Source organism: Hemitrygon akajei, chromosome 31, assembly GCF_048418815.1.
Source record: "Hemitrygon akajei chromosome 31, sHemAka1.3, whole genome shotgun sequence".
NCBI lineage: Eukaryota > Metazoa > Chordata > Chondrichthyes > Myliobatiformes > Dasyatidae > Hemitrygon > Hemitrygon akajei.
The window spans coordinates 31,862,180-31,934,268 of record NC_133154.1 but is presented as its reverse complement, the minus strand read 5'-3'; the positions used below and the strand labels follow the sequence as shown (position 1 = coordinate 31,934,268).

General features: G+C 44.0%; 1 protein-coding gene and 3 non-coding genes across 7 annotated transcripts; 2 read left to right on the top strand and 2 right to left on the bottom strand.

The window, feature by feature from the left end:
- Positions 1-28,434: 28,434 nt before the first annotated feature.
- On the top strand, positions 28,435-28,516 carry trnal-aag (transfer RNA leucine (anticodon AAG)). The gene has a single exon. It is a non-coding gene; the product is annotated as a tRNA-Leu (tRNA).
- Positions 28,517-32,004: 3,488 nt separating this feature from the next.
- On the top strand, positions 32,005-32,086 carry trnal-aag (transfer RNA leucine (anticodon AAG)). Its single transcript has one exon. It is a non-coding gene; the product is annotated as a tRNA-Leu (tRNA).
- Positions 32,087-32,777: 691 nt separating this feature from the next.
- trnat-cgu (transfer RNA threonine (anticodon CGU)) lies at positions 32,778-32,851 on the bottom strand. Its single transcript has one exon. It is a non-coding gene; the product is annotated as a tRNA-Thr (tRNA).
- Positions 32,852-52,948: 20,097 nt separating this feature from the next.
- LOC140719118 (uncharacterized) lies at positions 52,949-62,786 on the bottom strand. 4 transcript variants are annotated; one of them, XR_012096864.1, is made up of 4 exons: positions 62,748-62,786; positions 60,408-60,586; positions 56,754-58,522; positions 52,949-56,682 (listed from the first exon to the last, which is right to left on the bottom strand). XR_012096864.1 is itself a non-coding variant. In XM_073033504.1 (3 exons), the coding sequence occupies exon 3, from the start codon at positions 57,768-57,770 to the stop codon at positions 57,006-57,008; it is 765 nt and encodes a 254-aa protein (XP_072889605.1). In that variant the 5' UTR covers positions 57,771-58,522; positions 60,206-60,586; positions 62,748-62,786; the 3' UTR covers positions 52,949-57,005. The 4 variants fall into 4 exon arrangements, 3 of the variants coding, with proteins under 3 accessions (XP_072889605.1, XP_072889606.1, XP_072889604.1); XM_073033504.1 differs by having other exon boundaries at positions 52,949-58,522; positions 60,206-60,586; XM_073033505.1 differs by having other exon boundaries at positions 52,949-58,522; positions 60,221-60,586.
- Positions 62,787-72,089: the final 9,303 nt, after the last annotated feature.

Genomic DNA, 72,089 nt, shown 5'->3' with positions numbered 1-72,089 from the left:
ACTCTGTTTAAATTGTCTATAGCTTGGGCTGAGTAAGACTTGGGAAGAACTGTTTCCAGACCTCCACAGTTTGTGGGCTAAGGTGCATTGCACTGTTAATTTTTGGTTAGGGGAGTAATTGTTTTTAATTGGCTATTAAATTGAAAATATAGTTTAACATTAAAAATCTGTGTCTATGGTCTATTGCTGCTGCTACGTAACAGTAAATTCCTCAAAAAACTATATGATTGGTTAGACATGACCAACCATGCATGAAGCCATGCTGATTATTCTTAAATCCACATACCCGTATATATGGTTCCCTATATCTGGAAATTATAATGGCTTACAATTTCCTGGTTTATTTTTAGAATTTTTTTTTAAACAGCTGAGGCTATCATCCAATCCTCACCTGTTGCTAAGGCCCAGCAATTTCTGCACTTGCATTTTGCAAGGTCTGAAGGATCACCTTGTCAGGCCTTGGGGATTTATCCATCCTAATTTGCCCCAGGACAGCAAACACCTCGGGTCCATGAAGTTGATACCACTTTGCCTCACTTCTATAGATACGTTGTCCATCTCTTGAGTAAATACAGATGCAAAAAAACCCACGTGCTTGGTCTCTACTGCAGTCCATGGCAGAACATTCCACAGATTCACAACTTTGGCTAAAAAAAAATCATTTTTCCTTTTGTTTTAAAAAGTTATCTCTCAATTTTGAGGTTGTGCCCTCTAGTTCTGTATACCCCCAACAGAGGAAAGATCCTCTCCACATCCACTTCATCTTGTCCTTTCAACATTCGGTAGGTTTCATTGAGATCTCCTTGCATTCTTCAAAATTCCAGTGAGTACAGGCCCAAAGCTGCCAAATGCTCCACATGTTAACCCCTTCATTTCTGGAAATGAACATTGTGAACCTCCTCTGGACTCTCTCCAATGACAGTACATCTTTTCTGAGATAAGGGGCCCAAAACTGTTGACAGTACTCCAAGTGCAATCTGACTAGTGCTATAAAGCTATAAAGCTTTAAGTGCTATAAAGCTTCAGATTTATCTCTTGATTTTCCCCTTGAAATAAATGTCAACATTGCATTTGCCTTCTTTACCACAGATTCAACCTGTGAATTAACCTTCTGGCAGTCTTGCACAAGGACTCCTAAGTCCCCTTGCACCTCTGATTGAATTTTTCCCCATTTAGATAAGTCTGCACTATTGTTCTTTTTACTAAATTGCATTATTATACATTTCCCAACACTGTATTCCATCTGCCACATTTTTGCCCACTTTTCCAATTTGTCTTAAGTTCTGCTGCAATTGCAGTGTTTCCTCAGCACTACCTACCTCTCCAACTATCTTCATACCAACTGCAAACTTTGCCACAAAACCATCAATTCCACTATCTAAATCATTGACAAACAATGTGAAAAGTAGCAGTCCCAATGTGGACCACTGAGGAACCCCATTACTCACTGGCAGCCAGCCAGAAAGACCCCCTTTATTCCCACTCGCTGCCTCCTGTCTGTCAGCCATTCCTCTCTGCATGCATATATTTCCTGTAACACCAAACTATCTTGTTAAGCAGTCTCATGTGAGGCACCTTTATACTTTATAAGCACGTGATTGCCTTCTTTACCACAGATTCAACCTGTGAATTAACATTCTGGGAGTCTTGCACAAGGGCTCCTAAGTCCCTTTGTGCCTCTGATGTTTGAATTTTTTTCCCCACTTAGATAAGTCTGCACTATTGTTCTATTTATTTCTTGAAGACCAAGTCTCCCCACACATGTTTTCTTTACCTTTTGTTCTGACAGGCACCTACAAGCTTTGTACTCTCCAAATTTCACTTTTCAAGGCCTCCCACTTATCAAGTACAATTTTGCCAGTTCCAATCCACACTTGTCAGATCCTTTCTGACACTATCAAAATTGGCCTTTCTCCAATTTAGAATCTCAACCCATTGACCAGACCTATTTATTTTGAAACTAATGATCACTAGATGCAAAGTGTTCCCCTACACAAACTTCTGTCATCTCCCCATCTCATTCCCTAATATCACATTTCATACACTCATCGGGACTTCTACGTACTCATTAAGGAAACTTTCCTGAACACATTTGACAAACTCCATCACATTGAGTCCTTTTGCAGCATGAGGTTCCTAGTTAAGATGTTTCTTGCATCAGTCTGCAAATTTGTCCCTTCAAGTCCCTCAAATTGTTGAGTGGTCTGCAGTATGGCCCTATTAATGTGGTCATGCCTCTATTTCTCAGTTTCACCCATAACGCCTCACTAGATGAGTTCTCCAGTCTATCCTGACTGAGCTCTGTCTTGCTATTTTTCCTGACTAGGAACGCCACCCCTCCTCCTGCTCTGTTGCATCTAAAGCAACGGAACCCTGGAGTATTGGGCTGCCAGTCCTGCCCCTCCTGCAACAGTCTCACTAATGGCTACAATATATCATAATTCCATGCGTTGATCCATGCCGTGAGCTCATCTGGTTTTCCTACGAAATTCTTGCATTGAAATACTGTATATGCAGTTCAGCATGGGTTATGAGAATTGGGATATTATGTTGCAACCTTAAAAACTGTTTTGACCACACTTGGAGTATGTATACATTTCTGGTCAGTACTCTATAGGAAGATATGACTGTGCTGGAGGCTGCTGATGAGATTTTCCAAGACATTGCCTGGATTGTAGAACTTCAGTTCTTGGAAGTGATGGATAAGCTGGTCTTGTTTTCTCTGGAGTGAAGCAGAGTGAGGGGTGACCAGGAAGAAATGTATAAGACTATGATGGGTATTGATACAGTCATAGAGCAATACAGCAAGTACATAGGCCTTTGGGCCAAGCAGTTCCTGCTGACCATGGTGCCCTCGTAGCTAGTCGCAATTTCTGGCATTCGACCCATATCCCTCTAAGAATCAGAATCAGGTTTATTATCACCGGCATGTGACGTGAAATTTGTTAACTTAGCAGCAGCAGTTCAATGCAATCTAGCAGAGAAGTAAATTACACATATTGAATAGATTGTTATAAAATGTGCAAAACAGAAATACTGTATATTTAAAAAAGTGAGGTAGTGTCCAGAGCTCCATTCAGGAATTGGATGGCAGAGGGAAAGAAGCTATTCCTGAATCGCTGAGTGTGTGCCTTCAGACTTCTATATCTCCTGCCTGATGGTAACAGTGAGAAAAGGGCATGCCCTGGGTGCTGGAGGTCCTTAATAATGGACGTTGCCTTTCTGAGACACTGCTTCCAAAGATGTCCTGGGTACTTTGTAGGCTAGTGCCTAAGGTGGAGCTGACTAGATTTACAACCTTCTGCAGCTTCTTTCCGTCCTGTGCAGTAGCCCCTCCATACCAGACAGTGATGCAGCCTGTCAGAATGCTCTCCACGGTACAACTGTAGAAGTTTTTGAGTGTATTTGTTGACATTCCAACTCGCTTCAAACTCCTAATAAAGTATAGACGCTGTCTTGCCTTCTTTATGACTATGTCAATGTGTTGGGACCAGGTTAGATCCTCAGAGATCTTGACACCCAGGAACTTGAAACTGCTCACTCTCTCCAATTCTGATCCCTCTATGAGGATTTGTATGTGTTCGTTCATCTTACCCTTTCTGAAGTCCACGATCAGCTCTTTTGTCTTACTGACATTGAGCACCAGGTTGTTGCTGCGGCACCATTCCATTAGTTGGCATATCTCACTCCTGTACATATCTTCACCACCTGAGATTCTACCAACAATGGATGTATCGTCAGCAAATTTGTAGATGTGTTTTTTTTTCATATCTGCTTCAATTGCTTCCTCCGGCATCTGTGTTGCAGTTAGTGTAAAGCTATTGCAGCAGCAGCAACACAGATCAAGAGTTCAATTCCTGCCACTGCCTGCAAAGAGTTTGTATGTTCTCCCTGTGATTGTGTGGCTTTTCTTCAGGTGCTCTGTTTTCCTCACATATTCCAAAAACTTCCAGTTAGGTTTACTGAATTGTCGGAATGCTGTATTGGGAAACATGCTGACACTTTGGGGCTGCCCCAGCACAATCCTTGCTGATTTGATTTGCCGTAAAGGACACAGTTCACTATATGTTTGATATTTCAATGTACATGTGGCATATAAAGCTTGTTTCTCTTCATTGTCTCATTTCATATATTCATTACTATCTACATGAAAGCATTGCCCCTCCACCCTAAATCTGTACCTCTTAGTTTTGGACTCCCATTCTCTGGGGAAAAGTTTATTACCAGCATCCTTAACTGTACCTCTCAATTCTGCACATTTCTGTAAGGTCCTACATTCCAAGGAATAGAGATGATCTGGCTGATGTATCCCTCTAGGCAAATCAGGCCCTCTAGTACTGGCAACATCCTCATAAATATTCTGTGCCCTCTTTCTTTTTCACAGACAGTGACATGCATCTGAGGTGGCGAGCTTCGCGTCAGTGATTTGGAAATTACTGGAGGAAATAGAGACAGCATTTAGTTATCTTTTGTAGTGGTGACAAAGGTGACTGTGGGTGGGACAGTGGATGTTGTCTATACAGAATTTTGTAAAGCTTTCAACACGTGCCAGTGAGGGTAAGATATGATGATGTGGCAGATGAATTTATTGCTGAAGAATTGGTGCAGGGGACAGGGTTTCAAATTTATGGATATTTGTGATCTTTTCTGGGGAAGGTATAAAAAGAATGGGTTACACCTGAACCTTGTGGACAATCTTGCTAGAGCTGTTGCCCAGCCCCAGAGGAGGGGCTTGCCCACAACATCACACTTTTAGCCTCCCGAGGGTAGTTCTCTCTCCAAACTTGAACCATGACCACACAGACCTCTGACGCTCCCCTCGTTAATTTCCAACCTCTTGTCTGTCCGGCTCTCACCTTCCCTCTATCGTCTGGCCGACAGGAATTAAATACCCGAAGACAAGTTGTGTTCCTGTTGGACGAAGTGATGTCTGAGGTTGGCTGAACTTCTGGAATGGACAGAGAGAGGCTCTGTGGAAGAAATTTTGTTACTAGCTAGATACTAAGGGGTTAAAGAGTTTTTTTCACAGCAGCCTTAAACTTCTCCTGCAGGACAGCTGTAAGTGACTAACTACCTTGAGAAGGAGTAATCAAAGCATAATCACGTGATGTTCTGTTTCTTCTTTAGTTGAACTGTAATTGTTCTCGCTTCAAGGCTGCAGGCAGAAGTAGCCTTCGAATAGGTAAGGAAATAGTAACCTAATTACACCTTTTTTCTGTACTGTGCTAAGACATGATTATTGAGCAAAGGAATTATCTGCTTGCTTGCTGGATTTCACAAACATGCTTGGAAGCTTTTGATAACATGCACTGTGTCTATATAATGAGAAAAGTCTGTGTACTCAGGCATAGTCTCAAGAACTCTGCTTTAAGAGGTTGAGCTCTCCATGATACGTATCATGTTATAATAAAGACTTTCAAAAGCGATCTCCCTTCGTGTCCGAGTAATACCTTTTCCGCAACAGCTTCTCACTATCTGGGCTCACTCTGTCCCATACCTCACTAATTGCTACCAGGGCCAGGAACTCTGTTAGGTCACAGAGTATGAGATGTCCCAAGACAATTTCCTTTGTGAGGTCGGCGTGGGGTGGGGGAGGGGGGGGGAGAGAGCTTGAGGGAGAGGGCTTGCAACTTTTCCCCTATGAAATGAAGGTTGGCCTTGCCCCTTGCATCCTGACTGCCTTAACCTCCCCTCCCCACAGTCTGTCCACCAATCCCTTGGGCAGGTAGAGGGACCTCCTACAATTACCCTTACCAGTAAATAAGCACAGTGCAGTTGATTATGCGATTAAGGAGCTGGTGCAGGAGGGAAGGCTTCAGGTACACATATTGCTAGCTCCCTTCCCAGTCAGGTAGGACCAGTACCAGAGGGACAGGTTGCACCTAAATTGAAGGAGAACCAACATCCTCACAACAGCTGCTCCTTGGTAGGGGGAGTTTACACTGGAGTGTGAGGAAATTGGGGAGGTGCTGGGAAACAAACAGCAGATGAGTAGATGCAAGAATTGATAGTATGTAAAGTTAGGTCAGGAACAGGTTTAGGAACTTGGTGGGACTGATGGGTGGAAGGAAGTTTATTTTAGTTCGAGGAGTATTCAAAGTGAGGCAAATGAACTTAGTGTCTGTATCAGTCAACAGGACTGTGATGGTGTGGGCATTACAGAGACATCGTTGTGAGGGGGACAGCTCAACGTTCCAGATACCGATGTTTCAGATGTGATGGACAGTCGCATTACTCACCAGGGAGATGTCACAGCTGTACTCAGACAGGACACACTCATCCACTGAGACAATATGGGTGGAGCTCAAAATAGGAAATGAGTAATCACTCTGATGGGTTTATACTATAAACCTCGTGATAAGACCATAAGAAATGGGAGCAAAATTAGGCCATCGTCAGGTCTGCTCTGCCATTCAAATATGGACGATCCTTTTTTTTCCCTCCTCAACCCCACTCCTCCACCTTCTGGCCATAACCTTTGATAGTGTGGCCAATCAAGAACTGAACAATCAATACACCCAACTGCATGGCCCCCACAGCTGCCTGTGGAAATAAATTCCACAAATTCACCAACCTCTGGCTAAAGCAATTTCTCTGCATCTCTTTTAAATGGATGCCCCTCTATCCAGAGGCTGTGCCCCCTTGTCTTAGACTCCTTCACCATGGGAAACATTCTTTCCATATCCACTCTGTCTAGGCCTTTCAACATTTGAAAAATATCAATGAGATCCCTTTTTAAATTCCAGCGAGTCCAGATCCAGAGCTATCAAATGTCCCTTATATGATAACCCTTTCATTCCCAGAATCATCCTTGTGAACCTCCTCTGAACCCTCTCCAATGCCAGCGCATCTTTTCTTAGATAAGGAGCCCAAAACTGTTCACAATACTCAAGGAGAGGCCTTACCAATGCCTTATAAACCCTCAGCATCACATCCCTGCTCCTGTAGTCTAGACCTCTTGAAATAAATGCTAGATTGTGTTTGCCTTCCTCACTGACTCTACCTGCAAGTTAACCTTTAGAGTGTTTTGCACAAGGGGACTCCAAAGTCCCTGAGCAACTCAGAGTTTTGGATTTTCTCACCATTTAGAAAATAGTCTGCACTTTCATATCTGCAACCAAAGTACATGTCCGTGCATTTTCCAACATTGTAATTCATGCCCATTCTCCTACTCTGTCTGTCCTTCTGCAGCCTACCTGTCTTCTCAACACTACACCAATCTTTGTATCATCTGCAAACTTGGCAACAAAACCATCTATTCTATCATCTAAATCATTGATATACAGCATAAAAAGGAGCGGCCCCAACACTGACCCCTGTGGAACACCACTGGCAGCCAAACAGAAAAGGACCCTTTTATTCCCACTCACTGCCTCCTACAAATCAGCCAGTGCGCTAACCATGCCAGTAACTTTCCTGCAATACCATAGGCTTTGAATTTGGTAAGCAGCCTCATGTGTGGCACCTTATCAAAGGCCTTCTGAAAGTCTAAACATACAGCATCCACTGCATTCACTTTACCTATCCTCAAAGTATTGAATTCCAACAGTTTCATCAGACAAGATGTTCCCTTATGGAAACCATGCTGATTTTGTTCCATCTTGTCCTGTGATACCAAGTACTCCATAGCTTAATCCTTAACAATTGACTCCAACATCTTACCAACCACTGAGGTCAGGCGGACTGGTCTATAATTTCCTTTCCGCTGCCTTCCCCCTTTCTTAAAGAGTGGATAACCACTGGGAGAGAGGGGAACTGATAACATAGGTAGATTATGGAAAAATCTAAATGGAACAAGATTGTTGAAGCAGGTGATTTTTAACATTCTCATATTGACTGAGTCTTCCTTAGTGTTAGCAGCAGAGATGGGGAAGTATTTGTTAGGTACATCCAAAAAGGTTTCTCCAAATAGTATGTGAATTGTCCAACGAGAGGAGAGGCCACATTGATTGTTGTACTGGGAAATGAGCCTGGCCAGGTTTCACTGGGAGAGTATATTGGAAACAGTGATCACAACCTTTTAAAGTTTGCAAAAGTTGTTAATGTCTGGATTGTGTTTGGAAGAGTATTGTATCACAGTCCTGCAAATTATTAGGTAGTCCCTTGGAAGAGTGAATTAAGAAGAGTTGTTATTGGGTAAGTCCACATCTGACATGTGGAATCATTTAAAAATAAAACATTTGACATGGGTTCAGGACAGACAAAGGTAGTAAGGTAAAGGAAACATGAGAACAATCGTGAATTTAGTCAAAATAGTGAAGGAAGCATATAAGGTTTAGGATGGACATTGGAAGAATATAAGGAAAGCGGAGACCACAAGCAAGGAATTAGGAAGACAATAATAGGCTTGAAATAAGAATTCCAAGGCATTTTTGTGGAAGTCAAATCCGGATAAACTCACTCAGAGACTGTATAAGTATAAACCCTTTATTCAAAGCCTCCGGGCACTCAGTGACTGTTCCTGCTTGGTCCACCAACTAACTGGCAGCTCCTTTTGCAGGATAGATATAGTTGCTCACTTACACAGGCTAGGCTAGAGCCGGTCTTATCTATGTGCATGACTGCACAAAGTGACAAGGACCATGAAGCACTGACTGTCTAACTGCAAGAAGAAATATGGCTCAGCATTGAATAGCATCTGCTGATCATCAGCGTTTCTTGCAGAAAAACAGGCTGATTTGTTTACCCGACCATGTTAACCCTTTGCACACTTTATCATTTTATGAATTTATCCTTGGAGTGCAAGGATGTCAGCGAAGTACTAAATGAGCTCTTTGCACGTGTTCACCAAGGACATGGAAGATGCTGAAATTGGGTATTTTGAGATGAAGAAGGAAATGTTGTTGGGTCTTTTGAAGAGCATTAACGTGGATAATTCTATTTGGATTTCAGCAAGGTCCCCCATGGCAGGCTAATGTGGAAGGTTAGATCCCATGTACCCAGGGAGAGATTGCTAACTAGATTCATAATCGGCTCGGAATGCTGTTGTTGTTGCTTGCTTCTAATGTGTATTTTACTCTTCGAGCATGGGGGGGCGGGGTTGGTCTTTTTCTGCACTCTTTCACGTTTTGTACTTTGCGGCTGCCTCTAAGTAGACAAATCTCCAGGTTGCATAATTTATACATTCTTTGATAATAAATATACTTTCAATCTTTGCATCAATGTAGGAAGTAGAGTGATGGCTGAAAGTCATTACTGGCACTGGAATTGTGACTTTTTGTTCATTATTGATATAAACGATTCATGTGTGAAGGTAAAATGCATAGTAAGTTTGTGGATGAATCTAAAATAAGTGGTTTTGGAAGCAGTGAAGTATGTTATCGAAAGTTACAGGAGGTTCTTGATCAGCTGCATAAGCGGGCCAAAGACTGGTAAATAGCTTTGTTATGGAGAATTGTGGATTTGGTAAGTACTTGCAATAAGTGCTTACCAAAGATAAGAACCTTCGCAATTAACTGCAAAACTTAGAACAAACAATTAATTACCAAACTTTAACATACTTCTCAAAGAACAAAGTAAAGTCTTATGGGTGGCGGCCCCGACACATTCACTCAGCCACTTAAAGGCACTGCCCTCTTAAAAGATAAGAGCTCCTGAAAATTCACTTCACCGAGTTGTGAAATATTTCATTTGGCCACCTTTTCTGCTGAGGCAGGGGAATAATTCAAACTTCCAATATTGACTGAGCAAACACGAGAGCCTTAATGCTTACTAATTCAAATACAGCCACATGTGGCCACACCTCACATAACATTTGAAACACAGGCGATTCATACTTTAACCCATTTCAGAAAATAACTTGCTCTTAAACTATTACCAAATTATTAGGCACTGTGCTCCATTCCTCCTGGTCAATCCCACTCAAGGATTGACTGTTGTTGCCAGTTGATGTCATGATTATGTATTACCCTCTTGGAAGCAGGCAGTACAGTCTTTATCATGCAATGTGATGACAGCCCCACCCCAATGGTACTCATCTATCTATGATATAAAATCACTCCGGCATCCCCTCCACTCTGCCCCCAGGTTCCAGATGCTCAACAGCAACATGGCCAGTTCTCCTGGCTTTGGCCTGTACCTTACCCTAAATACAGCAAGTTCCTTGATGGAGAACTTTCTGGTCTCTGTCATCTTTGAGGGGCCCACTGTACAACTCCTCGCACGTTCCTGGTCATCCTCCTCTCCTGTGAGGGTATGAGACCACGTGGTCGCTGGTCTGGCCTGTACTGTCTCAGGTAGCATAAAGGGAAGGGCGATCATAGGAATCTGCTCTACTGCCTCTCTTCCTCATTCTTTATCCTGCTGTTTAAAGAACAGCCACTTACACAGGTATTTGTTCAAGAATGCATACTGCTTCGACACAGTCAACGTGAGTTAGATTTTCTGATAAATTATCAATTGTTTGAAATAAGGTCATATCTATTAAATCACCCTGCAGAAGCAATGATTTAAAACGCTGTTTATATTTAAATACCAAGTCAGAAAATGACTTTGACCTTGATAATTATACTCAACTGCAGAATATCTTGTGCTTTTGAACATGGGCCTGTTTCTGTTCAGGTGTCTCTTACATGAATTATATTTTCTGATAAACTTTCAATTGTTTGAAAATACTGTGAAATATATTAAATCACCCTGCAGAAGCACTGTTTTAAAAGAGTCAAAGTACATTTATTATTCAAGTATGTATGCTGTATATAACCCTGAGATTCATCTTGCAGACAGCCACAACACAAAGGAAAGCATGTAACCTGTTTGAGGAAAAACATCAAACCCCCAAAGTGCAAAGGAAAAGTGGGAACCCCATCCTACACGTGGAGCAGGTGAATGGTCTCTCCCTGGTGTGAATTTTCTGATATGTCTTCAGGTTGGACAACAGAAAGAATCCACTCCCGCAGTCAGATCAGGTAAACAGTTGCTCTGTGGCGTAAACTTCTGATGCATCTTCAGACTGGATGACTGAGTGAATCTCTTCCCACACACAGAGCAGGTGAATGGCCTTTTCCCACTGTGAAGATCAAGCTGACTGGCAGGAGGCAAAGAGTGGAATAAAGGGAATCTTTTCTGGTTGGCTGCCGGTGACCAGTGGTGTGCTACAGTGTTCAGTGTTGGGACCGCTTCTTTTCACATCAATGATTTGGATGAAGGAGTTAATGGTTTTGTGGCCAAGTTTGCAGATGATATGAAGATGAGTGGAAGGGTAGGTAGTGTTGAGGAAGCAGGGTATCTGTAGAAGGTCTTAGGACATATTTGGGGAATGGGCAAAGAAGTGGCAAATGAAATATAATGTAGAGAAGTTCATGCTCATGTACTTTAGTAGAAGGAATAAATGTGTGGACTGTTTTCTAAATGGGGAGAAAGTTCAAAAATCAGAAGTGCAGTGGGACTTGGGAGTCCTCAAGCAGGATTCCAACAGTTGTAAGGAAGGCAAATGCAGTGTTTGAATTCATTTCAAGACGACTAGAGTACAAAAGCAAGGATGTAATGCTGAGGCATTATAAGGCATTGGTCAGACCACACTTAGGAGTTTTTAAGCAGCTTTGGGCCTCTTACATAAAAGATGTTCTGGCATTGGAGAAAGTCCAAAGGAGGTTCATGAGAATGATCCCAGGAATGAAAAGTTTAACATATGTGGACCGTATGATAAATCTGTGCCTGTACTTGCAGAAGGTTAGAAGAGTGAGGGGTGGGGGGGGGGGGGGGGATCTCATTGAAACCTATGGAATATTGAAAGGTCTGGAATAAAATGGATGTCAAGAAGATGATTCTTAAGGTAAGGGAGTCTAAGACCAGAGGGCACAGTCTCAGAATAGAGGGCTTCTATTTAAAATGAGGAATTTCTGTCACCAGAGGGTGGTGAATCTGGAATTCATTGCTAAAGACGGCTCTGCAGGCCAAGTGATTGGGTATACATTTAAGGCAGAGGTTGATAGGGTCTTGATTAATCAGAACGTCAAGGCTGCGGGGGGAAGGCCGGAGAGTGGGGTTCAGATGAGATAGTTTGTCTCCGTGGTGATCACTATCATCACACTCGTACAGTGAAGCTCAGTGCAAGTTAAGAGAACTAGTCCTCAACTTCTGTCTGGACATGGCTCAGGCATCTGCAATCAGCACCACGTTCCCTGTCTGTATAATTACGGATCAATCCTACCTGTCATCTGTCTAGGATTTGGCTCAGTGTGTCTCTGTCCATTGTGATAACTGTCCCACTGCCTGACTAGGACACAGTATTTACACAGCTGCTCCTGGAGACTTCCTGATCACTGTGACCTTGAGGTGATTGACAGTGGCGAACTCAGTAGTGGCATTACCAATGAATGTCAAGGGTAGGTGACTGGACTTTCTCACTGGAGATTGTTAATGCGTGGAATTTTTGTGGTATGAATGCTGCAGGTCAATTGTTACCCAAGGCAGAGGTCTATATTATCATTATACACCCAGACAGAATAGAAGGAACAATGGAATACTCACAAAAAGCTGGAGGAACTCGGCAGGCCAGGTAGCATTATGGAAAAGAGCAAACAGTTCTCATGAAGGGTCTCGGCCCGAAATGATGACTGTTTACTTTTTTCCATAGATGTTGCCTGGCCCTCTCAGTTCCTCCAGCATTTTGTGGGCGTGGCTCGGATTTCCAGCATCTGCAGATTTTCTCTTGTTTGTGAGAAGAAACAATGGTTTCTCTTGGTATAGCAGGATCTATAACCAGATGATGGTCAACAAAGGTGATCTGCTAAAGAACCAAAAGTGAGGCAATGAGTTTCTTTGTTGCGCTTAGCTCTAATTGCATTATAATTCACTGGAAGTTGGACCCAGTTCTTTCTTTTAGGCCTCAGTGTCAATATTCCCATTATTTTCTGAGGTAGGGGCATCAGCTGGTTCAGGACATTGGACCTGATCTCAATGTTCCACTTCAATTGGTAGAAAATTGCTTATCTACTTATCTGGAAGATAAGTCTCCTCCCGAAGCAAGTGCCAGCAAGCTGCCTTCCCTTGCCAGAGCGGGTCCGGCAAGGTTAACCCACCAGGGTGGGTCAGGAGCTGACCGCTGCTTGGAGCAAACTTGTGCCCAGTTATAGTACTGTCTATCGTTGTGTGGTCTCCGTATCCCTGTCCTGTGTTTAAAAGGGGTCCCGGCCCTGTATCCTAGAAGGTTCCTGACCCTGTGTCAAGAAGAGTCCCGACTCTGTCATGTGTCAAGGAGGATTCCCGGCTCAGTGTTTTATGTCCTGTGTCTGAGTCTGTCTCGTGAATAAGAAGTGTCCTGGCTCCATGCCCTATGTCTAAGGAGGAGTCCCAGCTCAGTGTTCTATGTCCTGTGTTTGAGTATCAAGTCCTGGCTCTGGGTTCCAGTATCAAGTCCTGGCTCCGAGGTTCCAGTATCAAGTCTTGGCTCCGAGGTTCCAGTATCAAGTCTTGGCTCCGAAGTTCCAGTATCAAGTCCTGGCTCCGGGGTTCCAGTATCAAGTCCGGGCTCTGGGGTTCCAGTATCAAGTCCCGGCTCCGGGGTTCCAGTATCAAGTCCAGGCTCCGAAGTTCCAGTATCAAGTCCTGGCTCCGGGGTTCCAGTATCAAGTCCCGGCTCCGGGGTTCCAGTATCAAGTCCCGGCTCCGAGGTTCCAGTATCAAGTCCCGGCTCCGAGGTTCCAATATCAAGTCCCGTCTCCGGGGTTCCAGTATCAAGTCCCGGCTCCGGGGTTCCAGTATCAAGTCCCGGCTCCGAAGTTCCAGTATCAAGTCCCGGCTCCGGGGTTCCAGTATCAAGTCCTGGCTCCGAGGTTCCAGTATCAAGTCTTGGCTCCGGGGTTCCAGTATCAAGTCCCGGCTCCGGGGTTCCAGTATCAAGTCCCGGCTCCGGGGTTCCAGTATCAAGTCCCGGCTCTGAGGTTCCAGTATCAAGTCCCGGCTCCGAGGTTCCAGTATCAAGTCCCGGCTCTGAGGTTCAAGTATCATGTCCTGGCTCTGAGGTCCGTGTTCCGAGTCCTGGCTCCGATCCTCGAGCACCGAATCCTGGCTCCAATCCCCGAGCTCCAAGTCCTAGCCCAGAGCCTGAGTCTTGGCCTAGTCCAGAGCCTGAGTCCTTGTCCATTACACCTATTCCCGTTTCCACTTTGCTCTCCTTGATTTCTCTCTGTTCTATCCTTGCATCACGGCTCTCCTTGTGTTGTGGTTTTTCGTGCTTTACAAATGACCAAGAGACACAGAAGATTCTTCAAGAAGGGTTAAACTTTAACTTGCAAATCAAAGCTGAGACAGTCATTGAGCTAGTCGCTGATTGCCCACCGATCCTCGGACACAGCAGCTTTTATAGCAATCTCTAGTTGCATACTGCACGTATATTATGTCCCTTTTGTTCCTATCAATTGGCTTAATCATGTTTTAGTCTACATCTCTTAGCTACCTCTCATTAACACACCATTGTCTTCTACATTCCTAAGATTTCATTCTACTAAATTGAGTAAATTGAGTACATGCATAGCAAATAATAAACTCAGAACTGAGCAATGTTCTAATCTACATCTCTTAGCTACCTTTCTTTAACACACCATTGTCATCTTCGGACTGCAGTCTCCTACCAAATTGGGTACATGCATAGCAAATAGGAAAACTCAGAACTGAGCAATGTTCTAATCTACATTTCTTTAGCTCTTTAGTTACCTCTACATTCCTAAGATTTCATTCTACTAAATTGAGTACATTCATAGCAAATAACTGACTTCATAGTTAAAGTTTATACTTTTATACTCCAATACTTGTAACTAGTAATAAACTCTGTTTCGTTAACCCCACAAAACAGTGTTTTGTGTCCTGCGTTTGGGTCCTCCCCCAGCACCCTTGCCCCCACATTGTGACAGAACGCTCTTGCCAAACATGGACCCATCAGACACAAGTACTGTTTTTTCAAACTCTCGTTAGCCAGAACCCTGCACAGAGTGCAACTTAGAAATTCAACAAGTCCCAGTTATCAGTTTAGGAGGAATGGGGTAAATACAATATCGGTTATAGAAGGTCAAGGTGTTGTTCTTCTGTTTTGCCCGCCAACCAAAACCCCCTCCATCCACCTGGGTCATTGATAATACGGGCAAACATGTTGGTCGCCTGGAGGCTCCAATTGGGGGGGGGGGGGGCGAGTACTGTCACGGTCCGGATTGGGTTCTCTTTAAATTTACCTTGTTTGTGTTGCAATCCGGACCATTGACTCCTTGTTTCCCTTAATTCCCTGTTTTCCCGTGTCCCTCGGGCTTGGTGATGAAAGGCAATTTACTCTCGACCGAACCGGCAGTTTATAAGTCTTTGGCTTCAGCCGTTCGGGGCGAGAGCGTTATGGAGCGTTAACAAAGTCACCGAAGCCAGTGCGAGCCCAAGTCATCTAGCCGGAGCCAACTAAGTTTCTTGCCGGAGCGAGCCATGTCTCCTCCCGAAGCAAGTGCCAGCAAGCTGCCTTCCCTTGCCAGAGCGGGTCCGGCAAGGTTAACCCGCCAGGGTGGGTCAGGAGCTCACTGCTGCTTGGAGCAAACTTGTGTCCAGTTATAGTACTGTCTATCGTTGTGTGGTCTCCGTATCCCTGTCCTGTGTTTAAAAGGGGTCCCAGCCTTGTATCCTAGAAGGGTCCTGACCCTGTGTCAAGAAGATTCCTGACTCCGTCACGTCCGTGTTCCGAGTCCAGGCTCCGATCCTCGAGCTCTGAATCCTGGCTCCGATCCCCAAGCTCCAAGTCCTAGGCCAGAGCCTGAATCCTTGTCCATTACGCCTATTCCCATTTCCACTTTGCTCTCCTTGATTTCTCTCTGTTCTATCCTTGCATCACGGCTCAAAACTCTGTTTAGTTAACCCCACAAAACAGTGTATTGTGTCCTGCGTTTGGGTCCGCCCCCCAGCAGCCTTGCCCCCACATTGTGACAAAGGGTTATTAATGACAGAGGCAGCCTTCTTGCCACACTGTCTTTTGAAGATGTCCTTGACGGTGGAGAGTCTAGTGCCCGTAATGGAGATAAGGATCTTGATCAGTTAGGGAACTGGGCCAAAATGTGGCAAATGGATTTCAATACAGGTAAGTGTAAGGTAGAGCATTCTGGAATGTCAAATCAGCATAGGACATAGGAATGGTAGGGCATGAGGGAGTGTAATGGAACCGAGGGTCTGAGGAGCTCAGGTGTTGAGTTCATTGAAAGTGGCTTCTCAGCTAGTCATGTTGCTGTTCATCAGTCAGCGCACTGAGTAAAGAAATTGGGATGCTTTGCTAGAGTTGTATAAGTTGTTGGTGAGGCCATGCTTGGAGTACTGTGTACAGTTTTAGTTACCCTTTTAGAATAAAGACATGTTTAATCTGGAAAGGGTGCAAGAATGTTTTAAGAAGAGGCTGCCAGATCGAGAGGGGAGATTTGGCAAGCCTAGGTCTGTAATCCATGAAAATGAGGTGCAACCTTAGAGAAGTGTTTAAAGTTAGGAGAGGCAGAGATAAGGTGGCCAGTAACACACCCCACAGTAGTTGAGGTTAAAATTTGGGGCATAGGTTTAATGCGATAAAGATTTAAATGTGGCCTGAGGAACTGCATTTTCATACAGAGGGCGATGAGTGTATGGAACGAGCTGCCAGAGAAAGTGGTTGAGGCAGGTACGATGGTATCATTTAGGAAGCACTAGGATGGGTGCTTGAAGGGCAGGGTATTGGGCAAGTGAGACTAGCAGGAAGGAGGCAGAGGTTGCTTCTCATAAGTCACTCTGGTGGTTGCTGTTCTGGATCCTCGACTCACTCACTTGAACTTGCTTACCTAGAACTCAGAACCCACTCTGTGTCCTCAGACTGAACCCACTCTCTCCCAAGAGGAGTAATCCAATTCCCCACAGCCATGTGTCAGTCACCATACCAATCCCACTGATTTGTACTTTCCCCAGAGACTGGGTGGGAAGCTCCATCTTCCCAAACCTGAGTGCCACAACCTTCGCCTCAACCGCATGCTGATCCTGACTTTCCCGTATCTTATCCCCAGGAGATCTGGGCTTTCCAAGCTTGTTTTCCACTAGCTTAAAAAGAAAGTATAATGCATCGGTGAAATGAATTTCTCACGGCACAATAAATGTCGTTGATACCTTCATCTCTCAGCAGTGAAGAGGCAAGAGAACAGATTCAGAGAAGACTGTGGGGCAAGCAAAGTGCTCACTGCTGGCCTCCCAGTGGAGACAACAGGGACCACAACACATCTGATAGATCAGATAACCACAGAGGCAATTGTACCAAATGGCAATGGTAGATAGTCAATGAAACACTGAATGGTCTGACCTCATCAAGACTCAATGGAAAAGGAGATGGGGGCCTTCCCCAAAACAGCAACACCAGCTCATGGCCAACAATCAAATAGTCCGTGAGCCAGGACCCCAAATTTCGGCCACCAGTACCATCTGGGGGGAAGAATTCTTAGTGATTTTTGGCAAGGTATACACCCCTAGTGCTAGAAAATTTGTTTATCATGTTTATCATTGTAAGGAGTGCAGAGAAAATATTGTTACATGGCCTGAAATCGAGTGGCTGATGACGTGGCATGATGGTGGAAATGACGAGATGTGCAGACAATCTGATCAACGATGACATAATTTAATGACAAATCTGGGTAGTCTGCTTCCTGCTGATGTGTACAGATGTTTTGCGTTTTCTGTGCTTCGGGATACAACGCGGGATTTGTCGCCTCCCAAAAAGCCAAGTGTCCAATTTACCTGGTACCCAATCCCTGCATAAACACTCCTTGAAGACGGCAATCTTCATGACTTTTTAAATTAAAAACCCGAACTCGGAGAGCAACCTGCAGAAGCGTGCTGACGAACAGTTTCTAGAGCGGTGCAAATGCAAGTTACTAATGTTTAAATCATAAAACAACTTCATAAAAACTATTTCAGCTTGTACTGGAGGTTTGTGTTTGCATTTTAGAATTGATGGGAACAGCCACAACCGTCCTCTGCACTTCTCCTGACCGTCAACCAGCTACCTGTCTCCTGCAACCTACGAGTGGCCACCTCCCTATAGTTTTTATCACCTCCTCATTCTCCCGTAGGCGAAGGTCTTCGAGCAGCAGCTCCGGTTCCTTGACATGTTCTCTGAAGAGATGCAGCTCGGTGCACCTGGTGCGGATGTGGTCACTCCGAATTCCCACATCTCACAGACAGAACAAAACACAGCCCGGGGAGACATTCTCACTGCACTATTTGTACGCTAATGGGCGACAAATGAAGAATAAAGAATGAGAAAAAGGAATTTTCCGGATACTTACCTCGCCCGAGCCTGATCTTGCCCAAGTCCGATGAACCAAATCTACATCTAGACTGGCCCATTCATATTATGGCCGCTCCGCCTGCCCCTACCTTATTTTTAATCCTCTTTTCTAATAAATCCCGTTCATTGATTGGGCGCAGTACAACTCCGAAAACTGCCGCGAAGCGGGGCTTTTTAAAATCTTTAGCGTAAGTGAAATCGCTGCTTCTTCTCGTACTCTCGCCCACTGACTGGGCGCAGGCCCCTCTGTCTCTGTCTCCCTACGTTCTCCGATTGCGAGGAGCAGTTTCACCTCGAAACTTTTCCCGCTCTACCGAGCAAAACTCGCAGCTGCCTGGACATCGGATTTCGCGGGAAGTGATAGCTCTGTGATGCTCTGTGTGCTCAGCCAGTGAGAGTCTGTTCCGCTCATCGCCCGCACGGCTGTCGGACAGCTCGCATCACAGAGAGGGAGACGTCACAGCATTGACGTCATAATGTTCGTTCCATGCATCACTTCGAAGGCAGGATGGGGAGGTTTTGTGACGTCACAGAAAGAAGCGTCGTAACATGAAATCCCCTCAGTGTGCTGTATCTGCCTCATTTCATTCTGCATTTTGTTATTCGTTTTCTGTGTACTACCGGAAGGTACACGCCTGTTGAAGTAATCTCTGCGGATAGCTTGGAAACAAAGTTTTTCACTGTAGCCCGGTGTAACAATTTAAAAATTATCCATCGCGGCCCTTTCTAACGAGTGAGTCTCTCCCCTATCAGGGACTCCTGTTAAAGAGGGTGTCTCTCCCCTATCAGGGACTCCTGTTAAAGAGGGTGTCTCTCCCCCATTACGGGTACAGACTGTTGTTAAAGAGGGAGTCTCACTCTCATCAGACACCGTTGTTAAAGAAGAACTCCCTCCTCCATCAGAGACTCCTGTAAAAGAGGGAGTCCCTTCTCTATTAGGGACGCTATCCCTCTGTTAAAGTCGGAGTCTTCGCATCACCAGGGACGTCTGGCAGGAGAGATTCCCTCCCTCATCTGGGACCCTGTTAAAAAGAGTTTCTCTCAACCCTTTTCTAAAGTTTCTCACCCATCAGTGACCCTTTCCCTCTTCCACTACTTTTCCCTTCTCTTCTCCCACACCCTCTCACTCACACTGACTTTCACCTTCCCACTCACCCACCCAAACAACCTCCAACTCGCATTCCCCATCTACAACCCTCTCTGTTTTCCCTCTCCCTCTCCCTTTCTCTCTCACCTTCTCTCCCCCCCCCCCCCTCTCTCTCCTCCTCTAGAACCTGGGCCTCTGCACCTCCCTCTGCAACTGGACCCTCGGCTTCCTAACTGAAAGAACACAACCTGCCGCACCTCAGGTATGTGTGCTCTACTCTCTCTACGCCCATGACTGTGTGGCCAGGCACAGCTTAAAGGGCATGTATCAATTGTTGGCAGAATCTCAGATGGCTACCGGAGGGGATACAGGAGCGAGATATGCCAACTAGTTGAATGGTGTCTTAGCAACAACCTTGCACTCAACGCCAGTAAGACCAGAGAACTGATTGTGGACATCCGAAATGGTTAGACGAGGAAACTTCCAGAGGGATCAGAACTGGAGACAGCAATCTCAGGTTCCTGGGTGTTAATTTCTCTGAAGACTGAATGGGGACCCAACGTATCGATGCACTCATAAACAAGGCAGGACAGCAGCTCTCATTTATAATGGCGCTGGTGAAGATCAGCGACTGCTTACCGGTGACAAATAAAACAAAGGTACTGTTGAGGAAAGAGTTATCATTTTGGAGCCTTCTCATTCGCGGGTACTGGCTTTTATTTCTCTTATGGTCAGGAGGGCGATCTTGCTTAAATGGAAGGAGGTTCCCCCCCCCCCCCCCGCACATGTTCAATGGTCATGTGATGTTATGTCATGTTTAAATATAGAGAAGATTCGTTGCTCGATTTCTGATTCTAACCAATATTTTCAAACGTTATGGGGACCCTTTCTGAACTATTTTAAAAACCTTTGACTTGTTATTAAAATACAGCCCTGGGCTATTATTATAAAATACTATATGGTAAAGTACTTCTTTTTTCTCTTTTTTTTTAAACCAACCAGCTTTGTCTTGGTAGGGGGTGTAGATTTTTGATAATATTATTAACCATACTATTGTATTTCATCATTCAATTTATTTTATTTGATTGATCATCAATATGGGATACCGTGATTGTATCAGTGTAATTTATATGTAGTGCATTTTGTGCTATCTTATTTTGATTTATAATAAGTATCCTTATGAATTCTGTGTTTGTGCATATGAAACTTAATAAAAATATTGGAAAAGAAGAAAACAACTAAACACTTCTTTAATAACACTTTTGCTGCTAAACGTTCACTGCAAACAATACACCTCCCTGTCAGAGTTGACCTTTCAGCCGGCCGTACGCCCTGGCATTTTTGCAACGGGAACTGAGGTCTCGAAGGAGCAGGACGGCCGCAGCGTCGTGTGTACGGGCTGAATCCGGGTCGGAGAGCGGGAAGTGAGCCAATGTTTGGCCACTCCTGGAACGAACTTGCAGGCAATTCGATTCTGCAGAACCGAGGCGATGCAGAGTCCAGGCAGCTGGGTGGGCATGAGAGCGAGAAAAGATCGATTTAAACGCCGAGACGAATTAAGGTGGTGGGCACCGGCCCGAGGGCGTATCGAAGCGGCAGGGTCCAGGTCCGAGAGCAAGGTCTGACCGATTTAAGCGCAGGGCCAGATTGAAAAGGTCAGTGTGTCGGGGCCGGGTGCGAGGCACCGGCCAGTTCAAATCGCGGCTCCACGCGTTTTACTCGTCTCCGCACTGAACTTCAACACTTTACACCGCGAGGTTCACTCGTCTCTGGAACTGTGGCTGCGGCCTGCAACTATCACGGTGTGAAATCACTTCTGTGAACTTCAGTTCTGAAAGCTTTTATTGTTTGCACGTTTTTTCTCTGCGTGTTGGGTGTTTGACGATCTTTTTACTTTTAATGGGTTCTGTTGGTTCTCTTTGTTTTGTAGCTGTCTGCAAGACGAATCTCAAGGTTGAATAAAGTATACCTACTTTGATAATAAGTAGATGCTGACTTGTCTTGACTATTTCATTAGGAGTTTCAAGAAGATTTGGTATGTCACCAAAACACTCAAATTTTTCTACAGATGTACCGTGAACTGGCTGCATCGCCGTCTGGTAGGTGCGGGGGGGGGGGGGGGGTTGCTACTGTACAGGATAGAAGTGAGTTACAGAGAGTTGTTAAATTAGCTCGCTCCATCATGGGCACCAGCCTCCGTGGTAACCAGGACGTCTTCAAGGAGCGGTGCCTCAGAAAGGCGGTGTCCATCATCAAGGACCTGCACTCTTCTCATTGCAACTGTTATAAAGATCTGCCCCCTTAGTATTAATGATCAGAGAGGCACAGAGAGAATCTGTATTTACCGACATGTAACCTTCATCGTCTCAACTAAAAAGCACGAGGGCATGTACGTACCCACTAGAATTTCCCGACCCCCCATGAACAGTCAAAGAAGAGAAGTGGCATTACCCGGGAATGGAGACTACGCTGGTCAGGCCTGATCTCCACGTTTCCGTGGCTTCTCCGCATGCGTACTGGTTACTGAAGAGTTATTGCCGTTACATATCTGCAGCTCCTGACTCTTACAGTGTTCCTCATCCATTGAGCCGATGGATCTTCACCCCACTGGCTCAAGGTCACCTGACTTGGTCTAGGCCAGGGCTGCAGCCAACGTTATTCTATGGTTATGTCCCCTAGCCCCTCGCCTTTGTGCCTTTCAACTGACTGCTCCAAACTAGGTGACCCAGACACTGATTCTAACAAGATTACAGATCACTTCTTCGGGAAGTCTGCCACTTACGTAATGAATAGAAACTCGTCTGAGAATGGTGTCAGATATAGCCGGCCATTAGTTGAAATTCCTTGTGTCCACATTCAATTGTTCTGATTGGTTTATCAGTTCCGAGTTCACAAAGTGGGGTGGTGGGGGCGGGAGGGACAAAGACAATTAGTTTGTCTGCTTCTCCTGACCTTGATTTACTCGAATCCACTGATTTCAAGACTATAGTTCCTTCTGGCCAGCACTACCATCAGGAAGGAGGTACAGAAGCCTAACGGGACACACTCAACAATTTAGGAACAGCTTCTTCCTCTCTGCCATCCGATTTCTGAATACACATTGAACCCATGAACACTACCTCACTAATTTTGTTTTAAAATTCCTATTTGTCCACTACTTATTTAATTTAACTATATATATAGTACTTACTGTAATTTGCAGTTTTCTTTTTCTCTCTATTATCATGTATTGCATTGTACTGTTGCTGCAAAGTTAACAAATTGCACATCTGACTTTGATATTAAACGATTTTAAATCTGATTCGCTTCCCTCTCGCTATCCCCTTTCCCACTCCCTGACCCCACTTCTTACTCTCTCCCTCTCTCTCTCCCCTCTTTCTCTCCCTCTTCTTCTACCTCTCCTTCACGTTATCCATGGCACTCAGCTCATTCACCCCCCTCTCCCTCTCTGCCTCCCTATCTCTCCCACTCCCTCTTTCCCTCTCTCTTTCTGAATCTGCTCAGGTATTGGTAGATAACTGTGTGGATTACTGGTGTTGCTTGCCAGCTTATCCAGCTGGAAGCTGTTCACACCTCGTATTCTTTCTTCCAGTCCCGATGAAGAATCTCGGCTCAAAACGTCGACTTTTGTTTCCCATCCATGGATGCTGCCTGAGCTGCCAAGCACCTGTGCTTTGCTCTAGATTTCCAGCATCTGCAGCACGTCTTGCCTTTCTTATTCTTTTCTTTCTGTGAGCGATGAGTCGCTGAGATTCCCTCTGAGAGGGTGGCTACTCGGGCAGTTGTTGTGTCTCAGCAGAACATCGAACTGTTTCCATTACACTTTCACAGCTTGGTTTGTACACTTGTCATGAATTTTCTATATTCTTTCCTCACTCTGCTTATGAATTGGGTGCAGAAACAGGAGCATATCGGAGAGAAATCTGCGGCCTTGACAGTCAGCACAGGGCACTGGTGGGTAGGGGGATATTTGCTGACAGTCAGAAGGGGAACTGAGAATCGCCTCAACTTTGGCGAGCTGGTAATTCTGAATATTGCTGCAAATGTACGACTTAGTTAGGGTTATGGAGAGTGAATGATCTTGGAAACTGATTATTTGACTAAATAGGTTCTAAAGCCTTAGCCACGCATCACACTAGCCAGGATAAAGGCTAATGAGAAAGCATATAATAGAGGAAACTCTAGTAAATCCCATAGGCCCTGGGGATCTATCCACCTTAATACCCATTAGTGTTGGCGCGTGGCCAAGTGGTTAAGGTGTTGGCCTCGTGATCTGAAGGTCACTAGTTTGAGCCTCAGCTAAGGCAGCGTGTTGTGTTTGTCCTTGAGCTGCGACGACCCCAGTGCCAAGCTGTATCGGCCCTTGCCCTTCCCTTGGACACCATCAGTGGCGTGGAGAGGGGAGACTTGCAGCATGGGCAACTTCCAGTCTCCATACAACCCTGCCCAGGCCTGCGCCCTGGAAACTTTTCAAAGTGCAGATCCATGGTCTCTCAAGACTAACGGATGCTGAATACCCATTAAGAGACCCATCACTTCCACCTCCTTGACCTCTAAATGCCTTAACGTCTTTATACACTCTGTACTGATCTCCTGGTCCTCCATATTCTTTCCCTTGGTAAATACATTGAAACAAAGTACTCATTAAGTCGCTCACTGACATTCTCTGCAATCAAACAAATGTTTCTCCCTTTATCCTCTCCCTGGATTTCCTCTTGATGTTGCTATTAAGGGGAATGGCCTCGGGGTAAACTGTCCTGGCTAACTATTCCCTTTCCCTTTTCTGACGGATACTTACCTCGCCTGAGCCTGATCTTGCCCAAGTCCGATGAACCAAATCTACATCTAGACTGGCCCATTCATATTATGGCCGCTCCGCCTGCCCCTACCTTATTTTTAATCCTCTTTTTTAATAAATCCCGTTCATTGATTGGGCGCAGTACAACTGTTACTGGTGTCCAGCACCTTTGGTGTAACTACCTCCCTCTATCACTTGTCAATCAACTACATCAGCCAACTGAATGATCTGAAGTTTATTCAATTCTAGCGTCAGTCCTGAAACACTGGGTGCAATAGAGACACCTGTGGCATGTTGCCATCCAGGTGCCAGGGTCAGGATCTGTAAGAAACTACAGGTATAGTCAGGGTCAATGGGGGTCTCATTCTCTTCCCACTTTCCACAATAGGGGTACTCCGTGCTCCTGACTTTAATTCTCACTGCCTTAGCTCTGCAATAAAAGAAACTTACCAGAACCTTACCTTGGCTGTCTCTCTCTCCTTCTGAAGTCTCTTGAACCAGAACCTCAGGTCCCCACTCACAACATGACCACTCCGCTCATCAGTGCTCTTCTATGTATTGACTCTTGCCAAGGGCCTAATTGCGGAAATGATCCTGAGTTCCACAGAAAGTCCCGATGGCCCTGCCCGCTTATTTTAAAATTTGGTGCTTACTTGCCGCAAGCAATGGAAAATCAGGCTAGGCTGAGAGATGAGGTGGAAAGGATGGTAGCGATGTCAGGAAGCGATGAAGAAGACGGAGGTAGCGGAGGTGATATTGGGTGATAGGAGCTATATGGAGGAAGGCGAATGACAGATTTCTGAGAAACGGAAAAGTGAACGAAGACTTGAGGATTGTGGTTTATCGTCCAGTGATGAAGGCAAGTAGACAGGGTTTAAATTAAAGAAGGAAGGCAGAGTTTAAGATATTGCTGAGTTTTGAATGTGAGCCTGTTTCTGATATCAATTCGATTACATTAACTAATGATTAAAAAAAACGTTGGGTGATAAGATGACACAACCGTGACTAACAAGAGAAGTCAAAGCCAACATAAAAGCCAAAGAGAAGGCATATATCGGAGCAAAATTAGTGGGAAGTTTAAGGATTGGGAAGCTTTTAAAAACTAAAAGAAGGCAATGAAAAAATCATTAAGGAGATAAAGATGGAATATGAAAGTGATCAAGATAATAATATTAAATAGAATACCAAAAAGTTTCTTGAGATACATAAAGTGTAAAAGAGAGGCAAGAGTGGACATCGGACCACTGGAGAGGTAGTAATGGGGAAGAATGAAATGGTGGATGAACTGAATAAGTATTTTGTATCCGTCTTCACTGTGGAAGATACTAGCAGTATGGTGGAAGTTCCAGCTGTCAGGGGGTATGAAATTACCATAACTAGATAGAAGGCTCTTGGGAAACTGCAAGGTCTGAAGCTATATAAGTCACCGGGTCCAGATGGTGTACACCCTAGAGTTCTGAAAGAGGTGGCTGAAGAGATTGTGGAGGTATTAGTAATGATCTTTTAAGAATCAGTCGATTCTCAAATGGTTCTGGAAGGCTAAAAATTGCAAACATCACTCCACCTCAAGAAGGGAGAGAGGCAGAAGAAAGGAAACTATAGGCCAGTTAGTCTGACCTCAGTGGTTGGGAGGATGTTGGAGTTGTTTATTAAGGATGAGGTCTCAGGGTACTTGGATGCACGTGTAGTCAGCATGGTTTCCTCAAGGGAAAATCTGGCCTGACAAATCTGTTGGAATTCTTTAAAAAAAAATAACAAGCAGTATAGACAAAGGAGAATGGGTTGCTGTTGTGTACATGGACTTTCAGAAAGCCTTTGACAAGGTGTTGCACATGAGGCTGCTTGACAAGCTACAAGCCCATGTATTACAGCACAGGTAAAGCAGTGGTTGATTGGCAGGAGTCAAAGAGTGGGAATGAAGGGAGCCTTTTCTGGCTGGCTGCCGGTGACAAGTGGTGTTCTATTGGGGTTTGTGTTGGGACAGATTCTTTTTACGTTATATGTCAATCATTTGGATGATGGAATTGATTACGTTGTTGCAACGTTTGCGGATGATATGGAGATAGGTGGAGGGGCAGGTAGTTTTGAGGAAGTAGAGAGGCTACAAAAGGACAGACAGATGGAATACAATGTTTGGAAATGCACACACGTTGGTAGAAGAAATGAAAGGTAGACGATTTTCTAAATGGTGAGAGAATACAGAAAACTGAGGCCCAAAGGGACAACTGTCCTTGTGCAGGATTCCCTAAAAGTTAATTCACAGATTGAGTCTGTGGTGAGGAAGGCAAATGCAATGTCAGCTTTCATTTCAGGAAGACTGGAATATAAAAACATGGATGTAACGGTGGGATTTTATAAAGCACTGGTGAGGCCTCACTTGGAGTATTGTGAGCAGGTGTGGGCCCGTTGTTTTAGAAAGGATGTGCTTGAAACTGGAGCGGGTTCAAAGGAGGTTCACGAAAATGATGCCAGGATTGAATGGCTTGTCACATGAAAAGCGTTTGATGACTCTGGGCCTGCATTCACTAGAATTCAGAAGAATGAGGGGTGACCTAATTGAAACCTATTGAATGCTGAAAGGCCTTGATAGAATGGATGCTGGAGAGGATGTTTCCTATGGTAGGAGAGTCTAAGACCAGAGGACACAGCTTCAGAACACAGGGTCGTCCCATTAAAATGGAGATGAGGAATAATTTGTTTAGCTGAAGAGTGGTGAATCTGTGGGATTCTTTGCACACAGGCAGTTGTGGAGGCCAGGTCTTTATATATATATTTAAGTCAGAGTTTGATAGGTTCTTGGTTGGTCAGGGCATGAAGGGATATGGGGAGGAGGCAAGAGATTGGGGCTGAGAGGAAAATTGGATCAGCCACGATGAAATGGCGAAGTAGACGCGATGGGCCAATGGCCTAATTCTGCCCCTATGTTACGGTCTTCTGGTTTTATGGTGATATCGTGGGCAAAAAAGAAACATTTAAGAAATTGGGCCCCCTTAGTGTTTTGTAAATATAGTAAGTAATGTAAGGAACCTTTTGGTTAAAGCTGTGGGAGGAAGGAAACAACAGCAAGGAATTATGTTGAACGAGAGGAGCTTTGGGGAGTAAATCAGAGGAGTGCATCTTAGTCGGGGAAGGAGGGGGGAGTTGTAGACGCTAAACGCTTAAAAGGATTTTGTGGTGGAGAAAGAAAAGGTAGTTTGTCGGTGTTGATTAAATTTGATGGGGAAACAGTTGACAGAAAGGGTTAACATATATATATATAAATAAGTTAAATGGCTGGAGTCCATGTACTGTCCGCTCTGAGATGTTTTAGTGCCACAAGTTTGACTATGTAACAGCTGTGTGTAAGCGGTGTGACAGATGTGATACAGAACAGAATTATAGTGGAGAGGGCATTAGGCCAAAATGTAGCAGTTATGGATGGGAGCATAGATCTGCTTATGGACGGTGTCTTGTACATAAGAAAGTTGTAGAAGTGCTGCATGTCGGGTGGAAGTGGCCGAGGTTGGTGGGACATCGAACCATCCAAGACATGGTTTGAAGTAATCGAATCATTCACTCAACACGCCAATCAGGTGATTGCATTTCTCTCAGCGCGTCGTTGTCTCGGGAATGATCGGGGAAAATGCGACGGAACAGCGTGCTCGTTTGTTCATGGACCCGGACTTGGAGGGCAACCGGCGGAAGAGTGCTGACTGGTTCTGGTGCCAGTCAATACTATTTAATCATCAAATAACTTCATAAAAACAGTTTCAGCTCACATCGGAGGTTTGCGTTTGTATTGTAGAACGGCTTTAAAAAATCCCAGAAAGGGCTGAGTACAGATATTCCAGAACTCTTGTCAATATAATTGTTTTAATCTGCATTGTTAGGCTGCGGAAGCTGGGATCGCTTCGTCTGAATGAAAACCTGTGCATTTGGAGTACAGATGCAAAGGTCACTGAACATGACAACACATACCGATAGGGGGCGATCTTACTTTTCGCACCCACTGGAAATGTGAACGTTTAACCCATGTGCATACTGAAAATAGTCATGAAAATTAGCGTCCTTGCACCGACATCTGGAAAAGCATTGCCTGGCACCCGGCAGTTTGAAGAGGCAAATCGGTGCCACCGTTCTCTCTGGTTCTTTCTGGTTTGTTTTGCAGAAATATTGGGTTGGAAAAATAGAAAATGCATCAAGCTTCAATCTCAGTATGTGGGAGATTATTTTAAAACATACACTTAGAATAACACACTTTCAAGACTAAAGCGATCAACTAATTCACATCTAAATTTAAAAACCCGTGGTAGTGTGGCCGAGCGGTCTAAGGCGCTGGATTAAGGCTCCAGTCTCCCAGGAGGCGTGGGTTCGAATCCCACCACTGCCAACGTGTCTACACTTTCTTTTCCTCGGGGACTTTAGTTGCACTGTTATAGAGAATTCCGAAATGCTTTGCAGAAAAAAATAAGAATTACAAATCACCATGACTGCGATCCAGTATTGGTGTCAGGGTTTAGTATACAGTATTACTGTGGGCTGCAGAACACTTCAGATTGCGCTGGGGCGGGCTGCTGTGGACGCGTAGGGCTCGTGGGTGTAAAAGTATTTAACATCTATATGTATTCTCGCTTATTTCTGTAAAGTCGTCTGTCCGGTTTCTTGATCTAGGCAGCGAACTTGAGTTCGATTGGAAAGTCTTTTGGAACGACGTCACCACAAAATAAATCCTTGAGACCGCGGGAATTTGACTTGTTTGAGAAAGGACAGCCGAGGAAACCGTGGAAGAAAGCCCCAGACAGTGAAAGGGAAAGCGGACATCAAGAGCCGGCTGACAAAGTTGCGAAGAGCTTAGAATCTAAGGAAGCTGCACAGAAAGAAAGATCAAACAAGAGCACAGTTCTACAAAGACCCTTTTTTTAAATTAAAGATCTCTTCACAACCGGAAAAAAAGTGGAACTTTGAAAACATCTAAGCAGGAACCAGCAGAGCACCTGGAAAAGATTCGCACTGACTTGAAAAGACAAGAACATGTGATCATTCTATCCGACCTCCCGCCAAATCAACACCCCCCCCCCCCCCCCATCTACTACCTGGATTTTGACCCTCCAAAAAGCGGCGAAGAGGAGAAGGCAGTCCGACGGGCAGGAGCAGCATCTGCTCCCGGGCCTAATGTTTTCTTAAGAACGCACCGTACGTCTTGCTGTTTCTCTGAAGGCTCATGAGGATTGTCGGCAGAGGCGAATAATACCGAAAGCGTGGCGAAGGGCTGGCGGTGTCCTGATTCCAAAAGAAAAGGATGCAGAAAAGCGTAAGTCAGTTTCGACCAATCTGCCTTCTGAACGTCAAGGGGAAAATCTTCTTCACTGTCATAGCACAGAGGCTGGCCAACTTCCGGGACAGAAAGAAGTACATTGATACATCTGTACAGAAAGCAGGAATTACAGCGTTCTCCGGGTGTTTGGAACAGGCAAACACGATATGGCATCAGATCCAAGCAGCTAGGAATGGCAAAAGGAATCTCTATGTGATCTTCCTGGACTTCGCCAGTGCATTTGGCTCAATTCCCCATGCACCTCTCTGAGAAGCATTGGACTTCTTCCAGATACCAGAGCCCATCACAACGCTGGCATTATGGTTGGGTGCACTACATAACCCCCGGTCTTCACAATGGCCATGGAGTTCATTAGCAGGCATCAGAATGGGTGGTAGCTGGTGAAGGAGCAGGCCAGGCGCTGGACTTTGTCTTCCCCCTATTAGGGCATACATGGACACTACTGCAGTATGCACCAAGCGACGGCCTGGAAAGCTGCAGGAAAACACTAAGCGGGCCAGAAAGAAAATCAAACCCAGCAAGTCACGAAGCGTCTGCATAGCCAAGGGAATGCTGGAAGACATAAAGTTCTTCATCGGCGATCACCCATTTCCAACAGCGTCTGAACAGCTTGTCAAAGGCCTGGGTAAATGGTACAACACCAGCCTCACGGACAAACAGCAGGTGCAGCAACTAAAGCAACACATCGCCAACGGCCTGGGAATCATCGACAAGGAAAACTGAAGCTCCAGCGCTTACAGTTTGGGCTCCTACCCCAGGTGATGTGGCCACTCACTGTCTATGAAGTCCCACGAACAACCCTGAAGAAGCTCGAGCGAACCATCACGTCGTTCGTAAAGAAGTGTCGGTCCCAAGGGTCTCTTTGGTGAAGGAGTCCGGGAACTACCTTTCACTGGCTCACAGAGGGATACAAGTTTTCTGAGGTGCGTCCGCAGATGACAGTCAAACACTCTGGCGACAAGACCATGAGTAACGCTGCATCAACCGGGCGGAAATGGAGCCCAGCTGATGCGTGGCAGCAAGCAACAGCAGGCCTTAGTCACAGAGACACTGCGGAGCAAGTCCAACAGGGCACGGGTCGCTTTGGTTTGGCGGCAAGTGGACCCACTTGGCACAAGGCCACAATTCCAGAGCGAAGGAAGATGTTTGTCGAGGAAGGGCGGCGGGGAAGTATTGAGAAGACATCTAGGAGGACATATGGGAGATGGAAGCAAACAGACTTAGCTTTCTCATCAGAGCTACATATGATGCGCTTCCCTCACAAAATAACCCTCCACCAGTGTTTCGGTGAAGACTCAGCTTGTTCCCTGTGCCCGATTCCGGCAACCCTCAATCATATCCTAGCAAGCTGCAAAACCAGCCTCACACAAGGCAGATACAAAACCAGGTCTTGAAGAGTCTGGCAGCGGCAATCGAGACCAAGATAGCAACCAGCTCCTTTCTCCCTGGAACGACCAACGCTCTGACACCAGCAGCATTCATCCGGGAGGGAGAGAAAAGGACCAACTAATCTCCCTCCTAAGCCGGAAACAGGGCAGATGAACATGACCGGCGACTGGGGAAAATGCTGGTGGGTGCCAATGAACAAATCACCATTCCAGCGGAGATTGCTCCCGGACTTGGTTCTCTGGTCCAGTTCACTGCGGATCGTCTGCATCGTGGAACTCACGGTCCCGTGGGCCGATCCAGTGGCTGAAGCATATGAGCGCAAGAAGCTACGCTAAAGCTCAGTGACGGGACTGAAAAACCCTGTGGAAGTGGGTTGTAGGGGATCTATAGCAACATCCACATCAAACTGCTGAAGGAGCTAGGAATCTATGGTCAGACTCTGGCAAACCATCGCAGGTGGCGGAAAGAAGCAGTCACTGGCTTTGGATCAAGCGAAAAATACTCTCCTTGGCTCTAAGAGCGCACCAAGAGAATGGTAAGACACAACTGGGGGCGGGGGCGGGGGCGGGGGGGGGGTTCGTTCTGGGACGCCAGAACGCATCGTCGAGCCCTCCGGAAAGTAGTGGAGTAATCGATGAAACATCGAGGAAACTTGAAACTTGAAAACCCCCGCGTGTTTACCTTGTGCCACTCCCAAGATCAACGCAGCCTCCAACGAGTGCTCACGACCTATTAGCACGAGGGATATTATCACGTTATCTCATTTTTCTTAATCTTTGGAGAACACGTGCAATAGTCGCTGAACATAACAAATAGGCCGATATGGGGTGATTTTACTCTTCGCATCCGCTGGAAATGTGAACATTTAACCCTAATGTCCCATGTGCATACTGAGAACAGTCGTGAAAATTAGCGTCCTTGCACTGATATCTGGAAAAGCATTGTCTGGCACCCGGCAGTTTGAAGAGGCAACTCGGTGCCACCGTTCTCTCTGGTCCGTTTTGTAGAAATATTGAATGGGTTGGAAAATAGGAAAAACGTCAAGTCTCAAGCACACTGTGGCAGAATGTTTCAAAGCTTTCGCCACCAGTGTAACACTTTCAAGATTAACGTGGTAAACCAATCCATGCCCTGTGTAATGAATTAAAAAGCGTGGTAGTGTGGCCGAGCGGTCTAAGGCGCTGGATTAAGGCTCCAGTCTCCCAGGAGGCGTGGGTTCGAATCCCACCACTGCCATCGTGTGTACACGTATTCTCTCTTTTCCACGAGGACTGTGGTTGCACTGTTATAGTGAATTCCGAAATGTTTTTCAGACAAAATATAAGAATCACAGATGAAGATGATTACAATCCAAACACAAGGAATTCTGAAGATGCTGGAAATTCAAGCAACGCAGCAGGCCAGACAGCATCTATAGTCGACGTTTGTTCCACCAGCATTTTGTGTCTTGCTTGACTACAATCCAATATTGGTGTCGGGGTTTAGGATATTACTGTGGGCTGCAGAACGCTTCAGATTGCGCTGTGGCGCGTGGGGCTCGTAGCCTCCATGTTTCGAAAATAGCGGGTGTGAAAGTATTTATCATCTATATGTATTCTGTCTCATTTCTGTAACGTCGTTTATCCGGTTTTTTGATCTATCCAGCCAACTACTCAGAGTTTGATTGGAAAGATTTCGGAAACGTAGTGTGAAATCGTTTCTGAGTAAGTTGTCCTGGTCCTTGTTCTGACCAGGACAAGTTTAATAGGCAGATAACGACCACATTTTGTAAACGATTGTCAGCGTAGAGCAACCCTATAATTGTAAAAACGCTATAACAAGGTAAACAAGCTAGGCGGAACCGTGGTCTTGTTTCTTGCACCGCATTGTGAAATGCAAACTTTAATTTGCAGTAACCGCCTTCATCACATGGCACCCCATAACTTAAAGGTTCCGCTGGGAGTCGAACCCAGGATCTCCTGTTTACGAGACAGGCGCTTTGACCAGTTAAGCCACGGAACCCTCGCGTTCACCTTGTTCTTCAGCCACCACCTTGTACTTCGCCCTTCCCTCCTCACACATTCTTCCATTGATTTCTTCTCTTCCTTTCCGGTCCTGGTGAAGGGTCTCGGCCCGAAACGTCGACTGTTTACTCTTTTCCATAGATGCTCTCTGGCCTGCTGAGTTCCTCCAGGATTTTGTGTATGTGTTGCTTGGATTTCCAGCATCAGCCGCTTTTGTCGTGTATGGAATAATGATAGTTCACTTGCATTAACTTCTCTTCTTCGCCGACTAGCGGGGGCAATGCTTCAGATTCAGACTGTAAAGATAAAACAAAGTGGACCGTATTGAGATACTGGCAACATGAGTGAATCTGCAGATGCTGGAAATAAATAAAAACACAAAATGCTGGCAGAACTCAGCAGGCCAGACAGCATCTGTGGGAGGAGGTAGTGACGACGTTTCGGTCCGAAGCCCTTCTCATTCCTTTGTAGTCGGCATGGATAAAATAGGTTCCTACCCTCACCAGTTCACTAGTTTTCAGAACATTGATCCAATTCACAGACACTCAGCCAGAAGGCCGTGGCGGATCTACCGGCCCTGGAGACTCAGATGCAGAACGCTCTGACCTCAGCAAGGGCGTTATCTTTCCCCCCCCCCCACCCCTTTGCCCGCATCTCAACGTGTTCCCTGCCCGTCACGACGCTGAGCTCTTCTTCTATTGCCCACTTCTTTGGCAAGAATTCCACATCCCGAATGGATGAACCCCTTCTCCCGTCTTCAACCCTTCTCCTCCTCATCTACACGCCCCCACCTCCCAGAATATGCATATCCAGTCCATATCCCCCAGTAATCACATATACAAGCACATATAGAATATTAGTAAAGGCACAGCCAAATAGATATGTATATATATTCCAGACCCCTCAGCCCATTTTAAATCTTCGGTCACCACAACTACGTTACGCTTGTTTAGAGCGTGATGGCTCGGAGGCCAACCCGGCAGCTGAAAGGCAAGCGACCCCGCAGCTTGAGGTCCGAGTACATTGAGTGCCGCTAAAAATTTGGCAGTTGACCACAACAGAGCCTGTCTTCTGGTGAGAAAAACACGGGGAGGGCAGCTCTGACTCTGTTCTGAACATAGCGCCACAGCACCCCCCTCCCCCGGTGAAGCGCAACGGCTTCGTCCCCTTAATCCGAGAGGTTGCAAACGGGCGACACAGTGACTTCACACCTAGCCCCGGCTAAGACTGAGGCCTAGACTCTCTCCATTCCAATAAATCAACGAATTGAACTTGCAGTGTACCAGATTAACAATGTCCACAAGGGTCTTGCAATCACCCCTGAGCATGACGGCCACTCACTAATGGTCCGTGAGCCTCCATCGATTCGGGCAGCAGCACATTGCGAAGCTCCTTCATTATCTCCGCCAGCGAGCAACTCGTTGGCGGTGTAGACCTGAGGTACTTTACATATAGCAGGGTCTTGCGACGATTAGACGTACGTTTAAGTATAATGGTAATAGCTTTTGTTAACTCTGTAGAAGCGGCTGCGACCAGTCGCGCCGCCAACTTACTACCATATCAGGGTCAAACGTGCTGTACTCCTTTCAGGTCGACGGAACTGCCGGCTGAAGAAGGCGAGCGGCTGCCACACGCCTCCGACCAACAGCACTCACAGCATAGTCTGAAGCTTCAGCAGTAATGGCTATAGGTGCGGTGGAGAGCGGGTGTGCCAGTAGGGTCGCGTTGGAAAGAGCTTGTTTGGTATCATCAACTGCCCTGATCATGTCAGCTGACCAGTGAAGTACATGAGTCGAGACAGTGGGAAATCCATAACAGCGGCTACTTTTGATGGGAGGAGTTTCGCGCCTTCCGCAGAGATGCGATGGGCGAGAAAGTCAATGGTTGACAACCCAGACTGGCATTTAGCAGGGTTAATAATCAAACTGTGTTAGCTCGGGAAGTGTGCGTAGATGAGACACGTGTTCGGATGTGGATGCATTGGTGACGAGTATGTCATCCAGATAAACAAAAAGAAAATCTAAGTATTTTAATACAGAGTCCATCAGCCCAAACAACATGCACAGAAACTCAAAGAGGCAGGAGTTATCACAGCCGTTTTGGGAATGCCCTCTGAGCACACAGGCACCTGATGGTTTCCCCTAACTAGATCGCCTTTAGAAAAAAATTAACTTTCACGCTAAATGTGCCGAAAATTTCTGGAAGTGTGGGATCGGGTAACAATTGGGTTGGTGGCCTCATTAAGGCGTCGGTAATCGCCACATGGGGAGGGGGTCAAACCCACGGGGCTATTCAACCGGCCTACAATGCCAAGTCTTTCCGTGTTGGCAAACTTAGCCACCGTGGTCGTCAGCTTTTCTGGATCCAGTCTATGTGCGCGGGCATGGACTGGTGGGCTAGTTATGGTGCTCGATCTCATGTTTTGTGACTGTAGTGGAGAATGTGGGCTTGGTGAGGTTTGGGAATTCGCCCAGCAGTCGAGTGAACTCACATGCCCTGGTGCATATGTTTGCCAGATTCGTTGTGAGGAACTTACTTAAGGAGCAGGTCCTTCATATCCACAAGCTGGCAGTTCTTAAATTCCACTAATAGTCCTTTGACGCACAGGAAATCTGCACCAAGCAGGTCTAGCCACTTTAGCCAAGGCGAAGTCCCATGTATAGTGTCGCCCACTGAAGCAGACCATCACCTGTTGTGTCCCGTAGGTCTGCATCTGGCTGCCCCCTGTGAGGTTTTGTCGCCGTTTGCCTTTTCTTCAATAGGCGATGCTGGCACCACACTCACTTGAGCATAAAAAGTCTTGCCCTGAAACCGTGCTCCGTGAAACCTGGCAGCTGGAACCCATGATGTTCCCCGACCTCTGATGTCCCGATCCACTGGTACTGTCGAAGCTGCAAGACGGCTGACACTTCCTAGCGTTTGTACCAAAGAGTGCGTGTAAACACACAAGTGTTGTCTGTTTCGCAGCCATGGGCGTCCTTATGTTAGGGCCCTTGCTGACTGGACTTATTGAAGGAGAGAAAGGAGCAGGAAAGATGCTCCGCCGCCCAGCTGAGTGTAGACTATCAGCCAAAGAAGGTGATTTCCCAGGATGGATAGCATGTGGTCCATTAGCTCTGGAGGCTCAGCATCGCCGAGACCAGGTAAGGTCGGTGTGCTCAGACTCTGATAGTCCAAAGTCTGCAAAAGGTGAGTTTTTAGCGATCGGTATGTATCAAGTTCGGGCGTGTGATCCAATAGACGCACCACTCTGGCAACTGTGCAGTTACTGAGCGATGCTACCACATAGAAATGGTCTTGCCGGCGGTGATTTCTTGCTGCGCAATTTGAGCCTTGGCTTGTACAAACCAAGCAATGGCATTTTGCTCTCAAAAATCCAGCAGTTTCTAAGCGACTGCGTTGGCCGACATTTTCAATAATTCTGGAATCGTCCTAGAGCATCGGGGTCTCTAATGTCAATTTTCACAAACAAAACTGCATTGGTATTTTTATGTATAAGAAAAATCATAGCAACTTATTTATCGAACAACAAAAACTGAACACGAAGCGCGGTAAGAATCATTTACATAATTACCTCAATACGTCAGACCTGCCACCTAAAGACAACCCCAACTCAATGTAGGTGGCTGTGAATTCTGTATGGTTCCACCATTTATATTACCCTGCACTACACCTGCCCATTCACCTCCTCCCTCACTTCCCTTCAGAACCCAAAACACTACTTTCAGGCGAGGCAACACTTCACCTGTTGATCCTCTGAGGTCGTCTGTTGTGTTCAGTGCTCCCGATCGAGCCTCCTTTACACTGGTGAAACCCGTCATAAACTGGAGGACTGTTTCGTCGAGCACCTCCGCTCCATCAGCCAAAAGTGGACATTTGTGGTGACCAAACATTGTAATTCTCATTCCCATGCCTGTTCCGACATGTGGGTTCGTGGCCTCCTTTTGTGCCAAAGATGAGGCAATCATCAGAGTGGAAGAGCAACACCTTATATTCCGTCTAGGTAGCCTCCAACCTGATGGCACGTAAATCAATTTCTCCTTCCGGTAAAATAATCTTTCTTCCCCTCCTCTCTCCTTCTATTCCCCACTCTGGTCTCTTACTCCACTCGCCTTCCCTGAGTTCCCTCCTCCTTCCCTTTCCCCTATGATCCAATCTCTTTTCCTATCAGATTCCTTCTTCTCCAGCCCTTTTTCTTTCCAACCCATCGAGCTTCACCTATCACCTTCCAGCTTAGCCCCCTCCCCACCTTTTTATTCTATCATCTTCCGCCTCCCTTTTCAGTCCTGAAGAAGTGTCTCAGCCCGAAATGTTGACTGTTTATTAATTTCTATAGATGCTGCCTGACCTGTTCAGTTCCTCCAGCATTTTGTGTGTGATCCTTTGTAAGGAGCTTGTACGTCCTCTCCATGAAATTTGTGGGTTTCCTCCAGAGCTTCCAGATTCCTCCCACAGTCCAATGCTGTACTGGTTACTAAGTTAATTGGTCATTATAAATTGTCCCATGACTGGTTGCTATCCGTCTGTCTCAAAGGACAATGGGTGATGATGATGATCATGACAAGCCTGGGCGGAAGGTATGGAGACTCCAAGATGCCCAGTCAGCAAGATCCCCTTCTTGACCTCACCAATGCAGTCCAAAGGAAAGCTTATGAAGCAAGATAGATAGAAGCTATTCAAGAAAGATAGAAGCTGTCCTTGAGGCTGTCATATCAGCTGACTCCCAGGAAGGTTTGTCGTGGAAAGGCTACGACAACTAGAGTGACTTCGAGTTTCGTTTTAAGAGTTTATTAACATGATATCATGGAGAGTCTGCGTCAGTCTCCACCGCCACCAGAGTTCTGATTTTTAGGTTATACAAAACACATATTTATAGAGCAAGACAAACAACTTCACTTAACTTTGTTTAGCATCCCACAGCCAGTATATAATCAATCGTTTAAAAGACATGTTAATTATCTCTCAGCGAGGATCTAATAGTCATCTTTGGTTCCTGTTATCAGGAATCATAATTTACCCCCAGACGCATACTCCCTCCTGGCTCCAGGGCAATAGTTCCTGTTTATTGCAGTTCCTGGTACTGTGCTTATCATCCCAAGTTATTCTTGACCCGCATCAGCAGTCTTAAGCCCAGCTGCTCTAGAACGGTCAAGTATCCCTCATACACTAGTTTTAAACCATTTCCACTGCAAGGTTGAGAAAGGCAAAGCAGTGCATATTGTTTACATGAACTTTAGCAAAGCCATTGACAAGGTCCCATATGGGAGGTTGGTCAGGAAGGTTCAGTCACTTACTATTCAAGATGAGGTATGTACTAAATTGGATTAGACATTGGCTTCATGGAAGAAGCTAGAGAGTGCTTGTAGATGGTCGCCTCTCTGACTGGACGCCTATGATTAGTGGTGTGCCATAGGGATCGGTGCTGGGTCCGTTGTTATTTGTCATCTATATCAACGATCTGGATGATAATGTGGTAAAGTAGATAATCATATTTGTCCATGACCGCAAGGTTGGGTGTGTAATGGACAGTGAGGAAGGCTATCAAAGTTTGTGGAGGGACCTGGATAATTTGGAAAAATGGGCTGAAAATGGCAGATGGAATTTAATTGCAGACAAGTGTGGGGGTCTTACACTTTGGTCAGCCCAACCAGGGCATGTCTTATATGATGACCACTGAGGAGCACTGTAGAACAGAAGGATCTGGGAATACAAATCGATAATTCCTTGAATGGGTGGCAAGGTGGAGTTAAGTCTCTACCAGAGAGGTGTAAGGCACTCCTTCCCACTGCTAGCCTGCAGGTCACACTTGGGAAAGGTGTATCTAGCTCCACGATCAGGGTCACATGAAGCCAGATGAGCAGCCGGTGCATATCACAAGTCCTGGTTATGCGACCATTGATGCCAGGCAGACAATCTCTGAAGAGTATTGATAATGGCTGGGTCACCCATCTTGTAAGGACACTGGCCAGAAAAAGGCAATGGCAAGCCACTTCTGTAGAAGAATTTGCCAAGAACAAGTATGGTTATGGAACGGCCATGACCACTCACGTCATATGACATGGCACATAACAAACAAATAAATTCCTTAAAAGTGGTGTCACAGGTAGATAGGGTCATAAAGAAAGCTTTTGGCACGTTGGTCTTCATAAATCAATATATTGATTACCAGAGTTGGGATGCTATGTTGAAGTTGTGTAAGATGTTGGCAAGGTCGAATTTTTAATAGTACGTTAAGTTTTGCTCATCTATCTACAGGAAAGATGTAAATAAGATTAAAAGAGAGCAGAGAAAATTTACAAGGGTGATGCTGAGACTTGATGGCCTGAGTTATAGGGAAAGGTTGAATATGTTAGGACGTTATTCTCATGAACATAGAAGATTGTGGGAAGATTTGATAGAGGTATACAAAATTATGAGGGGTATAAAATATGCAAGAAAACATTTTCCACTGAGGTTGGATGAAACTACAACTAGAGGTCATGGATTAAGGCTGAAAGCTGAAATGTTTAAGGGGAACTTCTTCAAGAGTGTGGAACAAGCTGCCAGCCCAAGTAGTGGATGTGAGGTAGATTTCAATATTTATTTATTTATTGAGATTCAGCATGCACAGTCCCTTCCGGCCCTTTGAGGTGCACTGTCCAGCAATCTCCTGATGTAACCCTAGCCTAATTACAGGAAAATTTACAATGACCAATTAACCTACTAACCAGTATGTCTTTGGACTGTGGGATTGGCAGGTTTCTGGGGAAAGTGCAGATCAGGGGGATTAGTCTGCTGACACAGGAATGTGCGGAGAAGTGGGGGGCAGTAGAAGCAGTTTGGAGACAGATAGCTTTTGAAATAGAGTAGGGCGTTGTCATTATTTAGGGACTGAATAAGGGCTGTGTAGTGGCATTGATTGAGGACTGACACCAAAATGTGGGGAGAGAATAGGTCAGTGGGATTTCTTTGAGGGCTAAAACACAGTGTGCGGAGAGAGCAGAAGAGTGGGATTATGTTGAGGACTGACATATGGCTGTGGGGAGAGAGTGGGACAGTGGATATATTTTGAGGACTGACACAGCATGAGTTCTGAGACCTAATTTCTTGGTATGCAAGTTCAAAGTGAGTCCAGGGCCCAGAACAGCGAATCCACAGTGACTGCTCCATCCTCCCTCCTAGTCTCAGTTGCCCAATACACTCTCCTTCATGCACTTATCCAAATGCTTCTTAAATAATACTGTTGTGCCTGCTTGAACCACGTCCTCTGGCAACTCGTTCCAACTGTGCGAAAATGTAGTCTCTCAGGTTACTTTTAAATCTTTCCCTTCACTTTAAACCTGTGCCCCAGTTAAAACCCTCACCTACCACAGGAAAAACAGTGTTACAGTCCACCTTATCTCTGCCTCTATGTTTAAACAATTTTCTAATTTCATGCCCCATTTCCTACATTCCATAGATTAACACCCTAACCTTGCCAAACTTGCCCTTTTGCTCGGGCCCTCTCGGTCTTGCAGTATCTTCTTAAAACATTTCTGCACTCTTTCCAGATTAACCACTTCTTTCTTCTAACACAGAGTGACTAAAACTGTACACAGTACTCCAAGTGTGTCCTCACCAACTTATACAACTGCAACTTCTTTACTCAGTGTCCTGACTGACGAACAGCTGCATGCTAAATGCTTTTCTCACCACCTGTCTAGCTGAGAAGACACTTTCAATGAACTCAACACCTGTGCTCCTCAGTCCTCGGTTCCATTACACTCCCTCATGCTCTACCATTCCTATGTCCTATGCTGATTTGACATTCCAGAATGCTTTACCTTACACTTACCTGTATTGAAAACCGTTTGCCACTTTTTGGCCCAGTTCCCTAACTGATCAAGATCCTTATCTCCATTACGGGCACTAGACTCTCCACCGTCAAGGACATCTTCAAAAGACAGTGTGGCAAGAAGGCTGCCTCTGTCATTAATAACCCTTGTCTGGGAAATGCCCTCCTCCCATTATACCATCAGGATGGACGTACAGGAGACCGAGGACCCACGCTCAATGTTAGCAGAAGGGACCACAAACCCATAAACATGACTTCATTATTCTTCTATAACATTTATTTATTGTAACTTATATGTTTTCAGTCCTTGTAAGGAAAGAGTTAAATTTGATTTCTCATTGTTATACCCAAAATGTGCACCACAAACTGGAAGCTTGTAAGACAAAATGGTGTTAGTGTGGGATGTGAGAATGTGTACAAGGGAACCAGTTGACAGCAATGTTTTGGGAACTTAGTGTGAGTAACAGCCTACAGCTTTGAGGGTAGATAACGGTGAAATGATTTACTGAAAGCAGACGCTGGTGGGGGGAAGTGGTAGGTTTGGCAAGTACCTATTTCAGTCTGCAATGGCCTTTCTTGAAATTAATTTCTTTCTTTCCCTTTCATGCATTTTAAAAACTCAGAAGGCAAACATAATAAGTTTCTGTTAAATAACTGGCTTAAGCCAAAATGGGATTTAATTTTTCTAAAAGTAGGCTTGGTAGATATAATTTAAATAAAGGTTGTAAATTGATTTTAATTAATGCTATTTACTACATGAAAAAATATTGACAATGTTGAATAGTAACTAAAATCCATAAGCCAAAGCAATATGAATGAAAATATAGCCTAAGACACAATCTTATACAAGGCTTTGAAATAACATTTTCTTACTAAGTGACATGATCAGTCTCAAATATAGGCCTAGTATGTGAAACCTGTGCTTGTTGTTTTGCTGCACAAATACTCAATTCTGGGTCGAACTTGAGATAAGCACACACAGATTTCTCCTTCAACTGAAATGAGAGAATCTCTAGCCTTGCTCTTGATACTTGTTAATCAAGAAAAAGCTTGCTCACACATGTAAGAAGTTGAATTATATTTATTATAATTAATATAATAAATATAATTTAACTAAAGCTCATTTTTTTTAGATATTTGCGAGTTAGAAATTTCTTGAATAATATGTTACAGTCTTTTCCGAAATTATGTCCAATGGACATTATGGAAAAATTTTTAGCTCTGAATTTTTGCCAGAAGGGTTTAGTAGCCACCATTTATAATATGATCATGAAAATACAGCCAGAAGTATCAGAAAAAATTAAGAAGGAATGGGAAAAAGAACTTCATTGTCTTATACCCACTGAGCAGTGGGAGAAAATTTTACAATTAGTCAATTCCTCTTCTATTTGTGCTAAACATGCCCTAATACAATTTAAGGTTGTACATAGGGCTCACATGTCCAAGGATAAACTTGCTCGATTTTACTCTCATGTTAATCCAACCTGTGACAGGTGTCATTCTGAAGTAGCTTCATTGACCCACATGTTTTGGTCTTGCCCTTATTTGCAAAATTATTGGAAAGATATTTTTGGTATTATTTCAACAGTTCTGAATATCAATTTCCAACCACATCCTATTACTGCAATTTTCGGTTTACCAATGGTGGATAATATCTGTTTATCCCCCTCAGCTCGACGGATGATTGCATTTGTTACATTAATGGCTAGAAGATCTATCCTATTGAACTGGAAAGAAATTAATCCTCCAACTATATTTCGGTGGTTTACTCAAACTATCTCTTGTTTGAGCTTAGAAAAAATTAGAAGTGTTGTCTTTGATTCTTCAGTTAAATTTGAAGAAACTTGGTGACCATTTATCTGACATTTTCGTATTAGTTAAACTGACTTTTCCTAAACCCTGCTTCTATTATCCTTAATTATTTGGATGGAGGTGCGGAGTTATTGACGCTACTGTGTATATTTGACATAATGCAATCAACGGCCCATGTTGGTTAGGTTTTTTTTTCCTTTTCTTCTTTTTTGGGGATTTTTTTCCTTTTTTTTAACTCCCTTTTTTCATAATTACTATGAGCTTGGGAGGTTATTATATATGGATTATCATCTATAGAATGTATACTTAACCTATTAATTATGTACTTTCTAACTCTCTGTATTCATGTTTCATTTATGTTTGTTTAAAATTAATAAAAAGATTTAAAAAGAAAGAAAAAAGAAAAGAAGTTGAAAACTGCAGAAAAATCTTCATTGTTTTCCTATGAATAGGAATGGCAGGATACACTTCTTTCATAGACATCCAAAACTTGTCCAAGCACAGGTCAGTAAATCTCATCTTGAGTGAACGATCAGACTGCATCTCACAAAGTTCTTCCTCTTCTCTCCAAGGTAGAAAAAACACTGTTCAATTTTGTTCTGCAGTTCCTCCAGGTGGTTTTCGATAAGACTCGAGACTTTCTGATTCTCCCTCCCTCTCAAGTCCAAGCAGCAGCGGAAGCAATTCAAGATTTCCTTTTGCAACATTTTTCCAAGGATTCAGTTTCCTTTTATTTCCAAGAATTTTGTCACGAAGTCAAAATATTTTCTCCAGGGCCTTGCGGAGACTTGTTCAAGTGGTTCATAGGATGAAAAACATCTGCAAAGTAGGCTAGTTTCTACAGCCATTCTTCATCTTCAAAACACTCAGCAAAATCTGGCCTATTTTCTTGAAAGTACTCTTGCAATTCACCTTTCAGCTCAAACACCCTGTTGAGAGCTCTTCTTCTATTAAGCCGATGGATTTCTGCAGGTGGCAGAAGATTGGTGTGCTCTTTGTTCAGGTTTTTAGTTTTTTTAAAAACATTCTTGAGTGAACTGGTCTTTGTTAATAAAGTCAACCATTCTATGAAGAAAGCAGTGTGTAGTATTCACTAAGGAGAAGGATATTGAATGGTGTAAGGTGTGGGAAACAAGTAAGGAAGTTATGGAACCTATGACAATTAAAGAGGTGAAAGTACTGGCGCTTTTAAGAAATTTAAAAGTGGATAAATCTCTGGGTCCTGACCGGATATTCCCCAGGACCTTGAGGGAAGTTTGTGTAGAGATAGCAGGAGCTCTGACGGAGATCTTTCAGATGTCATTAGAAACGGGGATTGTGCCGGAGGATTGGCGTATTGCTCATGTGGTTCCATTGTTTAAAAAGGGTTCTAGAAGTAAGCCTGGCAATTATAGACCTGTCAGTTTGACATCAGTGGTGGGTAAATTAATGGAAAGTATTCTTAGAGATAGTCTTTATGATTATCTGGATAGACAGGATCTGATTAGGAGTAGCCAGCATGGATTTGTGCGTGGAAGGTCATGTTTGACAAACCTTATTGAATTTTTTGAAGTAGTTACGAGGAATGTTGACGAGGGTAAGGCAGTGGATGTAGTCTATATGGACTTCAGCAAGGCCTTTGACAACGTTCTACATGGAAGGTTAGTTAAGAAGGTTCAGTCGTTAGGTATTAATGCTGGAGTAATAAAATGGATTCAACAGTGGCTAGATGGGAGATGCCAGAGGGTAGTGGTGGATAATTGTTTATCGGGATGGAGGCCGGTGACTAGCGGGGTGCCTCAGGGATCTGTTTTGGGCCCAATGTTGTTTGTAATATACATAAATGATCTGGATGATGGGGTGGTAAATTGGATTAGTAAGTATGCCGATGATACTAAGGTAGGAGGTGTTGTGGATAATGAGGTGGGTTTTCAAAGCTTGCAGGGAGATTTATGCTGGTTAGAAGAATGGGCTGAACGTTGGCAGATGGAGTTTAATGCTGAGAAGTGTGAGGTTCTACATTTTGGCAGGAATAATCCAAATAGAACATACAGGGTAAATGGTAGGGCATTGAGGAATGCAGTGGAACAGAGAGATCTAGGAATAACAGTGCATAGTTCCCTGAAGGTGGAGTCTCATGTAGATAGGGTGGTGAAGAAGGCTTTTGGAACGCTGGCCTTTATAAATCAGAGCATTGAGTACAGAAGTTGGGATGTAATGTTAAAATTGTACAAGGCATTGGTAAGGCCAAATTTGGAATATTGTGTACAGTTCTGGTCACCGAATTATAGGAAAGATATCAATAAATTAGAGAGAGTGCAGAGACGATTTACTAGGATGTTACCTGGGTTTCAGCACTTAAGTTACAGAGAAAGGTTGAACAAGTTAGGTCTCTATTCATTGGAGCGTAGAAGGTTGAGGGGGGATTTGATCGAGGTATTTAAAATGTTGAGAGGGATAGATAGAGTTGACGTGAATAGGCTGTTTCTATTGAGAGTAGGGGAGATTCAAACGAGAGGACATGATTTGAGAGTTAGGGGGCAAAAGTTTAAGGGAAACACGAGGGGGTATTTCTTTACTCAGAGAGTGATAGCTGTGTGGAATGAGCTTCCTGTAGAAGTAGTAGAGGCCAGTTCAGTTGTGTCATTTAAGGTAAAATTGGATAGGTATATGGACAGGAAAGGAGTGGAGGGTTATGGGCTGAGTGCGGGTAGGTGGGACTAGGTGAGATTAAGAGTTCGGCACGGACTAGGAGGGCCGGAATGGCCTGTTTCCGTGCTGTGATTGTTATATGGTTATATATATATGGTAGTGACACCCTCAGGATTTTCTTTCTTTACAAGAGAAACAAAACTTCTCATGGAGCTAACCATTGATGGGGCACCATCAGTACAGATGCCAATGTAGTTCCTTCAAGACAGTCCTCGTTTCCAGATATGAAGACAGTAGATTAAATGTATCTCAGCCTTTGCTGGTTTTGGGCAGCTCTTTGCAACAGAAAATGTTTTTTTGAATTTCACTTATCATTTACAAATCTTATAAATGTTACCACATTTACTGGTGAAATCTGTTGACTCATCAACCTGGATAGAGAAGCTGTTGTTCTTTTTCCAGTTTATCACACAAAACCTTTTCAGCATCATGTGACATGTCATCTATACGTTGACTTATTGTATTGTTTAAGAGTGGCCGCCCTCTCACCTGAACAAAAACCATGCAAGAACCCATTCTTGAGCTACTATATGTGGATGACTTTGATCTTCTCACGCAGAAGATGCACCACAGGCTGTAGTCACAGTTCACCAAGGCTGCAAGAGCTTTGAGATAGCGATCAGTCTGAAGAAAACAAAGATCCTCCCTCATGGCGTTTACAACCCGCCTCCGATCACCATTGATGATGACCCTCTCACTATGGTTGAGCAGTTCACCTACCTGGGCAGTGTAGTCTCCGACAACACTACAGTTGGAAGGGATGCTGAAAATTGACTCGCCAGAGCTAGTAGTGCCTTCAGAAACGTGTGTGAAGAACCACCTGCTGTGTCTGTCCACAAAAATCCAGGTGTACAGAACTGCCATTGCCACGACACTGCTGAACGGCTCTGAACCCTAGGTCTTGTACCACAATCTGGTTGCACTTCTATCAGCGCTGCCTCCGCTCCATCATTGGTATCAGATGGCAGGATCATGTCTCCAACAATGAGGTCCTGGAGAAGGCTCATCTTCCAAGCATTGAAGCCACTTTGCTTCTCAGGCAGCTCTGCTGGCCAGGACTCATCATCATTGAGCATGAAACCTTTTCTATTTCCCATACTGCATTTTACCCACTATAATTTTACATGCTGGTATTATTAGGTTCTTACTTTTCCTTTTCTGGGTAATAAGCATTGCTACCAGATAACTTGCTTCCTTTATGCTTTTGCTGACAGTGACTTTATTAACAAAAGTTTTGCCCTGTTTGCTTTAAGATTTAAATAGCCATTTAAAGTAATCAGCACATTTATGAGTCATACGGCTGTGATTTGTAGTTAAGTGCCGGAGCCATTGCTACATTTGTAAGTTGTTTACCATAGACTGGGCACAATGGAATAGGATAACTTAGATCCCCAGTTCATGTAAAACCCATTGATAAGTAGCTTTAATTGTAAAGACAGACTTTTTGTATCCGTTGTTGCCCGACTGCAGTGAAATGACTCAGAAGATTGTAATTCAAAAACAGCCACTTTGGAATGTCAGACATGGGGTTAGTAAAATATAAAAATGGGTGAGTCCATTCAATACTCGGAAAATGCACTTCATGTTCGTCATCAGCCTACCATTCTTTCCTGTGTGCAATACAGCCCTCACCAATTATCAAAAACCTCCCTAACTCATGTCAAAAACTGAGAATGGACTCAACCAAATAAACACGGTCCTACTGCACACTGCCTTACTGGGCTGAGAGACCTCTCACGGGGCTGCTTGGTCACTGCCCACCATTGTGAGCGCTAGCATCACCAGTTACGCTAAGTTCAAAAACACAATGTTTATTGTATTTTAATCACAATCTCTCGCAGGAACCCCAGTTGAGAAATCTGGGCTAGAGTACAGAGTATGCCATACACAAAAGATTCTGGAAATCCAGAATTACACATACAAATTACTGGAGGATCTCAGCAGGTCGGGTGGCATCTATGGAAAGGGATAACCAGTCAACGTTTCGAAATGAGACTTTTCATCAGGACTGGACATTCTGAAGGACTCGACATTATATCAAGAATGTAATGCTGAGGCTTTATGAGGCATTGATCAGATTGTACTTAGAATATTGAGAGCATTTTTATACCCCTTAGCTAAGAAATGATAAAATATTCAACAGTACAGCCCAGCAACGGGGACTTCAGCCCGCAATGTTGTGCCAAACCAATTAAATTAATGACCAAATGATCAACTACATTAGCCCCTTCTGCCGACACATCCATATTCTCACATCCACGTGCCTATATAGATGTCTCTTAAAAGTCCCACTTAAAGTGCCACTACCATCACCCCAGGCAGTGCATTCCAGCCACCCATTACTCTCTGTATATAAAACTTGCTCCTCTTATCTCCTCTGAGATTACCACCTCCCACTTTAAATGAATGCCCTCTGATATCAGACGTTTCAACCCTGGGAAAAATAAGCCTGTCTATTCTCTCTACATCTCTCATAATCTTATAAACAGATCTCCCCTCAGCCTCCGCTGAGTTTTGTCCCAAGTTTGTCCAACTTCTTGTTTTAGCACATGCCCTCTAACCCAGGCAGCATCCTGGTAAACCTTTTCTGCACCTTCTCCAAAGCCTCGACATCTTTCCTAAAACGGGGGCCACCAGGACTGTATCCAACATTCCAGATGTGGCCTAACTGGAGTTTTAGAAAGCTGCAACACATCTTCCTGATGTTTGAACCCAATGCTTCATAAAAGCAAGCATGCCATGTGCCTTCCAATCCACCCCGTCAACCAATGCAGTCACTTTCAGGGAGCTATGAACTTGGACACCAAAATCTCTCTCCTCTTCACACTGCTGTGGGTCCTGCTATTAATAGTACACTGCCTCTTTACATTTGACCCACTATGTTGCGACACTTTACATTTGGCTGGGTTAAACCCCATTTGCCATTTCTCTGTTCATATCTGCAACTGATCTATATCATGCTGTATTCTTTGCCAGCCTCTGCACTACCCACAATGGCACCAATCTTCATATCCAATGTTCACTGGTGGAAGGACAAGCTTGACAGCATGTGTACATTTGTCTGCAGATGACTGCTTGTTCTTGTTAGTAACACTCATGCACATTAGTTTACAGGAGATGTCTCCTAGGATCTTTGGCTACAGATATGTTTGTTTTTTTTTAAATTAGTTTTTTTATACATTTTCTACATAGCTACAGATTAAAAAACCCCAGATCAAAATGAAGAACATTGATTCAGTGCAAAAATAAACATACAATAATAATATGATACAAAGAAAGATAATTGAGAAAGCACCCAAATTGAAGACATGTAAAATTAGTATCCTCCCCAAGCCCCGCAACAAAAAAAAACTCCAGACCAACCACAACACAATATAGAGAATATAAATCAGGACAATCAAACCCCCAAAACTGTAAATACACTTAGCAACAGAAGATATTAATGCCTACTACCAAAAAAAAAGGAGCTGAAAGCAAGGGACCAAAAAAAAACCTTAGTTAAAAGGAAGGTTATGAAAGTACTCAATAAAAGGTCCCCAGACCTTATGGAACTTTAAGTCCGAATTAAGAACTGAATAATGAATTTTTTCAAGGTCTAAGCAGGCCATAATGTCATTAAGCCATTGAGCATGTGTGGGCGGGGCAACATCTCTCCATCTAAGGAGGATTAAACGTCTAGCCAGGAGAGAGGCAAAAGATAATATTCAACACTTAGTCGAACTCAGACTTAAATCTGTCTCACCCCAGAAACCGAACAAAGCGATTAAAGGGTTAGGTTCTAGGTGGTGATTCAGAATATGCGATAACGTTATGAAGACATCTTTCAAAAATTTCTCCAAGCTGGGACAAAGCCAGTACATATGAATGAGAGAGGCCTCGCCCCTTTTGCATTTATCACAAAGCAGACTAATGTTAGGGTAAAATCGAGATAATTTAGATTTAGACATATGGGCTCTATGAACAATCTTAAACTGTAAAAGGCAATGGCGAGCACACAGAGAGGTTGAATTAACCGATTTGAGAATCGAGTCCCAAGTCTCATCAGATAAGGAGGTATTTAAATCATGCTCCCATGCCATTTTAATTTTATCCACAGGGGCACGTCGTAAGGCTGCTAATTTATCACGAATAAATGATATTAAATCTTTACCTAGTGGATTAATAGAAAGAAATAAGTCCATAACATTTTTCTCAGGCATTTCAGGGAAATTAGGAATTAAAGGAGTAATAAAGTGTCTAATTTGGAGATATCTAAAAAATTGAGCGTTGGGCAGATTGAACTTAGCAGAGAGCTGTTGAAAAGAAGCGAAGCGATTATCAATAAAAAGATCTTCAAAATGTCTAATGCCCTTCCTATACCAAACATGGAATGCTGAGTCATACGTAGTAGGTAAGAAAAGGTGATTATGTAAGATAGGGCTAGAAAAGGAAAAACCATGGAAACCATAAAATTTCCTAAACTGAGCCCATATACAGAGTGTGTCTAACAAGAGGATTAACTATTAATCTGGACAAACTACTAGGGAGTACAGAGCCAAGAAGTGCAGAGATAGATAATTCTTTAGTGGAGCTCAACTCCATTGCCACCCAATTAGGGCACTCGGGTTGGCCATGAAAAAAAAACCAAAAGGTAGCACTGCGTATATTGGCTGCCCAATAATATAAACGAAAGTTAGGTAAAGCCATGCCACCCTCTTTTTTAGATTTTTGGAGATAAACTTTATTAATTCTAGAGTGCTTATTCTTCCACAGATATGATGAAATAATAGAGTCTAAGGAATCAAAAAAAGATTTATGAATAAAAATTGGGATTGATTGAAATAAATATAAAAGTTTAGGGAGAACATACATTTTAACAACATTAATACGACCTACCAAAGACATAGAAAGAGGTGACCATTGTAACAGACTCTGTTTAATAGTATATGAAAGATTGGCAAAATTTTCACAAAAGAGATCTTTAAACTTCCTTGTGACTGTAATCCCAAGATAAGTAAATTGATTATGAACTACTTTAAAAGGGAGATCACGAAATGTTAATTCTTGTGCTTCTTTATTAATTGGGAAAAGTTCGCTCTTATGTAAATTAAGTTTATATCCAGAGAGCTGGCTAAACTGGTCAAGAAGTGAAAACATTGGAGGTAAGGATGTGGACGGATTTGAAAGAAAAAGTAATAAGACATCAGCATAAAGAGAAACTTTATGCTCAACACCCCCTCTCCAAATCCCGGTCAGTTCAGGACAATTTCGAAATGCTATCGCCAAAGGTTCTATAGCCAAATCTTAAAGGGCATCCCTGACGGGTGCCACGTTTGAGGTTAAATAACTGGGATTTCTGAAAATTAGTTAAAACAGAGGCAGTAGGACACAAATACAGCAATTTGATCCAAGAGATAAAACTTTGACCAAAGTCAAATTTTTCTAAAATTGTAGAAAAATTGTAGAGTGGTAGTTCCACTCTATACGATCGAATGCTTTCTCCGCATCAAGGGAAATAACACATTCAGGAATCCCAGTTGGAGGTGAATATAAAATGTTAAATAAGTGCCGCATGTTAAAAAAAAGGGAGACAGTTTTTAATAAAACCAGTTTGATCATCAGAAATAATAGAGGGAATAACAGTTTCTAATCTATAAGCCAAAACTTTGGCCAAGATTTTAACATCAACATTAAGCAAAGAAATCGGCCTATACGAGGAACACTCTGTTGGGTCTTTACCCGTTTTTAATAAAAGAATAATAGATGCCTCATTAAAAGAGGGTGGCAGTTGGCCATAATTAAACGAGTCAGATAATACTGAGAGTAACTGAGGAGAGAGAAGTGAAGAGAATGATTTATAAAATTCTGCGGGAAACCCATCAGGTCCAGGAGATTTCCCTGAAGACAATGCAGAAATTGCAAAGGATATTTCTTCTGATGATATAGGCGCATTAAGTTTGGCTTTAAAATCAGATGAAAGCGAAGGAATATTCAGATTATTTAAAAAATGATCAACAGAGATATTGTCATTCAAGGATTCAGAGGAATAAAGTCGAGAATAGAAATTTTTGAATGTGTCATTGATTTCTAGGTGATCTGATGTAAAGTCTCCATTCTCCTTCCGGATCTTTGTAATATGTTGTTTGGCTTTGGAACACCTCAACTGATTGGCTAGAAATTTACCAGATTTGTTGCCATGGATATAAAAGCGATTCTTACTTTCAAGAAGTTGGCGTTCGACAGGTTGAGTAGACAGAAGATTAAATTTAGCTTGAAGTTCTACACGCTTCTTGTATAATTCAGGATTCTTAGTTTGAGCATACAGTTGATCCAATTCTTTAATCCGATTAATGAGGTCTAATCGATCTGCACAGGACTTTCTATTAAGATTTGCTGTATAGGAGATTATTTGGCTCCTCAAATATGCTTTCATGGCATCCCAGACAATCTGGGATGACACTTCAGGTGATGTATTGGTGTTAAAATAAAAGGTCATCTGATCCTTAATAAATTTTAGAAAATCATCATCCGATAATAAAGTCGAATCAAACCGCCAGTGTTTATTCCTCTGACGGAGACTAGGAAGATTTAAAGACAGAGTAATTGGGGCATGGTCAGAAATCAGTATACTCTGATAATCACAAGAATAGACAAATGGAATGAATTGATTATCGAGTAAGAAGTAGTCAATTCTAGTAAAGGTATGGTGAACATGTGGAAAAAAAGAATAATCTCTCTCAGTAGGATGAAGGAAACGCCACATATCAGAGATATCATAATTAGAGAGAAATGATTGAATAGCTAAGGCAGATTTAGTAGGTGGTCTAGTAACAGAGGACGATCGATCCAAATTAGGATCTAACCAACAATTGAAATCATCACCCAGTATAAGAGAGTATGAGTTTAAGTCTGGTAGTGAGGAGAAAAAACGTTCAAAAAAATTAACATCCTCAAAATTGGGGGCATACAGGTTTGCTAGTACAACTTTAGTATTATATAGTTTACCAGAAACAATGATAAAACGGCCATTTGTATCAGATATCTTATTATGGAGTTCAAAAGGAATATTTGAGTTAATAAGGATGGAGACCCCAGATATGTTTTTGTGTGACTGTATCTTTACTTCCTATCGCTTAAGTACTATACATACCTTATGCTGTGTATGACTGTCGGTAATGTGGCCTTGGAGGAATGCTGTTTTATTTGGCCGCATTCAGGTATGGTTAAATAATGTTTAAACTTGAACTAAGTTCATTTTTGACAGATCTACAATATTTAACTCCAGTCCAATTAAAGGTTAATGTCATCAGAATAAACCCGTCCCATGCCTAGTGACCAGGGTTCAGTTCCAGGTGTGATGAACAGCAGCAATAACTGCAGAATCTGACCCCAAACAGTCAATCTTCAACTTGAAACTGGATTCATCAAATGTGAAGGTTAAAAATTCAACAAATTGCCTGTGTGAACTTGCTGGTATCTGAGCAGATGAGATGATGGAGTAAACCTCTTTAATCACACAGCACAGGTGTGCAGCCTCTTGGTGTGAACTCACTATAGCCTCACAAGGTGGGATCACTGAGTGAATCCTTTCCCACAGTCTGAGCTGGTGTGAACTCACTGGTATGCCTGCAGATGGGATGACCAGGAAATTCCCTCTTACACAAACTGCAGGTGAATGGCCTCTCCCCAGTGTGAACTCTCTGATGTGTCAGTAGCCTAGATAACTGAATGAACCCATCCCACAGATGGAGCAGGTGAACAGACTCTCCAATGTGTGAAATCTCGGGTGTGTCTGCAAAGTTCAAAAATCAAAGTAAATTTATTATGAGCATACATTTATATCACCATATAAAACCCCGAGATCGGTTATCTTGCGGGCATATACAGTAAATCCAAGAAACACAATAGAATCAATGAAAGAGCTGACCCAACGAGACAGACAATAACCAATGCACAAAAGATAATAAAAAGCATAACCATAATTCCCTGTGGCAATACAGGACTAGTTAGATAACACAAAAAAATTATAAAATATACATAATAGAAAACCAACAAATTCAAGGTGATAAATGCAGAAAGTGCCAAGAGAAGCCAGGAACAATCTAACACATAAAAGGATCCTGAAGCAGTTTAACTCAATCTGATTACTTACACAGGTACAATCAAGTGGCAAACATCATTCACCAAAATCTTGCTTTAAAATACAAACTCATAGAAGACACTATACCTTACTGTCAATACAAGCCTAATCCAGGTTTAGAGTCAGAGTCCTACAAATTATATTACGACCTGGCTATTGTTACAGATAGGGTAATCCATAATACCCATCTAAATATAATACTACAGGAAAAACAAGCAAAGACAACTTACTGAATAGATATAGTTGATCCAAACACACATAACATAAATAAGTCAATAGTGAAAAACCACCTGAAATATACTGAATTAAAACAGGAAATTGAGAGACTATGGAACGTGAACAGGGTATACATTGTTCAAATAGTTATATATAGGGTCCCACAGTCACTACACAACAGCATTAAACAATTAGGCCACACAATATTTATGTAAAAAGCTACAATACTAAACACCACTAAAATAGTCGAGAAGTTCATAGCTATTGAGAAATAAGCCATGTTTGGCTATGCATATACCTCAGGTTTTACCAGTTTGAGATGAGAAAAAATAAAAATATAATACCTTGACACACCTTCTATACACAGACGATTTAAAACTACATGCTCCTTCATCAGTAAAGCTAAAGCCATTAATTCAAACAGTACAACTGTTTTCTGAAGAAATGAACTTTGTACTAGCTCCACAGCTTGGGCTTAAGACTGTGAATCAGCAAGAGATGAGGAACAACGGTGCACTCATTCTCAAGGAAACATGGCTTCAGGGCACCATTCTGGATGTGGCCATCCAGCGCGAAGGTTTCAGGTTGACAGGAATCCAGCGATCTCAGGCAAGACCCGCGGTGGCGGTATCTGTATTTACATAAATAAGAACTGGTGTATTTTGTGTTACCATCACAAAACACATTGTAATGCTGCCTTTACAGCTCTCAGGGAAGCAAGAACTGTGGTTTCTCGTTCTATCAAGGTGGCAAAACGGGAGCATTCTCAGAGAATATACAGCCGCTTCTGCAATACCAGGGACACACTGTGCCTGCGGCAGGGAATTCAAAGGATTATAGTCTACAGTCTACCCTGGACATTGGTGACCAGGATGCCCAACTCCACGACAGGCTGAATGATTTTTACGCCTGGTTTGATGCACAGAACAAAGTGCTGGCGAGGAAGGCCTCTCCCACCCACCCCCCCACGCCAAGGAAGCAGACACTCTGTCTGGCTGAAGCTAAGGTGAAGGTCACAGTCAACCCATGCCAAGTCGCGGTGTCTAATATTAAGTCAGGTTCTGGAATACTGCACAGCCCAGCTGACTGATGTGCTGACAGATATAGTCAATACCTCTCTGGAACAGTCCATCGTCCCCTCAGTTTTCAAGGTGGCAACTATCATTCCTGTGCCAAAGAAGGTGACAGTAACCTGTCAAAATGGCTGTCGTCTGGTGGCATTGACATCAACTATTATGAAATGCTTTGAGCGAATTATCATGGAGCACATTAAAGCCTTTCTCCCAGCTGCACTGGAACCTTTCCAGTTCGCTTATCACTCGAATTGATCCACTGATGATGCAATAGCCTCTGCCCTCCACTCTGTCCTATTCCACCTGGAAAATGGGGTCACATATGCCAGACTTCTGTCTACAGAGTTCATTACAGCATTTAACACCATTATACCCCAGAAACTGGTGGGGAAACTGTCCTCGCTGGGTCTCAACACCTCCCTCTGCAACTGAATCCTGGATGTAACAGAACTTTAAACATAAAGATGGATATAAGAGAGCTATCAGAATACAAAACAGAGCAGCATGATACAATACAATCGATGGATGATTATACAATTGATTTTAGTGTGATAAAGGGAAAACTTATGACAGAATTTACTTCAAGGCTTAAGAAAAGCTGCCAAACAGAGCTCAATTGTAAAAACATAACAAAGGCAATAGACACGTTTGTTATACCTATATTAACGTAGTCATTTGGCCTAATGTCTTGGTATGAAACCCAACTGGAAAGTTTACAAAGAAAAATAAGAACTGAAATGAAAAATTTTAAATAACATTGTACTCGAATGCACTTAGATTAACACAACCTAGGACAGAAGGAGGAAGAGGAATAACAGATATAAAAAATTTACACAACAGTCAGAAGAAAATTATAAAGATATATTTTCATCAACGAAAACAGGAACCAGTGCTCCACACATGCATGCAATTCTGATAAGAAGTATACACCACTGAACTTAAGTGAAAGGAGAACCCAGAAAAATGAAGAAATTATCACTATAGAAGAAAATGTTAACCAATTGAAGAGCATGACCCTCCATGGAAGACATCCCAAGAATGAACAGACTAGATGTCGACAAGAATCCCTGGCTCAGTGCTGGAGATCTCTTCCCAGAAACAGAAGGGTTCCTTGTGGCAATACAGAACCAGGTGGTTAACACAAAGAATTATCAACTATACATTATAAAAAACCAACAAATTCAAGACAGTAAATGCAGAAAATGCCAACAGAAACAATCTAACACATTACAGGATCTTGCAGCAGTTTAACTCACTGATTACTGACACAGGCACAATCAAGTTGCAAACATCATTCACTGAAACCTTGCTTTAAAATACAAATTCATAAAAGACACCATAACTTACTATAAAGTTATGGTATAACTTTATACCATAAAGTATAAACTTTATGACTTTATGGTATTGACTGAATCAATCTGATTCAGTTTTAGAGACAGTGCCTTACAAATTATATTACCACCAATCTTCTGTTATAGATATGACAATCATCCGGATATAATATTACAGAATAAAGAAGCAAGAACAACTTACTTAACAGATATAGCCAATTAAACCATAGGAGTTCCTCAACCAGTGGAGGGCCTCGCAAACAGGTATTGTATGTGTCAACAAAGTCAATCTATTTTTTTTTCTCTATCAATCAGCTTCCAAATGTTGCTACTCAGTCATTCGTTGCCATGTCCCCTGCTCCTCATCACGTGCTCTTACCATTACCCCTGCCCAGAGCCCCAAACCCTGCCCTACACTGACCCATCTCTGTTTTCTGACCCTGGTTCGTTGAACATCCAGCTATCATTCTCCATTCTGTTTTCAGACTTTACATGACAGTGGTATACTCAAATAACCCAGCTGTGTGAGGCACAGTTCTTTAGAAGCAGTAAAAATGACCCATAATACTGAAATGAGTGGAATAAAGAGATAACTACCAAAGTCATTCTTCCTCAGCTCAGAGATTTGAGGGCAAAGAACATGTCAGACATAACTGCAGTCAGCTCCTCATCTTCTTCAGTCTGAAGAAAGTCTTGCAGAAAATTCAAGGGAAACCTCTTCACCCACAGAGTGACTGCTTGGAACCAATCACCACAGGAAAAGTGGGAGTTGAACTGCAGGGATGGATTTAAAAGGACTGTCATGGAACAGAAACACTGGCAGGGAACAGCTGGGCTGAGTTGACCCTACTCTACATTAAGCATGTTGTAGATTCACTTGGCACCTGAGGCAGAGTTTGAAATAGAACTGATTTATTTGTCAGAGATCCAGAATATTAAACTCCAGACCCATTAAAGGTGAACATCAGCAGAAGAAACTCCTCCCATGTCCAGCGACCAGGGTGCAGAACTGGGTGTGTCGAGCAGCAGCAATAAATACAGAGTTTAACACCAACAGTCAATTTTGAACTTGCCTCTGGATTTAGCATGCAGCTTATTTAAACCTTTTTTCCAGTGTGAACTCGGTAGTGAGCTACGAGGTTGGATGAGTGAGTGAATCCCTTCCCACACTCAGAGCAAGTGAATGGCCGCTCTCCAGTGTGAACTCGGTAGTGGACCACAAGGGTGGATGACTGAGTGAATCCCTTCCCACATTCAGAGCAGGTGAACGGCCGCTCCCCTGTGTGAATTCGCTGATGTAGCTTCAATTGAAATGACCGAGGAAATCCCTTCCCACAGTCTGAGCAGATGAAAGGCATCTCTCCAGTGTGAACTGACTGGTGTGCCAGTAGGTCAGATGACCGAGAGAATCCCTTCCCACACTCCGAGCAGGTGAATGGCCTCTCCCCAGTGTGAACTTGCTGATGTACCTTCAGATGAGATGACCGAGTGAATCCTTTTCCACAGTCTGAGCAGATGAATGGTTTCTCCTCAGTGTGAACTGACTGGTGTGCCAGTAGGTGAGATGACCGAGAGAATCCCTTCTCACAATCTGAGCAGGTGAACGGCCTCTCTCCAGTGTGAACTGACTGATGTGCATGTAGGTTGCATAACTGAGTGAATCCCTTCCCACACACAGAACAGGTGAATGGCCTCTCCCCAGTGTGAACTTGCTGGTGTCTCTGTAGGTGGGATGATTGAGTAAATCTCTTTCCACAGTCTGGGCAGGTGAACGGTCTCTCCCCAGTGTGAACTCGCCGATGTACCTTCAGTTGAGATGAGTGAGGAAATCCCTTTCCACAGTCTGAGCAGGTAAATGGCATCTCCCCAGTGTGAACTGATTAGTGTGTCTGTCAGTGGGATGACTGCGTAAATCCCCTCCCACAATCTGAGCAGGTGAACAACCTTTCCCCAGTGTGAAATCGCTTGTGTGTCAGGAGAGCAAATGACCGAGTAAATTGCTTCCCACACGCAACAGCTGAAGTGTCTCTCTCCCTTGTATGCTCACTAATGTCTGCAGGAGGGTTGACTGAGCGAATCTTGTCCCACATACGGAACAGGTGAACAGTCTCTCAATGGAGTGAATTTTCCGCTTGAGTGGCCGAATGATTCGCTTTCCCCCATCAGAACAGGTGAACCCTCTCACCTGTGAACTTTTGAGGTATCTTCAGGCTGGATGCGTAAGTAAATCCTCTCTCACACACAGAGTAGGCAAATGGCATCTGCACACTAAATTCCCTGGTGTGACTGTAGGTAGACGAGTGAGTGAAACCCTTCCCAGACACACAACAAGAGACTGGCTCCTGTCCCCACTGTGAAGTCACTAGTGTGTCTGTAGGTCAGTTGAGTGAGTGAATTTCTTCCCAGACATTTAACAGGTAACTGGCCTCTGCCCATGGTGAATTCATCGGTGTGTCTGTAGTTTGGCTGAGTGAGTGACTCTGTTCCCAGACACGGAATAAGTGAATGGTCTCTCTCCCCACAATGAATTCACTGCTGGATCTGTGGCTCAGCTGAGTGAGCCCTTGTTGTTGTGCTTGAAAGTCCCATGCACAAATTCTTTGCAGCTTCTAACCTGTAAAAAGATTTACAAAATACATCAATGGGTGAAGGACAGCATTTCGGATGAGCTCATTTTAGTCTCGACAATGAGCTCTGACATCACTGTAACAAGGTTCAACCCACACTAGAGGAACATTTCCGTCTTCTAACTGGGCCCTGAACAGGCATCCAGCCTGACCATCAAATTCACTATTTTCCTGTCCGTATCACAATGGGACATCTCTACCCACCCTCAATTTGTGATGTCACTCAGTTTGACTCTCTTCATTAGTATTATTTCAAGTTCTAGTCATGTCTCACAACGCTACAAAGAGCTCATGGCTGATCCTGGAGACTTTCTCATTGCTCTCCCTTGCCCCCTCAGGTGGTTGATGGTGAACACACGATAACAATGCCAATGAATATGAAGGGGAGGGAGGTAGTCTTTCTCATTGGAGTGTAGCACTATTGTGATGTGAAAGCTACAGGTCACTTGTTACCCAGGACAAAGGTGTTTGATATCATTATGTACCCATAAGAGAATGGTACATATCCTCACCAGGTACAAAGATCCAGACCACGAGGAGGTAGAACACATGTGATTTTCTCAAGAACTAAATCTAATGGAAGGAGTTTGTGCTTGTTTTCCATGCAGCATTAATTGCCATTTTCATTGACTGGACGGTAAACTCTTCACTTGAGATTAACTCGGAGGTATATTTCTGTTCAGAGTTGCTAATCCTTGAATTAAATAATGGGAGCTCGGCAGTGCCTGAGATCCATCCACTCCTATTCCCTCTGCCTGCACTTCCAAACGCACCCTATGGACTGGCAGTGAATGCCGTGGTAGTGTCAACAAACAATTCTGTACCAGAACTGCCTGTGAACAACGTTATCAAAAGTGAAATCCTCGAGATGGGTCACAAAGCAACTCCCTTCATTGGTTCTGCCATGGTTGGAGCCTGTTACTTACATTCTGGTGGTGTGTCCTTCAAAGGTTTCAAAGGTACATTTAATGTCAGAGAAAAGCATACAATATATACTGTGAAATGATTTTTCTTTGCAACCATCCACGAAAACAGAGGGGTGCCCCCAAAGAATGAATGACAGTTAAATATTAGAACTCCAAAGTCCTATCACAGGAGAGCCCAACTATAAATGTATGGATGGAAATTACAATGGACATTTACAAAATGGAGAAGGTAACAGTATCTATTAATCATAAGCTGGAACAATTTGATTCATACTGGGAAAAATGGATTAACTATATAATGCCTCATAGGCCTGATTTTACTCTCACAAATCAATGAATATGTTGTAAAAAAAAATCACTCCCTACTTGTACATAGTTTTTTTTCCTTTTGCTTGTTTTTTCCTTCCACTCTTTTCTATAAGTGTATACCTCAGATAAATACCATGTGGAGATTTGTGACGTTTCTGATTATATGATATATATGTACAATGTCTGAAATACATCTTATGGAAATGTTTGTTTGATGAACTTCAATAAAAAAAATAAATTACAAAAAAGAACTCCAAAGTCCCCCCCAGCTCCCCTCCCTCCTTCGTGTAAGTAGCAGCAAACCCCCCCCTTCCCCATCAGCAAAAAAAACATCTGCACCCACCACCAAGCACTCAAGCGAGCAGCAAAACAACAACAAAGACACAGACTTGCAGTACCCCAAAGACTACTCGTTCACCCGGTAATTCGACATACCACAAAACACACCACCTAATAAGGAAGAAAGAGATATCTCCATTTCACAGTGAGAGGGTTGACATAACAAACAACTCGCTGGTTCATGATGTTTAAAGCCTGTTGCTTCGCTTTTTCTGAGCTTCGTGCCCAAAGATCTCAGGTCTCTGGACACACAACCACACATCTTCCGACTCCCATGATCTCCTGCCAGGCCACCAACCTTCGATCCTCCTGTCTCCAGAGCCACGAGATCTCTGACCCGAGAAGGCAAGCAAAGCTCTCAGGCTGCGCACTTGGCGTGTCAAATAACGGCCAGTCGTGAAACCCTGAGAGCGGGTCCCATTCTCGCAAAGACCAGAAGTCAGCATGTAACTCCAGGTCAGGGTCTTCAAAAGAACCCTGAAAGGGGAAAATAGAGATATTAAAGGTGGAAATAGAGCTGTTTACGAAGATGCAAGCAAAGGAGTCACCGTTTAGCGCCATCATGACTAAGCACTGTCCACCAAGTGATCTGGGAGATCTAGCATTTTGCTGCCTCATAGGGCGTTGGCTGAGGTCTCGAGGAAAGTATACAGCCTGGAGTCAGGAGTCAGGCCACAGGCCCATGACTGACTCCATCTCCCACTGATTAAAGTATGAGGAAGACTGCAATCATCCAGGCAGATTAGAGGGCGAGTGAGTATTCAGCACCATCTGTCTGCCTCTCACTTGCTGCTGCTGGAGGAAGATATCTGCATTTGATGCTCTCTCTTTCTACACTCCAGAGGGAAGGTCCTGGCATTTGTATGACCTCTCTCTCTCCCTTGATGCTGCCAGAGGACGGTGCTGGAGCAGGGTTGAATCAATGCGGTTTGTGGATTCTGGTCTTCCAGAAAGCTTTTGATAAAGTCCCACATAGGAGATTAGTGGGCAAAATTAGGGCACATGGTATTGGGGGCAGAGTACTGACATGGATTGAAAATTGGCTGGCTGACAGGAAACAAAGAGCAGTGATTAACAGGTCCCTTTTGGAATGGCAGGCTGTGACCAGTGGGGTACCGCAAGGTTCAGTGCTGGGACCGCAGCTGTTTACAATATACATTAATGATTTAGATGAAGGGATTAAAAGTAACATTAGCAAATTTGCTGATGACACAAAGCTGGGTGGCAGTGTGAAATGTCAGGAGGATGTTATGAGAACGCAGGGTGACTGGACAGGTTGGGTGAGTGGGCAAATGTATGGCAGATGCAGTTTAATGTGGATAAATGTGAGGTTATTCACTTTGGTGGCAAGAACCGGAAGGCAGATTACTATCTAAATGGAGTCAAGTTAGGAAAAGGGGAAGTACAACGAGATCTAGGTGTGCTTGTACATCAGTCAATGAAAGCAAACATGCAGGTACAGCAGGCAGTGAAGAAAGCTAATGGCATGCTGGCTTTTATAACAAGAGGAATTGAGTATAGAAGTAAAGAGGTCCTTCTGCAGCTGTACAGGGCCCTGGTGAGACCCCACCTGGAGTATTGTGTGCAGTTTTGGTCTCCAAATTTGAGGAAGGACATTCTTGCTATTGAGGGAATGCAGCGTAGGTTCACAAGGTTAATTCCCGGAATGGCGGGACTGTCATATGTTGATAGATTGGAGCGACTGGGCTTGTATACACTGGAACTTAGAAGGATGAGAGGGGATCTGATTGAAACATATAAGATTATTAAGGGATTGGACACACTGGGGGCAGGAAGCATGTTCCCGCTGATGGGTGAGTCCAGAACTAGAGGCCACAGTTTAAGAATAAGGGGTAGGCCATTTAGAACAGAGATGCGGAAAAACTTTTTCACCCAGAGAGTGGTGGATGTGTGGAATGCTCTGCCCCAGAGGGCAGTGGAGGCTGGGTCTCTGGATGCATTGAAGAGAGAGTTAGATAGAGCTCTTATAGATAGCGGGGTCAAAGGATATGGGGAGAGGGCAGGAACGGGGTACTGATTGTGTATGATCAGCCATGATCACAGTGAATGGTGGTGCTGGCTAGAAGGGCCGAATGGCCTACTCCTGCACCTGTCTATTGTTTCTAATTCATGTATGTGTTTCTAGCTTTTCTGGTTGCTCCTTTTTGTTGCTAGCTTGGGCAATTTCGAAACTGGGTGGAATGCAGATAATGAACACTGAGCTGAACTGAAATATGGCTTTTGATTCTGTTTTCCAGCTCGCTATGTTGCTTTTTGTGCGTGGGTGGAGTGGGCTTGAATTTTTTTCTTCGAATTTCTTTATATCGTGCCTGTCTCTGGGGAAGAATCTCGAAGTTGTGTACACTGCATGCATACTTTGATATTAAGTGTACTTTGAACGAGAAACAAGTCAGTCCCAACAACACGCATGCGCTGCAGAAATGGCGCCAGCAGCTTCGCTCATCAGCAGAAAGCTCCCCGGGGCCCGGGTACGGATCTTGAGGCTGAGAGAGGAAAAGGACCAGGACTGTCCCGGGTTTGCAGGGCCACGGTGCGTTCGGAGCTCGCAAAAATTGACCACCAGTCGCGGTGCGAACGCCGGAGCCAAATGAACCATCACTCGGAGCCTCGCTCTTACCTGCGGTAGATCCGCCTGAGCCTGTAGGCCACTGAGCGCATGCGCGACATTCGGGAGCGTTAGCGACCCTGACGCTTGCGCATTAGGTCGAAGGCGAATTCTCAAACGCGGGGGTTCTTGGGTAAGCAAGATGCCATTAATAGTGCCCGCAAGCACCGGTTCCACGCCCCATGCCTCAAAAACCGTCAATGTTTTTATGAAGAAAAATCAGCAGCTACTTTAACGCAGCAAGGTCCCACAAACAATATACTCAATATCATCAGGTATTCCGCGTGTCAACTGTCAATGCGGACTGTACTTACAAATGCAGATATAAAACACGAGATTCCTCGGATTCTCGAGATATATTGAGACACGCACACATTCAGGAGGAACTCAGCAGGTCGTGCAGCATCGATGCCGAGGAACAGGCAGCCGAAGCTCAATCCGAAACCTTTCACCAGTCAGCAACATGGTGAAGGAAGGGTCTTGACCCAAACCTTCGACTGTTTTATTCTTCTCCATTGATTCTGCCTGACCCGCCGAGTTCCTCCAGGATTTCTTCAAAAATAAGCGGATGAGCTTTGAGCGTGGAACAGTACTTGGGGCTATGACGTGGTGGCCATTACAGAGACTTGGATGGCTCAGGGTCAGAATTTAGATGTTTCAGAAAGGAAAGGGAGGGAGGCAAAAGAGGTAGGGGCGTGGCACTGTTGATCAGAGATAGTGTCACAGCTGCAGAAAAGGTGGACGTCATGGAGGGATTGTCTACGCAGTCGCTGGGTGGAGGTTAGGAACAGGAAGGGGTCAATAACTTTACTGGGTGTTTTTTTTTATAGGCCGCCTAATAGTAACAGGGATATCGAGGAGCAGATAGGGAAACAGATCCTGGAAAGGTGTAATAATAAGAGTTGTCATGGTGGGAGATTTTAATTTCCCAAATATCGATTGGCATCTCCCTAGAGCAAGGGGTTTAGATAGAGTGGAGTTTGTTAGGTGTGTTCAGGAAGGTTTCTTAACACAATATGTAGATAAGCCTACAAAAGGAGAGACTGTACTTAATTTGGTTTTGGGAAATGAACCTAGTCAGGTCAGATCTCTCAGTGGGAGAGCATTTTGGAGATAGTGAGCATCATTCTATCTCCTTTACAATAGCATTGGAGAGAGATAGGAATAGACAAGTTAGACAAACGTTTAAGAGTAAGGGAAATTATGAGACTATCAGACAGGAACTTGGACACTTAATTGGGAACAGATGTTCTCAGGGAAAGGTACGGAAGAAATGTGGCAAATGTTCAGGAGATATTTGTGTGGAGTTCTGCATAGGTACATTCCAATGAGACAGGGAAGTTATTGTAGGGTACAGGAACCATGGTGTACAAAGGCTGTAGTACATCTAGTCAAGAAGAAAAACAAAGATTACAAAAGATTCAGAGAGCTAGGTAATGTTAGAGATCTAGAAGATTATAAGGCTAACAGGAAGGAGCTTAAGAAGGAAATTAGGAGAGCCAGAAGGGGCTATGAGAAGGCCTTGGTGGACAGGATTAAGGAAAACCCCAAGGCATTCTACAAGTATGTGAAGGGCAAGAGGATAAGACGTGAAAGAATAGGACCTATCAAGTGTGACAGTGGGAAAGTGTATATGGAACCAGAGAAAATAGCAGTGGTACTTAATGAATACTTTACTTCATTATTCACTCTGGAAAAGGATCTTGATGATTGTAGGGATGACTTGCAGCAGACTGAAAAGCATGAGCATGTAGATATTAAGAAAGAGGATGTGCTGGAGCTTTTGGAAAGCATCAAGTAGATAAGTCACCGGGACCAGATGAGAGGTACCCCAGGATACTGTGGGAGGTGAGGCAGGAGATTTCTGAGCCTCTGGCAATGATCCTTGTATCATCATTGGGGACAGGGGAAGTTCTGGAGGATTGGAGGGTGTGGATGTTGTTCCTTTATCCAAGAAAGGGAGTAGAGATAGCCCAGGAAATTGTAGACCAGTGAGTCTTACTTCAGTGATTGGTAATTTGAGGCAGGATTTATGAACATTTGGAGAGGCATAATATGATTAGGCTTTGTCAAAGGCAGGTCGTGCCTTACGAGCCTGATTGAATTTTTTTAGGATGTGACTAAACACATTGATGAAGGTAGAGCAGTAGATGTAGTGTATATGGATTTCAGCAAGGCTTTTGAGAAGGTACCCAATGCAAAGCTTATTGAGAAAGTAAGGAGGCATGGGATCCAAAGGGACATTGCTTTGTGGATCCAGAACTGGCTTGCCCACAGAAGGCAAAGAGTGGTTGTAGATGGGTTATATTCTGCATGGAGGTTGGTGACCAGTGGAGTGCCTTAGGGATCTGTTCTGGGTCCTTTACTTTTCATGATTTTTATAACTAACCTGGGTGATGAGGTGGGGGGATGAGTTAGTAAATTTGCTGATGACACAAATGTTGGGGGTGTTGTGGATCGTGTGGAGTGCTGTCAGAGGTCAGTGGGACATTGATAGGATGCAAAACTGGGCTGAGAAGTGGCAGATGGAGTTCAACCCAGATAAGTGTGAGGTGGTTCATTTTGGTAGGTCAAATATGTTGGGAGTATTTAGTACTAATGGTAAGACTCTTGGCAGAGTGGAGGATCAGAGGGATCTTGGGTTCAAGTCCATATGACACTCAAAGCAGCTGTGCAGGTTGACTCTGTGGTTAAGAAGGCATACGGTGTATTGGCCTTCATCAATCGTAGAATTGAATTTAGGAGCTGAGAGGTAATGTTGCAGCTATATAGGACCCTGGTCAGACCCCACTTGGAGTACTGTGCTCAGTTCTGGTTGCCTCACTACAGAAAGGACATGGAAACCATAGAAAGGGTGCAGAGGAGATTTACAAGGATGTTGCCTGGATTAGGGAGCATGCCTTATGAGAATAGGTTGAGTGAACTCAGCCTTTTCTCCTTGGAGCGATGGAGGATGAGAGGTGACCTGATAGAGGTGTATAAGATGATGAGAGGCATTGATCGTGTGGACAGTCAGAGGCTTCTTCTGAGGGCTGAAGTGGCTGCCACAAGAGGGCACAGATTTAAGGTGCTTGGGAGCAGGTACAGAGGAGATGTCAGGGGTAGGTTTTTTACCTAGAGAGTGGTGAGTACGTGGAATGGGCTGCTGGCAACAGCGGTGGAGGCGGATACACTATCATATCCAATAGGTACACGGATCTTAAAAAATAGAGGGCAATGGGTAACCCTAGTAATTTCTAATGTAGGGAGACATTCAGCAGAACTTTGTGGGCTGAAGGGCCTATATTGTGTTGTGGGTTTTTTAGATGTTTCTAACTTACAACTGGATTCAGCCACCATGATAGTTGAAATTTAGAATAGAGGTTATTTAAACTTCCTCTCTGGTGTTTCAGCAGGTGGGATGAGTGACTCTTCACTCACTCAGGACAGAAGTGTGGCCTCCACTTATTGCGAACTCGCTGCAACATCACAAGATGGGCTAACTGATTGAATCTCATCCCACACACCGAACAGTTGAACAGACTCTCCTCCGGTGTGAACTTGTTGTTGCATCTGCAGACACAGTGGCCTAGTGAATCCCTGACAAAATCAGAGCCAGTGAATGACATCTCACTGCTACCAACTCTATGGTAATTTATCCAGTCAGATCACTGAAGTGTATAGTACACGTATTCCGGTCCTCTTTGCTACGACTGGTGTGATTTCTTCTCCAGGATCTCCTCCTCCACATTCAAGGATTGGTGTCATTCAAGAGCTGGTGAACTGACAGACAGAGTAGAACTGACGTGCTGTTGTGTTTGAGATTCCGATTCACAAAATCTTTTGCCTTTTCAACCCTGCAAGAAGTTTGCAAAGGATTTCAATGTGTAAAGGACAACATATCAGCTGAGATAACCTCAGTCATTATGGTGTTACAGCGAGGCACAACACAATTTGGAGGAACAACACTTCATCTTCTAACCCAACCTAATTCAGACATCCGGCCACAATATCAAATTCTCTGCCTTCCTGTCTGTATCAGAATGAATCATTTCTGCCCTTCAGCAGTCTGTGACTTGGCTCAGTTTGTCTCTCTCAATCAGTGTAGTTTCATGTTCTGGGCATATCTCATAGACTACTCAGAGCACATTACTCTGTACCCAGGGGGAAAAGAAGATTCTGGGGGTATCCAGAACTAGAGGGCATAGCCTCAAAATTGAGAGGCAACTCTTTAGGACAGAGGTAAGGAGGAATTTTTTTTTAGCCAGAGAGTAGCAAATCTGTGGAATACTCTTGCCACACTTCTGCAGTGAAGGCCAAATCTGTGGGTATATTTAAGGCAGAAGTTGATTGTTTCCTGAGCAGTCAGGGCATCAGATTCAGATTCAGTTTATTGTCATTTAGAAACCACAAATGCAATGCAGTTAAAAAATGAGACAACATTCTCCGGAACGATATCACAAAAAAAAGCACATAACAAAATAGATCACACAAGAAAAACCACATAACGTTTGGTAATTCCCAATCCAGAGTCCAGAGAGGCTGCTGCATATCAATATCGCGCTACCATCTTAGCACGTTTCCCGGAAAGGAGCTCCAATCCCATCAGACAAAACAAGACTACCCAGACACAGCAAGTCAAGAGACCAGCACTACCACCCAAAAAATCAAAAACCTACACAAAACCACATAGTTATAGTTAATATTTAGTTGCAACAGTGCAGACAATACCATAATTGATAAAAGACTAACTGACAAAAACCACATAATTTAACATATAGTTCCAACTGCAAAGCAATACCGTAATCTGATAAAGAGCAGACCATGGGCACGGTAAAAAATAGTCTCAAAGTCCTGACAGCCCATCATCTCACGCAGATGGTAGAAGGAAGAAAAACTCTTCCTGCCACGAACCTCCAGTGCCGCAACCTTGCCGATACAGGCCCCTGGAAGCACCTCGCATATCAAAGGATATGGTGAGAAGGCAGGTGTATAGAGTTGAGTGGAATCCGGAATCAGCCGTGATGGAATGATGGAGCAAACTCAATGGGCTGAATGACCTAATTCTGTTCCTATGTCTTGTGGTCTTATGGTCTAAGAGAAACACGGTGTCAGTGGTAGACAGTCAGAATCATAGCATGTTGAACAGAGGTGATTTCCTAAATGAGCAAAGGTGATACAATGATTTTGTCGACTGTCCATTCCTCTCCCTAGACATTGCCTGACCTGCTGAGTTCCTCCAGCATTTTGTGTGTGGCTGGATTAAGTGGATCATTTTCAAACTGGAAGGAGGCAACTTTGAGAGCTTTCAGAGTACCCCAGGGATCGGTTCAGTGTTTAATCACCAGGAGGGAACGAGACGTGAGATGTCCGAGTCTGCTGATGAAACAGTGGAAGGAAATCATTGTGATTCTGTATCAAGAGGTTCAGAAGGCAGACAGCACTTGGCCTTTACTGCACAGGGAGTGGAGTTTAGGAACGGGCCGGTGTAGTTACCATTGTACACGGTGTTGGTGGAATTCTGTGCATGGTTTTATTCCCTGAGCTAAAGGAAGCAATAAGAGGGATATTGGAGGCAGTCCTGAGGAGATTCACCAAGGAAATTTCTGGAATAATCTAACTTTACTTGACTTTATTGTCACCAAACAATTGATACTAGAGAGTATAATCATCACAGCGATATTTGATTCTGCGCTTCACGCCCCCTGAAGTACAAATTGAAGTATAATAAAAATTTAAATTATAAATCATAATTAGAAAATAGAAAAGGGGAAGTAAGGTAGTGCAAGTCAGTCTGGATATTTGGAAGGTACAGCCCAGATCCAGGTCAGTATCCCTTCAGCAGTCTTATCACAGTTGGAAAGAAGCTGTTCCCAAATCTGGCCGTACGAATCTTCATGCTCCTGAACCTTCTCCCGGAGGGAAAAGGGACAAAAAGTGCGTTGGCTGGGTGGGTCGTGTCCTGGCAGCACTGCTCTGACTGCTTGCGGTGTAAAGTGAGGTGTAAACTGCAGAGGTGAAACAGTTTGGGCTTGAATTTAGAGTATATTCACATATGATGCTGAGGGGAATTGATAGTGTACCCCTCCATCAGTGAGAGAGCCACGAACAGGGGCCAATTGCTGCCAGTCATTTCAAATAGAGGCATGTGGAAATTCTGGAATTCTGTCCAAGGTTACAATCTCTGGGATTCACTATCCCAGCTGGTGGGATATATTTGAGGTGGAGGTAGATAAATGCTTAAGGGAGCGAGGAACTGAGGGGTAGGGGAACAGGCACAGGAGCTGGGATCACTGTAGATCAATCAGCCACAATGGTGTTGAGCATAAGAGAAAGGAGCAGTATTAGACCATTCAGTCCCTCGAGTCTGTTCCACTGTGGCGGATTTATTATCCGTCTCATTCTCCCGGCTTCTTCCTGTCACCCTTTGACACTCCGACTAATCAAGAACCTATCAACCTCCAATTTAAATATACCCAATGACTTGGCCTCCAGCTGTCTATGGCAATGAATTCTGCAGATGCACAATGCTCTGGTCAAATAAGTTCTTCCTCTTCTGTTCTAATGGGACATCCCTCTATTCTGAGGCAGTGCTCTCCCCGACGATAGGAAACATTCTCTCCACATCCACTTTTCTGGGCCACTCAATATTTGAGATTTCAGCCATCACTCTACTTCCCACATTGAGCCAATTATGAGCGATCTCTCCCTGGACCCCCTGGGATCTAACCTTTCCGACCAGCCTGCCATGGGGAACCTTGCAAAAATCTAAACAGAGTTATCCATCTTAATGCTCCACAGAAGACCCCAAAACATCTCTTTCTTGATCGCAAAATACCCGCTCTCACCATCTTTTATGTCCTTCCTGGTGAACACAGGTACAAAGTACTCCAACATCCTCACACTCCAAGGATAAAATGCCCCCTTTATCCTTAAATGGCCCTAAGCTCTGGCAAGTTAACCTCATTCTTAAATCACATAAAATGCACTGGGATTCTTATTTCATGCCTCCCATTTGGTCTTCCTAATAACTTGCTTTTGTTCTTCTCAGCTTTCTTTATATTCTTCCAAGGCTCTTCATAAACTTTATATGCTTACAGACAGACAGACATACTTTATTGATCCCGAGGGAAATTGGGTTTTGTTACAGTCGCACCAACCAAGAATAGTGTAGAAATATAGCAATATAAAACCATAAATAATTAAATAATAATAAGTTAATGATGCCAAGTGGAAATAAGTCCAGGACCAGCCTATTGGCTCAGGGTGTCTGACACTCCGAGGGAGGAGTTGTAAAGTTTGATGGCCACAGGCAGGAATGACTTCCTATGACGCTCAGTGTTGCATCTCGGTGGAATGAGTCTCTGGCTACTTTGTCATTTGATTAAATTCACTATCTCATCATCTGTTGCTTCACTTTTTCATTTTTGTCCTACCTCCTTACTGGAACGTAAGTGTGGAAGAAAATTAACCCTGAGAATTACGGGTTAAGGGTCACGAGAATAACAGGGTAAGCAGCAGATGGGGTTTGTCTGCCTACTCAAACTAATTAGCAATAAGCCCTGTTTGTAAAGAAGGACTGATAACGCATGGATGTTGTGTGTAAGGAGGAACCCTTAGCCCTCAAGGCTATATGACTAATGACTTGGTTTCTTTTAATTAAGGGGGAGGTTCCATCAGCCTTCAAGGCTGCAGGACTGACAGTTTGGTTTTTCCAATTAATGGGATTGTGTATGTGGGGACACAATGTCTAATTTTGAGGGTATTGTGAGCAGGTTTGTGCCCTTTATCTATGAAGGGATGCGCTGGCATTGGAGAGAGCCCAGAGAACGTTTACAAGAATGAAAGGGTTGAGGAATAAGCAGTGTTTGATGGCTCTCTGGCCTGTACTCACTTGAATTTAGAAGAATGAGGAGTATCTCATTGAAACCTGTCAAATATTGAAAGGCCTAGATAGAGTGGATATGGAGAGGATGCTTCCTACACTGGGACAGTCTAGGTCCAGAGGGCACAGCCTCAGAATGCAAGGATGCCCCTTTAGAATAGAGATGAGGAGAAATTTCTTTAGCCAGAGGATGGTGAATCTGCAGAATTTATTGCCACAGGTGGCTGTGGAGGCTGTCATTGAGTTTATTTAAAGCAAAGGTAAATAGGTTCTGGATTGGGTAACGAGGCAAAGGTTAAGGAGAGAAAACAGGAGAGTTGGTGCTGAGTGAGAAAATAAATCAGCCATGATTGAATGGTGGAGTAGACATGGTAGGGAGGGGTGTATGAGCTGGAGGGGGTTATGGAGACAGGGAGGGGTGCAGGTACTGGAGAGGGTCACAGAGACAGGGAGGGGTGAAGGGCTGGAGGGGATTTCAGAGACCGGAGGGGTGTATGAGCTGGAGGGGGTTACAGAGTGAGGGGTGTAGGGAATGAAGGGGTTTATAGAGACAGGGGAATGATGTGACTTCATAACCCCTTACAGCCCTTCACCCCTCCCTGTCAGAGAAAGGGTAACAGAACCTGTGCGTTGCTCCTGATTCCAACACCTGTATTCCTCATGCCCCCAGTGAGGGACTTGTAGGTTCAAGTGCCGTCAGTGGAGGCGGAGGGACACTTGACATTACAGAGTAGAAGAACCTGTCCTGGGACGGAGAGTGTAGAGGGTGAGGAGGTAGTTGATGTGAGGAGGTGAGGGGGTTGAACAGCCGTGGAGAGGGGCTGGTGGGGCAATTGGAGGATCAGAATGGGACGGAGGCAGGAAGAAGGGAAGCTGGGACGTGAAAGTGGGGGAGGGGGTGTGGACAGGAATATCCCTCCATTCTCTGCATATTCTTGTGCTGATCTAAGAGGCTCCTTCATAGGAGGGTCTAACTTTCACCTTTCTGCAATGATCTTTTTGCACTCTATATACACTCAGCGGCCACTTTATTAGGTACATCTGTACGCCTGCTTATTAAGGCAAATGTCTAATCAGCCAATCACGTGGCAACAACCCAATGCAGAAAAGCATGCAGATATGGTCAAGAAGTTCAGACCAAACATCAGAATGGGGTGGAGGTGAGACATTTGACCGTGAAAATTATTGTTGGTGCCACTCACGGTGGTTTGACTATCTCAGAAACTGCTGATCTCCTGGGATTTTCACACACAACAGTCTCTAGAGCTTACAGAGAATGGTATAAAAAAAAAGAAAAATACAGTAAGTATCTGTTCTGTGGATAAGACCACCTGGTTAATGAGCGAGGTCAGAGGAGAATGGCCAGACTTCTTCAAGCTGACAGGAAGGCGACAGAAACTCAAGAAACCACACGTTACAACAGTGGTGTGCAGAAGAGCTTCTCTGAACATGCAGATGTTGAACCTTGAAGTGGATGGGCTACAGCAGAA

What these genes read in the sequence shown, in the direction of transcription:
- LOC140719118 (XM_073033504.1), bottom strand. Translation starts at nt 57,770, where the DNA reads ATGCCATTTACCTGCTCAGACTGTGGAAAGGGATTTCCTCACTCATCT.